We start from the raw sequence: 58,504 nt of genomic DNA, 5'->3' as shown, positions 1-58,504 counted from the left end.
ATGCTTTTATCAATTGAGTTACATTGCCGCTTACAGTACATGCAGTAGGCACAATAATTAAATCAAATGAAAATACCATAAAAAATTCCAAACTTTGTATTTTGATTTCTGCTTTTAAAGAGCTGTTTACAGCAAAGTCAGCAATAATTGAAAAAATTCCAAAAAACGCAAAATGCTTGAAATTTATCAGTAATCTTAAGCGCTATTGGTAATAAAAATGTGCATACTGTGAAATCCATCAAGCTTGTCAAATTAGTCGTGTTTGTTTTAGAACAATAACATAATTATCGTAATTTACTGATAATTTCAGATATTTTTTTGTTGTTTTCTTTGTGAACATGAACACTATCATTAAAGCAATGGCAGAACGCTCAGTTGTTGAGATAAGAATTACAATATAGGCACTGTATTAGTGGGAATAAAAATATTTGATTGAGGTATAGGCTATGTCGCATAGGTAAATGAGAAAGGTTATTATACTGTATTTAGCATAATTTTACCACGCAACTCGATGCGCCTATTGTCATGCAAAAATTACTACAAGATGCAAAAAATGTGATGTCGGTCTGCATGTCAAATAATGCTTCAAGCAATATCATATTCCGCAATGACTTGTTTCAGTGATGTTGTGTTACTTTGCTAATTTTCATCTTCATACTTTTTGAACTTTCATTTCAATAAAATGCTCGATGACAATAATGACATAACAAGACATGAACAAGACATTTCCCATTTATCACTTTGAGCGATAAGTAAAACATAACAACGCTTACGCATTACGCACAAGAAGCTTGTGAAATTTGGTAACGGATTTGCCTTGCGTCCTATATATAGGACGGCTTTTTTCTCAAAAAGTACAAACACAATTAGGAAAAAAATAATTGTGATGAGTTTTTTAGGTCATAATTATGCAATATTTAAATTTTTCGAAAAAGTTTTTAAGTAGTTTTACTTTCGGCATAACTGGGTTAACTTTTTAAGTTAAATGGCACTTACGCATTTGGTTATTATTTTTGGATTAAAGTTATATCGCCAAGCTAGAAAAAAAATCGATCTTATAGTCTCTAACCGATCTTGTGTTGTTATTGTGTGTGAATTTTGTCTTTTAAACTGAGTTTGTGGCGTAACCGCACGTCTCAAGGCAAGTTCTTGCAATTTTAGTTAATCTACTTATCTAAAGATTTAATGCACTTGAAACAGTAAGTTTCATGTTTTGACGAGAGAGATTTTATTTTTTTACGACAATAAAAACTAACACTTCCAACGAGAAAAAGATAACACAAGAATAAAATAGTTGATCGTGAGGTGGCGCGAAAGACCATGTTTCCGATGTAAAATCGAAAAGTTGTCCAGTCTGCGCCACCTCATAAAATGATGACATTAAACCTGTTCAAAATGGCTACTACACTTGCTGGTTAAATTCTGTTGTTTTAATTCCTGTGCGCTTACATTTTAATTGTAAAATTCACTCGCGATTGCCGATTGCAGCAAAACAACAAGAGAATTGTTGCATGCATTTCATTGCATTGCAATTTGCAAGTTTAAAAATAATTGTGTTGTCAGGGCCGTCGCTGCAGGGGGGCGTGAAGCCCTCCCCTGACAACGACCTGTGCACACACAAATTCAGGCACTGAAGAATTAAGAACTGGTTTCAATTTTAGTTTCATAAACTAGGTACGGTAGCTAGTAAAAATATTACTTTTCATGGTCTTTCCACTTGTGTGTTGATCCGAAATAAAAATTTATTGGCGATAATTAAATATTGCCTTTGGCGATAACGATAAACAATAACTCAAAAAATAATTGAGCGGATAGGCGATAAAAATTGATCGCCGATGATTATCGCCGATAAATTATCGCCGATAATTATCGCCGATAATGCCCATCGCTGTGTATGTATGTATGTATATTTATGCTTATGTATGTAAGATTCTATTTGAATAAGACCCTTCTGATGACCCGTTAAAGGTGAAACAGGCTGTTAAGGATTCAGAAAGTAATAACTATATTTGATTTAGGCCTATGTGTATGTATGTAGCCTAATCCAGAAATTGATTACAGCAGTTGCAAATAAAAGTGCTCAATGTTTAAAAGACAGAGCTAATGTAAACCATTATTTGTTCAACTACAAAAAGTTTGCGCTACCATTGGTTTCATGTACTGCAAGGTACAATCATCAGGCGCATACTGAAAAACACATAAGCAGAAAATTAAAAGCTATACGTCAAAGGCAATTTTTTATCAAGCAAAATTTGGAAATGTTTTGAAGATGTTGCTAAGGAAAAGCGGACAATCATTCATTGTGACGTCTGAATAACAAATTAAATATAATTTTTAAAAATTAATTAAATTAAATATATATAAAATCAATCAATCAATCATTTTATTTTTCGTCATTAACGCGTCCGGGACGAAAAGGATACTAACTACAAAAATCGATATAAATCTACCAGCACGTTAACGAACGGGAAAAGGTGGCAAAACCTTGAAAGGTTTAAAACGTGCCTGAATGAAAAATTATGTAGTAGGCTATATATCAATAGTTAGCACGACCACAAAACCTAAAATATAATAAATATAAAATAAATATGATAAATATATAAATTTATGAAAGCTAAGCCCGTCTCCCTGGCCCGTTCCGCCATTTTAGATTTTGCGGACGAGTCGCACAAAATTTTCGATCCACACTTTCCTTCCACAGGTACCTAGACTCCCCAGCCTGGCCCCCCGCGACCTAAGCTGGTGGACTTCCCTTCCGGGTGCATCGCCACCCCATAATCACTTAATTTAATGATTTTTTTAGCTTTAATAAATATAAATAGAAAATTAAATATAATTTTTATATAAAAAATTATCGTTAGTATTGCTTGTGACGCACTTTTCATGTTTATTGCTTTTTTCCATCTTCACAATTAGCCTACGCTCAATTGCTGCCAGTGTTGGGCGCGATAACTCATTTTTCAGTTAAGCGATAACGATAATCGATAAACGAAAAATGCCTAAAGCGATAACGATAAACGATAAATCAAAAAAAAGTTAAACGATAACGATGAGCGATAAATTACACAGGCCAACAAAAAAGATAAAAAATTTTGTGTCTGCAATGTAAGATGTGATTTGGGGTATATTGAGGCTGCTGATTTCAAAAATCACATCAGATTTTATTCATCACATCAGGTTTTTGTAATTTTTGCATGACATTTTTTCTCATAATATTGGCTTTTTGGCCGAATTTTCTCTTACTGTTACCGTTTTATAAAGACCTTATGAGCCAATATTGTTTGAAAATTTGTCATAATCATGGAAATGATTTTATTTTGAAACATTTAGAGATGTATGATGACACCATGACCATTGGAGTTCGACCGACCTATCTTCAGAAGGTGCACTAGTCAGAAGGCCCCCTAGCTAGATGGTCCACTGGTCAAAAAAGTCACCTAGACCATCTGGCTAGTGGACCATCTGTTTATGGTAGACCATCCAACTTATGTACCTTCTGAGAACTATCCATAAACCACCCCTTACAGGCAGGGTTACATTCACTTTCGCCTGAATGTTTAGTACCACTCCACTTTTTGATATATAACATCGGGTTTATCTTTTTCGCTGAATGGGAAGATTTAAATGTGAAACTTGTCTATAACTCATTCTTATTTGAATTTTCATGTTTTCAATTTTTTTCATATTAGCAAGGTGTTAATTCTGTTTGTGGTGTAAATAAGTAGCAGGATGGCATGTTCAAGGAGAAAGTGTGAAATGACCCTGATGATTTTTGTTACATATGTGGCAGTCATAGGCTACTGTTCCTAACCAAAGGCAAACCATAACAAGTTTTGTGAAACAAGCATATCTTGCATACTTTAAAATTCGCCTGGGTGATCAGGACAAATCATGGGCTCCACAAACTGCATGTAAAGCTTGTGTGGAAAACCTAAGACGATAGATCAATGGAAGTCCTAAATCCACTCACAACATTCACGAAAATCATGCGAGCGAAAGTTATAACAATGTGCAGTAGCCTACTCTTGTAAAAAAAGGACGTTGAACGTTTAGTGTTAGCAGATAAACTTTGAAGAATTGGGTTCAAGTTACCAGACTTCAATAAAATTAAAAAAAATAAAACAGGTCTTGAAATACCTCAATGTTTTCATTAATATTATGTTTGTATCTCTTGTGTAGACTTTAGACTTTAATCTTGATGAATTTAGACTATATCGCAAACCTTGTTGACAAAAAATGGTTCAAATTCCATGAAACGCCATAGCCTACCATTATAGATCAGGAGTCGATTTTACCATTTTTTACCAAAACAACATTCAGATATAATAAAATCCTGATGTGATACAAAATATCTGATGTGATTTTTGAATTCAGCACCCAAAATATACCCTAGAATGACATTTACTATGCTGACACAAAAAGTGTGTTGGCTTGTGTTATCGCCGATAATGTCCGATAACGATAATTTTTTTTCTTGATTAGCGCTGCCCCATCCCATGCAGCACGAACTGTTTTCATCAACATGACGAAAAATTGAACATAATATACTGTAAAGCAGTGGTTCCCAACCTGGGGGTAAATTACCCCCGATGGGTAATTTGCTTATTTTTGGGGGGTAACGAGACACGATTTGGAAACAGTGAAGGTTGTGAACTTTATAAAAGCGAAGGAATTAAACAGCCGTCTTTTCAAGGAACTGTGCAAGAAGACGGGAGAAATATACGAAGCATTACTGTACCACACACAAGTACGATGGCTGTCTCGTGGCAAAGTGATAACCTGCCTGGTCGAACATCGTGAGGCTGTCCATGTTTTTCTAATAGAAAAGAAGTCCGACTTGGCTGAATACTTCTTTAACCAACAGTGGATTTCCCAGCTGTGCTACCTGGATGATATCTTTGGTGAATTGAATAAAGGAAATCTTTTAATTCAAGCAAGAATAAAATAATGTAACTGTGATCGACACCAAAGTAGCCGTAACAGCATTTATCGCAAAGGTTAACTTGTGGAACAAGCGAATTGGAAGGGACACAGTGGCGCAGTTTCAGACGTTGGACATGTACCTCGAAGGCAAAGGACTTGGTTTTGGTTTGGTTTGGTTTGGTTTTGAATCTTTATCCTCGGACTGACAAAGCCTTGATAGGTTATTCCTGGTACTTGTTCGCATACTTGTAGAGGCTCTTGACGCAGGGCCGGTTACCGAGATTGGCAGAGTGAAGTTTTCCGATTGTTGAAGTCTTGTTGCCGAGAAATTATTCCATTCACTAGGTGCCGCTGAATGGAGAGCAGTCCTGAAATGCGTTGCTCAAGCGCACACCCCGAGAGTCGAACCAGCGCCGTGTGATCGCCAGCTTGATTTGACAGCGGCGTTGAAGGAGGACATAGCTGACCACTTAGGCCAACAAGCCAAGAAGATGGACATTGGACAACTACGTACTTTCCGAATTTGGACACGGCTATAGTCTCCAATGTTGCGCTGAGCCCTTCATATGTGATGACAGCCAGGTGGATGATGACGACTTGCGGCCAAAGAAGAATTTATCACTCTCCGAATGAACGAAGCCTTGAAACTTGATTTCAAGGGGAATGGCTTGGAAGCCTTCTTGTTTGGCAGACTCCAGGACGCACCAACATTAGCGACACGGGCTTTAAATATCCTGACATCTTTTTCAAAACGTATCGCTGTGAACAAGGATTTTCAACTGTCTTGGAATTAAGACAAAGAAGCGCAATCGCCTGGATATCAAAAGCGACACAAGAATCGCCCTCAGTAGGCTACCACAATGCCCAGGATCACAAAGCTGGCGGCTGAAGTCCAGGCCCAAACTTCGCATTGAATGTTTACCACGCATTGTTACCTTGTATTCAGTATTGTATTTTGATTGTCATAGTTAGCCCTTTAAAATACATAGCAATAAACACTTTTGTTTTTGAAAATTTATCGTTAGGGTAATTGGCTCACTTCAGGGTGGAGATTAGGGTAACAGCCAAAAAAAGATTGGAAACCACTGCAGTGTAAAGGGACAAAACTTTTTGTAAGTTATGCATGAATAGATTTGTAACAGCGGCAGTAGGTATCGAATCTTCAACCTCTTGATCCAGAATCAAACCACTGAGGTAACCGCCGTGCTTATAATTATACCTTCAGATACCAGTTGGATGCTTTTATCAACTGAGTTACACTGCCGCTTACGCGCAGTAGGAAAAATAATTAAATCAAATGAAAATACCATAAAAATTCCAAACTTTGTATTTTGATTTCTGCTTAAAGGGCTGTTTAGTATTTACAGCAAAGTCAGCAATAATTGAAAAAATTCCAAAAAACGCAAAATGCTTGAAAATTTATCAGTAATCTTAAACGTTATTGGTAGTAAAAATGTGCATACTGTGAAATCCATCAAGCTTGTCAAATTAGTCGTGTTTGTTTAATAACAATAACATAATTATTGTAATTTACTGATAATTTCAGATAATTTTTTTGTTTTCTTTGTGAACACCTTCATTAAAGCAATGGTAGAACGCTGAGTTGTTGCGATAAGAGTTACAATATAGGCACTGTATTAGTGCTAAAACCTCAATTGCTAAGGTAACGGGGATCAGTAGATGTAACAGAAAATATATTTCACACTTGCTAGTGCATCGTCAGTTCTGATCTTTGATCTTTGATCAGAACTGACGATGCACTAGCAAGTGCGAAATATATTTTCTCTTACATCTACTGACTACTGATCCCTGTTGCCTTAGCAATTGAGGTTTTAGCTTTCGAGATATGGAACAGGGATCGTGTCAGAACAAGACTAGGTCAGAAAGCGAGGCAGACTCCGACTCAGCTCAGCAGCAGCCTAGAGCAGTTAGCTACACTGTATTAGTGGGAATAAAAATATTTGATTGAGGTAGGCTAGGTCGCATAGGTAAAGGAGAAAGGTTATACTGTATTTAGCATAATTTTACCACGCAACTCGATGCGCCTATTGTCATGCAAAAACTACTACAAGATGCAAAAAATGTGATGTCGGTCTGCATGTCAAATGCTTCAAGCAATATCATATTCCGCAATGACGTGTTTCAGTGATATTGTGTTACTTTGCTAATTTTCATCTTCATATTTTTTGAAATTTTATTTTAATAAAATGCTCGATGACATGACAAGACATGAACAAGACATTTCCCATTTATCACTTTGAGCGATAAGTAAAACATAACAACGCTTACGCATTACGCACAAGAAGCTTGTGAAATTTGGTAACGGATTTGCCTAGCGTCTTATATATAGGACGGCTTTTTTCTCAAAAAGTACAAACACAATTAGGAAAAAAATAATTGTGATATGTTCTTTAGGTCATAATTATGCAATATTTAAATTTTCCGAAACATTTTTTAAGTACTTTCGCTTTCGCCACAAATGGGTTAACTTTATAAGTTAAATGGCACTTACGAATTTGGTTATTATTTTTGGATTAAAGTTATATCGCCAAGCTAGAAAAAATATCGATCTTATAGTCTATAACCGATCTTGTGTTGTTATTGTGTGTGAATTTCGTCTTTTAAACTGAGTTTGTGACGTAACCGCACGTCTCAAGGCAAGTTCTTGCAATTTTAGTTAATCTACTCATCTAAAGATTTAATGCGCATAAAACAGTAAGTTTCATGTTTTGACGAGAGGGATTTTATTTTTTTACGACAATTACTAAAAACTAACACTTCCAACGAAAAAAGAAAACACAAGAATAAAATAGTTGATCGTGAGGTGGCGCGAAAGACCATGTTTCCGATGTAAAAGCGGCCTTGTATTGCGACACTTTCACAAATCACGTGCCAATTTCTTTCGCTTCGCTTCAAAGGAATCTGTACTGTCTGTGCGCTTACATTTTAATTGCAAAATTCACTCGCGATTGCCGATTGCAGCAAAAACAACAAGAGACTTGTTGCATGCATTTCATTGCATTGCAATTTGCAACTCTAAAAATTATTGTGTTGTCAGGGCCGTCGCTGCAGGGGGCGTGCCCCCTCCCTTGACAACGACCTGTGCACATACACTTCATGCACTGAAGAAGAACTGGTTTTAATTTTAGTTTCATTAACTATAGGTGGCTAGTAAAAATATTACTTTTCATGGTCTTTCCACTAGTGCGTTGATCCGAAATAAAATTTATCGGCGATTAATTAGTATACCAATAAACTATTAGACGAACAAGACATATCGGCACTCCTCGTTGAATTAGTTTCTTGAATAGGAGGTTGTGGTTTACCCTATCAAATATTAAAAGAGCTTAGGCTACCAGGCATTGTGTCCGAGTTGGATAAACCTCTCTATTCTCAAATAAATAATTTGCCCGGTAAGCTCTGCTGCTTGTGTGAGGTCGTTTTCCAATCTTCGTAGGCTAGATTGAGAACCTGACTGAGAAATACTTTGGGACAGGAAAGGATGAATGCTAGCATTGTTTGCAACATTCACCAAAATATTCTTAATGACATCAGCATAAATGACATTGCTAATGAGTTTTCAATGCGCACTCCGTAAGACGCAATATGTTTGGTTGTAACAAGTTCATGTGATGTGTTTGAAAGTTATTATTTTTGTCATAAATTTGCAGATGTTTTTCTGTAGTTTTCAGTGTCCTGACAAGCGACTTTGTCCTATAGTGCACTGAGTGTAGTGATTCTAGTGGAGAGAACAAGAAGAAAAGTAGGTATAACTTCTGTTTTTTTTTTTTTTTGGAAAAACAAAGTATTCATTGGAAAGTCATAGGTTCGAATCCCGCTGGAGGTACCAATTTTTCTTTGCTTGTTTTTTAATCTTGCAACAGTCATTCACAAGAGCACTGGTGGCACTTTTATCTCCATGATTTCTTATCTGTATATTATGCTGTTAGCAGCTAATTTACCGAGGTCCGGAAATTGTTTAATAAACTTAATACCGGCAGCCTGCCACTCAGGGCCCGATTAACCATGAAGCACACGAGGCACAGGCCTCAGGCCCCCTGGTTTTGGGGGCCCCCAATTTTTTTACATTATTAGGCTACCGTAGGCGTAGTTAGTGAAAGTTGTTGTGCCAGTAAAACATGTAAAACGTTGCACAGAGGTGGGTTTGTTTTAACATTCTATTACTGATACCACAATGAAATGGAACTAATTTTAGTTATACATAGGCTATTAATAATTTCTGGAATAGCCTGCCATAATATTTTTATGAATAGGCTACTTTGTATTTTTTCTTGTACTATCCTGGAATCCTGCTGTCAACCAGCTCACATTTCAAAAACAGTAAATCGTAATAAAGCCAACAAGAGTTATGATGACTGAACAGTTTACGTAATAGGGCCTAGCACAATAACACTGGTAAACACAACTTTTCTTGCATGGAGTTTTTCAATGGATTTAGGGTAATTTTGGGGTGCTGAATCCGAATCTGACCTCAGATTTATCCTATCACGTCAGGTTTGTGAGACATGATAAAAGCAAATTGTTACTTTTGTCAAAAGTGGAAGATTTGACGTTGCGTTTATTGCATATACACATTGTGGTATATCCAGAAATCCAGGCCACGTGGTGCATAAGTAGATGAAATACACTCACCAATTATAATTTTGATACCAATTTGTTTTCTAAGCAACATTATTAACAAGGCAATAATAAAAAGCCAAAAGGGAAACTAAAAGTATAACTGACCCCCCCCCCCCCGTCAATGTTTTGCATGAAACCACAAAGATTTAAGCAAGCCTATGGCAATGCTTGTCCAGTAACCTTATTTAGGCTGTTTTGGCCTGTCTAACACTAACCTTTCGTTATAGCACTGCATATGTTGGTGGTAAATGCAACGCCAAATCTTCCACTTTTGACAAAAGTAACAATTTGCTGTTATTATATCTCACAAACCTGACGTGAGGTCAGATTCGGATTCAGCACCCCAAAATTACCCTAAATCAGTTCTCAAAGCCCATGCAAGAAAAAAAATTTTTTTTTTGTTGACCTGTGTTATTCTGTGAAAACAATTGTTTTTTATTTCTCTAATGACTACTGCTTTTACTTTTTAATTTGTTAGCTTGTTTGTATTACTATTAGATATTACTGGTGTTAGTAATTTAAGTGTTGTTTAATACCAAACCCGATAACTGTCTATAATTAATGTAGGCTAGAAGCTACTTGCTACAGCATTTTATGCCAATCTTCAATCGTATGTAAAAAAGTTAATACTTTCATAGGTTTCAAGAAACTATTAATAAACTCTGCTAGTTCAAATTCAAGTGCATATTTTGCTGGTGTTTTTAGTATGAATTGCGATCATTTTCCAATCTGTTAGATTTTTCATCCAATAATTTTTGTAACAAGTAACCTAGCTATCATCATCATCCTTAAGTTCCTTCCTTTCGTCGAGGGTTGGAGGCAATGAGGCGCCAAGTTTTTCTGTTGTGAGATTTTTCTACTGCAGTTTTGTAGTCAAGTTATGTCCAGTCTTCGATATCATTAGTCCAAACTCTTGGTGGTCTGCCCTATGGCCACCTGGAGATGCGGCCTGATTTGTCACATTTTGCAGATTTTGATTACAGCTACTGCTAGTGCACGCGGTGCGATGGCGCAACGGATAAGGCGTTGGCTTTCCAATTATGCAAACCTGGTTCGACTCCCGGCTTCAGCTGGATGTTGAAAAACACCGCTCACCTCTACCCAGGGTGTAATAAATTGGGTGGGCGTAGTTGCTGAAGTAAAGGCGGCCGAGAGAAAGGCACTGGCCACCCTACTCTCCTTAGTGCCGAAGGCTGAAATAATGAGAACCTTATCTTCTCATTCCCCAAAGCTCAGTATCTGAGTATGGGACCTTTACTTTACTGCTAGTGCATGACTGACATTTTTTGAGATGTTTTTACTTTTTGCGGTTTCCTAATGACATAAAACTTTTTTGTTGCCTTGGGGAAGCAGTAGCAAATGAGAAAAAGTAAGTTGAAAAACGCAAAATCAGACTGTTATTTAAAATTAACAGTCTGACTAAAATCTTCGAAATCAAATTTTCTTTGTTTTTCAACATGTGAGGATGTTAAAACCTATTGTGTCATCTGGGGAAAAGAATAAAGATAGCGTAAAAATCTAGTTTTTAGAAAAATTTATTTAAACGTTCGCCCAAAGTTAGAAAAACCTGGAAATTTCTGAAAAATGTGACAAATCAGGCCGTATCTTTAGGTGGCCATGTCTGCCCCTATTTCGCTTGCCGTTCATTTTTGCTTCTAATAGTTATCTTTGAATAGAATTATTGCAAATCATGTGGCTAAAATATTTTAGCTTTCTTGATCTAATTGTTTGTAGAATTTCCATGTTGGTTTGTATTCTAGATAGTACATCTTTGTTTGTGATTTTATCCTTCCATGAAATTTTAAGCATTCTTCTATAGATCCACATTTCAAATGCCTCAAGTCGTTTAACCATTTGTGATGACAGTGTCCATGTTTCTGCATTGTAAAGTAACGTAGGCCTAGTCCAGATAAAGGATTTCATAATTCGTTTTCGAGTGTTGATATTAATTTTGTGTGTTGTTAATGTCTTTTTCATTTTTACGAAGTTGTTTCTTGCTATTTCTATTCGTCTCAATATTTCCGTATCGCATCTGCCATTTTCAGTTATTGTGTGTCCTAGATAGGTAATGCTTTTAACTTGTTCGACCAGCATTCCGTCAATAGTAACATTTAAACTTGGTAGGCTACAGTTTCTTTTCTTGTAATAATTATTGTTTTCGTCTTGTTTGTGTTGATTTTCATGTTATATTCCTTTCCAATATTGTTCATTTTTTCTATTATTGTCTGGAGAGCTTCTGCTGATTCAGCCAACAAAACAGTATCGTCTGCATACCGTAGGTTGGATATATTCATATAAGTAACAAATATAAGAGTGTTCATACTGTTAGAAAGTTGTAGGTAAATTGGTTAAATTAATATTTATGAAGTTATAATTTTGCTTGAACTATTTGTTAGCCCATATTTCATCATTCGCAGAGACTACATGGCATTGCATCGAAGGCGATTGCCAATTGGGGCCCTTAAACTTAGATGTGCATCGGGCCTCTATGAGCCTTAATCAGGCCCTGCTGCCACTAAAATTGTGTAAAAAAATATTCATCCCCCCCCAAAATTCAAAACCGTCTAAAATTTGATAAAAGGTTGATTTATCCCCCCAATCCTCAATTAACTTCGGCACCACTGCCAGGTAGCCTACTAATCAATACTTTTTAGTTTAGTTTTGCAGTTTTAGAACCATGTAGGGTACCGGTAGTAGGCTACTGCATTCTACTGGTTCGCTAGCCTACTAGTAATGTCAATTACTCCCTTCAATTGTCTTTTGATAAATTTGTTGCTTTGCAAATTTGTATAATGGTAGCCTATACCGGTACCTATCATAAGCCTATCATTTTGTGGAAGTCTTGTCAGTTGATGCCTTAATTAGGCTATGTTGTTTTTTCTTGAAGGCTATATTATTGTGTGGTGCAAGCAAGGCTATATTATTGCTTTTTCTTCCATGTGAACTTTTGTTTAGGCGTGGTTGATTATATTTGGACAAGAATTCTTTCGCACGCCAAAAAAATATGCTTTCCATACACCTATGGCTCCTTGCTCCAGCTCCAAAGCCCTGGCTACAGCACCATTAGTCGAACCGTCGACGAAAGTCGATGTTTTTTTTGGAATGTCCCAAAATGTAAAATCTTGAATTTTACATTTTTTGACGTAATTTATATGTCACAATCAAGGTGCAAATGCCTCGCGATGGCTTGCTTTGTATCTTCAACAAGCGTGTTATTTTCATTATGGAATTCTGGTGCGTTGTGTTATTATCAGTTATGACCTGAAGTAACCTCTGATTGAGAAATTTGTATTATGTAACGTATTTCTTGAATCATCTGTAAGCATGCAAATCTAGAAGGTTCTGTTGTTTTCCATGATTTCTGAGCGTCGTTTGTCATGACGTCATAAGGTTGTTTATCAGTAAATGTCCGATTGCGAAATCGTTATTATGTAAGAATCTTCTTGCGAACGTGACCTTCTAGAGACTTCTGTTGTTTACCTTTTAAATGCTACGTGACCGAACGATGGTTCTTTATGATGTAACCTTCTCGAAGTTACTGGACTGAACAGCCAACTATAAATAGTGGTGTAGTTTGTGTAATGTTTATTCTGAGATTCTGAGATTATTATTATGGGAGTTGTATTATGATGAGTTGGTGATGAGAGTTCATTATTGTAGTAGTAGCAGTTGTTAATAGACGCAAAGATTATTGTTGATCGAGAGTGGAAGTATTGAATACGAGTACTGTAAAGCAAAGTTGATGCTAATATAATTTCTGATTGAAATTAGAATCGTATGAGAAGCTGTGAGTGGATCACGTTAAACTCGATCAATAGTCGCAAGCATTGGAATCTATTGCTGTTTACTATTACTTTGATTAATTGTTGGAAGTGGTGAACCATTCGTTGGAGTCCTTCAAGCGTTTTTATATATCATTTCACCAGTAGAACTATCCGTGAATTTAATTGACTGCTTTTCGGTTTGACCCATTAAACTACGTCATTGAATCTTTCCAAGTCTTTTTCCTGGTAAGAGATAGAAAGAAAGCGTGACATTCTGGGGGCTCGTCCGGGAAAAACCGAAAAAATTTAACCGAAAAACCGAAGAATACCGAAAGATTTATTGAAAGAATAATAAATTAATGTCAAGATGACGGATACTGTCAAACATGAGATGATTGAAGACTTAGGGATCATGGCTGAACGAATGGGGCTGACTGGTAATGAGAAGTCTCAGTTTGTGATAGAAGAGTATCACAAGATAATGGACCAAAAAGCTCAGCGAGAAGCTGACGAAAGAGAAGATAGAAGAGCTGCTCGTGAAATAAGGAAAGCAGAACTTGAAGCTGAAGAAAAACGAGCACAGCGTGAACTTGAAGCTGAAGCAGAGGAGAAGCGGGCGCAGCGCGAAGCTGAAGAAAAACAAGCTCAACGAGAAGCTGAAGCTGAAGAAAAACAAGCTCAGCGCGAAGCTGAAGAAAAACAAGCTCAACGAGAAGCTGAAGAGAAACAAGCGCAGCGCGAAGTAGAAGCTGAAGAAAGAAGAGCGCAATATGAATTGGAAAAGTTAAAACTTGAATTAGAAAGACAAAAGCTGGACATTGGTGAGCGATCTAATTCTACTAATGATAATGCTCGAGATGTTATTGTGGCGCAAGTTAGACGTCCAGATTTGCCATTATTTGTTGAAGAAAAAGATGAGTTGGATAGTTATTTGTTAAGATTTGAAAGATATGCTACAATAGCCAAATTAGAGAAGTCGACGTGGGCTACCCAGCTAAGCATGTTATTATCGGGACAAGCTCTTGATGTATATTCAAGACTTTCACAAGAAGAAGCCATGAATTACGACAGATTGAAGTTAGCTCTGTTAAAGCGATACAATTTTACCGAGCATGGATACCGTCAAAGATTCCGTGAGGCAAAGCCTGAAAAACACGAAAGCCCAGGTCAATTTATTGAACGTTTAAGAAACCTTTTGTTAAAGTGGTTTGAGCTTTCGGGGGCCGATCAATCATTGGACGGATTGGCAAACCTTATAGTTAAGGAACAATTCACAGATTCATGTTCAAAAGATCTGTCTGTTTATCTAATGGAGAGAAGTCCAAAGAATCTAGAAGAAATAGCCAGTGTGGCAGAACAGTACTTAGTTGCTCATGATGAGAAGTTGTCGACTGAAGAAACGTTGTTATGCGATAATGACGAGGAGCAAACAAATAATTTTAAAGGAGGTGCGGTTCCAAGAGAAGTACGTTGTTTTAATTGTAATGGCTTAGGTCATAAGTCTGTTAACTGCCGGAAGAAGACTAACAGAAATCATCAGGAGTCGAGGAAGTGGTGCAATCGTTGCAATAGGCAAGGACACGAAGCGAAGGAATGCAAGGACAAGTCGTTTTCCCTATCCAATCAGTCTGGAAAAGATAAAGACACGGACGTTTATCGAGGTGGTTGTGCGTTAATGATTCCTAAACCCACGCTTGAAAATGAGAGATCGGATGAAGATGATCAGTTGGAGAAGAAAACGGGAAAGAAGACAAAAGAAGATGCTTACGAAGAAATAAAACCTGAAGATTACCTACCAGTAGTGGATGGAACAGTTGGAAACAAAAAGAATGGTCACTTTGCTCGAGATTGTTCTGCAGATAATCGGCGACGACCATTTGGAGTTTGCTATAGATGCGGTAGACGCGGACACTTCGCCAGGGAGTGTGTTGCTGACGGCGGACATTCGGAAAATAGACGTTGCCGTGACAACCACTGCTACCGATGTGGGGAGATTGGACACATAGCCAGGAGCTGCCCTTTTGATGAAAAGGCTTGCTATAATTGTCATAAAGAAGGTCATCTCGCCAAGGACTGTCCGGAGAGGAGATGTTTCCGATGTAGGAAGATGGGTCATCTCGCTCGCCGATGCACTGAAGATGTTGAGGACGTTGGAGACTTTCGCAGAAAACGTGACTATTGTTTTGAGAAAAGTTATCGTTGGTAGATCATGCAACGATGGACTTATGAGAACTGATTATTGAGTAATTAATTGTTTTATGGTGTGTTTTGTATTGATTGTGTTGTTATATTGTTTGCAACAATATTCTAAGGGGGGGCGTATGTCACAATCAAGGTGCAAATGCCTCGCGATGGCTTGCTTTGTATCTTCAACAAGCGTGTTATTTTCATTATGGAATTCTGGTGCGTTGTGTTATTATCGGTTATGACCTGAAGTAACCTCTGATTGAGAAATTTGTATTATGTAACGTATTTCTTGAATCATCTGTAAGCATGCAAATCTAGAAGGTTCTGTTGTTTTCCATGATTTCTGAGCGTCGTTTGTCATGACGTCATAAGGTTGTTTATCAGTAAATGTCCGATTGCGAAATCGTTATTATGTAAGAATCTTCTTGCGAACGTGACCTTCTAGAGACTTCTGTTGTTTACCTTTTAAATGCTACGTGACCGAACGATGGTTCTTTATGATGTAACCTTCTCGAAGTTACTGGACTGAACAGCCAACTATAAATAGTGGTGTAGTTTGTGTAATGTTTATTCTGAGATTCTGAGATTATTATTATGGGAGTTGTATTATGATGAGTTGGTGATGAGAGTTCATTATTGTAGTAGTAGCAGTTGTTAATAGACGCAAAGATTATTGTTGATCGAGAGTGGAAGTATTGAATACGAGTACTGTAAAGCAAAGTTGATGCTAATATAATTTCTGATTGAAATTAGAATCGTATGAGAAGCTGTGAGTGGATCACGTTAAACTCGATCAATAGTCGCAAGCATTGGAATCTATTGCTGTTTACTATTACTTTGATTAATTGTTGGAAGTGGTGAACCATTCGTTGGAGTCCTTCAAGCGTTTTTATATATCATTTCACCAGTAGAACTATCCGTGAATTTAATTGACTGCTTTTCGGTTTGACCCATTAAACTACGTCATTGAATCTTTCCAAGTCTTTTTCCTGGTCTTCTTCTTCTTCTCTTCTCTCGTTTGACTTGTAGCAGCTTAGATTGGCAATGCCTCCTCGTGCAGCCAAGATACGGTAGTTGGGTCCAGTTGTCGAATACCAGTGATTCCACTTGGGGGTCGTAAGATGGAACATTCGTGGAGTATGTGTTGCATTGTTTGTTCTACCGCTCCGCAGACACATATCGGCGAATTATGCAACCCCCACCTAAACAGATTAGCTCCAGTACAGCCAACGTCACATCTGATCCTGTTCAATGTGACCCATGCCTTTCTTGAGAGGTCTGCTCCAGGAGGGATGGAGAGTGCTGGCATAACTGAAAACTGGGGAGGGATATGTGGCAGCTCGTTCCATTCTTGGGCCCATGTTTCCATGCAGCTGAAGTTCTTATCCACAAGTTGTATAGCGTATCGATGGAATGGGCGCCTTGATGATAGGCGTTGAGGTCTGACTGGTCCATTTGTTTGGGAGTGACTGTGGAGAAGGTGTTGAGGATCGAGTCTCGCATGTAGAGCCAGTTTGTAAGAGGCTTCTTCCCTACGGACATGAGCAGGAGCAATGCCAGCCAAAGTTCGCAGATAAGCAGTAGGTGTGGGGCGGAGACAGCCAGTGATGATGCGCAAGGTGTCGTTAATGTATACATCCATCTTTTTTGTGTGTCTGCTGCGGTTCCACACAGCTGAGGCATATTCGGCTGAGCTGTAGACCAAGGCTAGTGCACTTGTACGCAAGGTTGATGCTCGGGCTCCCCATCCTGTTCCTGCTAGGCTTCTCAAGAGGTTATTTCGCGAGGTAACCTTGGCACGGAGTGACTCGATGTGGGGTCTGTAGGTCAACTGCCGGTCAAGTTTTACTCCAAGGTAAGTTGGGTTTGCAGTGTATGGTAAAGGATTTCCTTTTAGCGAGACAGACAGTTGACGCTGAGATTCCCGATTATTTAGATGGAAAGCAGAGATTGTTGTTTTCGACGCATTCAGTTTGAGCCTCCACTTGTCCAGATAGTCAGCCACCAGTTTCAGGTCAATTTCAAGTTTTCTTTCCACCTCATGCCAGTTCCTGTGAGCATATAGAAGAGCTAGATCATCCGCATAGCCATACTGTTGCGATGTAGTGCATGGGAGGTCACTTATATAGATATTAAATAGGAGTGGCGATAGTGTTGACCCTTGGGGGACGCCATTTTTCAGGCGGCGTGGTCTGCTGGGTTTTCCCTCGTTGGTATGCAGTATGAAGGTACGGTTCGAGATGGTCTCTACCAGAAACTTAACCATGTGTCGGTCAGGAATGAGCTGTAATAGCTTCATAGTAAGACCACGGTGCCACACAGTGTCATAGGCTGCTGTAAGATCCACTAGGACAACACCCACCTTCTCACGGGCTTCAAAACCACTTTCGATGTCATCAGTAAGCTTGACAACCTGGTCAGTTGTGCATCGGCCGCGTCGGAATCCAGCTTGTTCTTCTGGCAGCTTTGGGTCAACGATTGGTTCGAGTCTGCTCAGTAAGAGACGCTCAAGTAACTTGTATGGCACACAGAGCAGGGAAATGGGCCTGTAACTTTTAGGGTTATCAGCTGGCTTGTTGGGCTTTCTAATGGCTATGATGTTAGCTTTCCTCCAGATCTTTGGGAGGAGCAACTTCTTTAGGCAGTATGACATGAGCTGTCGCAGCCACTCTCGTGCGAGTGGTCCAATATGTTTAATTAGCTCTGGTTTGGATTCTTGTTGCCGGGGAATTATTTTTCCTGGTAAGAGATAGAAAGAAAGCGTGACATTATACAATTTTGCTATTTAGCCTGGTGTATTTTAATGTCAAAAATATGTCAATATTTGTTTGGGAGTAATTCAGGATAAAATATTTCAAAAATTGTAGATTCAGTAACTTTTAAATTTTTACACTCTACAATTGGATTAACTTTTTCACTTTTATGGAGACTTGTTGCTTGTATATTGAGTTTTCCAAAATCAGTTTGAGAAGTAACTTAGGATGGAAAATTGTATGCTTTTTCGTAAGCTCTGCTTTAACCATGGAATAATTCATTGCATGTCACTCATCACAAAAATCCACCACGCTAAAGCCTAATGGCCGATGGCAAAATGGCAGATGCGATACGGAAATATTGAGACGAATAGAAATAGCAAGAAACAACTTCGTAAAAATGAAAAGACATTAACAACACGCAAAATTAACATCAACACTCGAAAACAAATTATAAAATGTTATATCTGGACCACGTTACTTTACAATGCAGAAACATGGACACTGTCATCACAAATGGTTAAACGACTTGAGGCATTTGAAATGTGAATTTATAGAAGAATGCTTAAAATTTTGTGGAAGGATAAAATTACAAACAAAGATGTACTATCTAGAATACAAACCAACATGGAAAATCTACAAAAAATTAAATCAAGAAAATTGAAATATTTTAGCCACATGATTCGCAATATTGGCGTCTTATTGCCTCCAACCCTCGACGAGAGGAAGGAACTTAATGATGATGAAAGCCTAATGGTGGATTCCGCCTTATAGTCCGTATTTGATTGATTGAATGTTTATTCTCGGACTGGAAAAGCTTCTTGTAGAGCTTAATCCTGGCAGTTTCGCATACTTGTAGACTGTAAAGGCTTTGAATCACTGACGCAGGCCGGTCGCAACTTTCCAAAAGGTACCATTAATAAAATCCCCTTTGAATTTTGTTTGGTAATTAGAGAAGAAAAAAGAGCAATATTAGTGGTGGGAATCAAACCCAGATCAATGAAATGACTACCACCGCCCTTACCTCTGCGCCAAATCAACATATGGCAAACCAACTGCTTAATTTAGCTAGGATTTACGTTTTTCTTAGTTGCTCAAAGGGAATTTTTTAATGGTACCTTTTGGAAAGTTGCGGCCCGGTCACCGAGATTGACAAAGTGAAGTTTCCGATTGTTGAAGTCTTGTTGCCGGGGAATTATTCCATCCATTAGATGCCGCTGAATGGAGAGCAGTCCTTAACGTGCGTTGCTCAAGCGCACGCCCCGAGAGTCGAACCAGCGCCGCTTGATCTTGAAGCTTCGTTGTTCCAGAAGTGACGCGCTAACCAATTGAGCTAACGGGGCTATTTAATGGCTAGTAACTTCAAATAGTGTGACTAATAGCCTAATTTTTTTTGTTTTTGTGAACCAACCCAGCAAACTGCCCACTTGAAGCGGTTCTTCTTCTTCTTGCTTATGAAGCAGCAATTCGGGTAACATCTCCCAATTGTTGCAACCAGAGCAGTGTCTTCATATCAGGGTCTATGAGATTCACATGTTCTTCAGGTCGAAACACTGGACAGTGATTTATGATGTGCTGTTTGACAGTCACCACAAACACAGGCTGGTGAGTCACACAATCCCCAGGTAAACATATTGTGCTTGAAGCGACCAACACCAGTACGGAGGCGATTCAGAGAATCAGAGTCACCCATTCTTTTCTCGGTAGGTCTGAGCCAGGTGGTACCGTAGTGTCTGGTGTGACTTGGAACTGGTTGGGCCGTGAGATGGTGGTCACAGCGGTAAACCATAATCTCTTCGTGGGAAAATTGTAACATAAAGTTTCCGGATCCGTTCGTCTGTATGTAATGACCGAAAAAGAAACATTCCTTCGAAACGTCTATTCAAAATTGTATTTCTGTAAAAATAGCTTCAAAGCTGTCGAAATTGGATGCAACGCCGTACACCACTAAAACTTGTCACTACAGAACAGATTACTTAGATAAAAGACGGAAAATTTGTCCAGCTAGCAAGCACCAAGCAAACAGTTAAATTTGCGACTGACTTCCAACAAACAATTTTACGAATGACTAGAATAATTTGCGATATTTCAAATGCACGTAAACAGTAACTGTGACGCAATAATGAAAGACATTGTCACGCAATTCAAACCGTTGTTCAAAGGTAGTGATGCAATATTTCATCAGGTCTTACGACCGATGGTGCAATATTTGGACATTTTCTAGCAATTTCCATGACGTAAGATGCCAGCTAGGTTAAGTAGACCATAACGGTTTTTATATGACGTTTGATTTGGTGAAAATTGTCGGGAACATAGCGGCCCCTAGTTATGACAGTCTGACATGGCATAACTAAAAAAGAATTGACGACAATTGTGAGCCAATGAATAAAAACACACGATACACAAATTGTTTGAATCACTCACGTTTATGTTAACACGTAAATACAAAGGGCATGCAAAGAATGAACAACAATACGAATAATACACCACGATACATGAAATTGGTACCATAGGTACACGCTAAAATGACGCTATATACAATGGTTGCGATAATAACCGACTGTTCTGGGCTCAGATAAGTGTCGGCCACCGCAGACAAAACCAGGCTCAAACCCTAACACTTAGGTGTTCTTTACAGGGGCGAGGCACGAAATATCCCTCAACACGTAGTCTACTTTCACTTTCCCTGTACTCTCATCATAGTTGCAGACGGCAACTTTAGCTCTACGAACCACAGGCTTCCCTTTCCTAATTTGTGGAACTACCTCATGCACCCTCCCAAGTTGATACTTCCCACGTTTACCAATGTCTTGGAGAGAACCCACCACTACAAGTTGACCAGGCTCCAAATTCTCGGCAATTTTTAGCCATTTTTTCCGGCCCTGAAGCCCTGGCAAGTAAAAATTGATCCATTTACTCCAAAACTGCTGAGAAAGTGAAAAATTGAACCGATAATCCCTTCTTAGTTGGTCACGATCATGTGGTTGCCCAACAGCACAGTATGGGTCTAAGTATGGGGTCAAAAGTGAGGCAGGGGTGATGACAGTAAAATCCCTAGGGTCGTCACTCAAAGGTACCAAAGGGCGTTCGTTCACGATCCGAACGGCACTGCCTGTGTACGTATGCAGTTCAATAAAATTGGGCTTACGTACTGAAGAGTCCAAAATGTGAAAAAAGTACTTGGTCATATCGGCCACGAAACCAAATCTGCCAAGCCGCAATCTAGCCAAGAGATCTGCCAGAGAGTTTAACAAGTCAGGACCCGAAGACATTACATCATTAACACAAGTTCCTCGAAATTCAGACTTGCCATCGTAAACAATACGCTTTTTTAATTGTGACGTCACAAAGTATGGTAAATACCATTCAAATCCCTTTACATTTTCTGCTTCACCAGCACGCTCAATATAGCCATTAGATTTAAGATCTTTCATGGTGTCAGTAAGGAAATCACAAAGTTCAGGTTGTTTTAAAGCCTTCTTCCTTAAAGCAGCAGCTCTATCTGACGCCAACACAAAATTGTTAGGTAAATCAATATCTTCCTTCAACGGTACATGTAGTGTTTCGTCATAGAAACTATTGTTACGTTTCACTAGCCTATCGTTTGTACTATGTGCGACTGTTACGAGACTAGACATGAGATAGATTCAGCAGAGAGAAAGTACAATAAAGTGGTCTGTGTGTAATCTATTAAAGTGTGGTATATCTAAGTTAATCAAACGGAAATACAACAATGGCGACGAGGATTTAAGTCAGTGGTTCCCAAAGTGGGCGCCAGCGCCCCCCTGGGGGCGTTTGCAACCATGAAGGGGGCGCTGGCTATAAAGTGGGCGATTGGGGGGCGCTGAGAGTAAATCGGGGCATTTACAAGAGGATCGCAAAGCATTTTGTTATCATGCAATTATGTTGGCAACGTCGCTTCGCAGTACCTTACAAGTTTGTTGGGTCGTAACGCATGACTTACTTTGAAGCACTGCGATTACGCAAATCCAATCTTTTGAGTGCTTACTACTCCACACCGAAGTAGACTACGATGGCTTTTCAAGGAAAATTGCCTTGCACGATTTTATTCGCTGTTTGAAACTCTCGTGGAATTTCTACAGAGTTGTCACCCTGATCTTGCTAATGGCCTTCTGGTTGTGATAAATGATATCGCCTGCTTGTCAGACATATTTACGGGAGAGGGTGACTATAGTCCTCACGACCTTTGGTCGACTTTGCCTTACATGCGAGAGTGGGAGCTCCTTATACGTTGGGTTTCTCAGCGAAGGCAAGTCGACCCTTGTCTACCAGAAACAACTTAGGTTTGTGGTACCGAAATAGAGCTAAATCCCGAAAGCGGATTAAGCTGTTTCATAACACCCCACTAGTGTCTGAGGGCTGGGTTTGCCCGAGACACGCAAAGGTAGAGTGTCTTGCGTTGTTCTGAACGTCGGGGGTTACCAGTGCGGGGGAGAGTGACTAGTCCTCAGGCCCTTTAATCGACGTTGAAGGCAACATGCAAGAGTGGGAGCTCCCGATGTTTGGTTGCTCAGCGAAGGAAAGTCGACCATTGTGTTCTACCAGAAACAACTTAGGTTTGTGGTACCGAAATAGAGCAAAATCCTGAAAGCGTATTTAAGCTGTTTCGTGCCACATTATTTTCCAAATTTCATGAATTAAATGTATCCCTTCTGGGTAACGAAGTAAATCTAATCAAAGTAAAATCGGCACTGTCTGGTTTCAGTAATTAGCTCGTGTTGTATCAGAGAAATTTAGATAGACGAAACTTTTTCCAAATCTCAAGCTTGCATCAACTTGATACCAGTGACAAAGGCATATCTGATGTTAATGTAGAGACGTAAAGCAATCATCTTCAAGAAGTACACAAAGACATGGGAGTTCGATTCCAGGATGTATTCCATTTAGAAATCCCTGACTGGATAATCGACCCATTCTGTGATATTTCTGAACATGGAATTCTTGAGAAGGAACTGATAACACTGCAAAGCGATTTCGCACTCAAACCGAAGTTCAATATCTCGCATCAATCGTTATGGCTGCAGAACCAAATCAAAGAGAAATACCCTCACGTGTGGAATCGGGTCAAAGTGTTTATCATAGCCTTTCTCAGCCTATACTTGGTGGAGCGTGCTTGCAGTGCCATGACAATGCTTCTGGATAACAAAAGAAACCGTCTTGACAAAGTTAGACGGGGAGACTTAAGATTGTTCCTATCCAAACTGGAACCCGATATCAAGAGGCTAATGACATTGCACCAACCTCATCTGTCTCATTAGAGTTGGACTTTAAGTTGTAATGAATGGAAAACAACTTTGGTTTTACTTTTTTTTTGTCGAGGGGGCGTTTGATACTCTGTTCGTTGTCCAGGGGGGCGCTGTTAAAAAAAGCTTGGGAAACACTGATTTAAGTGAAAGATGGCTGAACAAGTTACTGTAGCCCGAAGCAACCCGCTGGTCTGCGAACTAGGCAGTCTCAAATCGTTTCAAGTGCAAGGTGATCCACATGGTTTAGGACAGTGGTTCTTAACCTTTTTTTCCCCAGCGCCCCTTTTCAGAGATTTCCATAGTCTGGCGCCCACCATAATATAAGGGCTGTAGCCTACTAATGACATTTTCTTCCAAGACTATAAGGCTAGCCTACAGCCAGTAGTAATTAGTTATTAGTTAGTAAGAAAAAACTAGTTTAAGCCGATGTTAGTTTTAATACTAAAAAATCAGCACAGATGTGCCTTAAGGCTCTTAACTTAAAAGTCTTAAGGCACATCTCTGCTGATTTTTTAGTAGTTAGTAAGAGTTACACTAATAACCATTATTGACTGACTATTATTATGACCAGTCCTTATGGTTTGCTTGCACTGCCTGCCCGCTGTCCCTGCCAAAAGCTGACCACAAAATGCCATTTACTTACTACAAGGAAAGGGAAACAATGCCCATTATCAACAACAAAGGCCATGCACAACACCATCCGACGTCCACGCTTGTCGGATGGTGTTGTGCATTGTGCTGTATAGGCCAACATAGAATGCTCTGAGAGAGAATCACTACTTCCCTTGTTAAACACAATCCCTATATTGTATATAGCTCCTCATCCTCGGTGGATTCTCGTACCCCCAGCAGAACTGCTAAAGCAAATTTGCAGTGAGGAAAATATCGTTACACCTTCTGAATGAAGCGCCCCCTATAACGCCCCCTGAATATTTCCGCCCCTCTAAAAGTTAACAGCGCCCACTAGGGGGCGGTAGCGCCCAGGTTAAGAACCACTGGTTTAGGACAAAGATGGAAGCAGTGGAAAAGGTAATTTTCTCTTTTTACAGTCAGTAAAGGAATCGCAGACGATAAACAAAAGCAAGCGTTGTTGTTACACACAGCTGGAGAAGAGGTTCAAGAAGTTTATTTCAGCCTCGTGGACGAAAATGACGACAGTAAGTCTTTTAACGATACTCTAGCAATTTTGGATGAGTACTTTTTGCCTAAATGTAATGTTCCTTTTGAAAGATACAAGTTTCGACAGCTGACGCAAGCCCAAGACGAGACCATTGATAAATTTATTTGCCGTTTGCGCCAGCAAGCAACGTTGTGTGAATTTGGAACCAATAGAAATGACTACATTCGAGATCAAGTTATTGAAAATGTGCTTCTAACATATTGAGAAGGAAGTTGCTCGAAAAAAATAACCTAGTTTTGAATGATGCAATAGTTATTGCAAAAGCTCATGAAGATGTCGAAAATCAATTAAAGACAATGCAGCCTACGTCATCAGTTCATGTCAACGAAGTGCGCCATCCAGACCATCGACGCGCATTGCCTTCAATTAAGAAGGAAGGGAAAGTATGTTTTGCTTGTGGTAAGACTGGACATTTTAAGTTTGATCAACAATGCCCAGCAAGAGGCAAGCAATGTAACAAATGTGGCAAAGTCGGACATTTTGCTTTACAATGTCGAACACGGTCCCGAACGAATAGATGTGTGACGTCACAATATCCTTCTGACGTCAAGATGAATCGGAATACGCCGTTGCGGAGACCAGTGCAGCGTAAGTCCAATACCAATACATTGGAGGAAGAAGAAGGAAAGACTTTTATTTTCGCAGAAAACAAGGAGAGCAACAAAGAAGAACTTTTCAACTTACAAGGGACACGTAAGAACTCTTGTACAATAACTTTGAAAGTTGGTGGTGTAAAATTATCTGATGTTTTGATCGATTCAGGTGCTGCCAGTAATGTGATTAGTAAAGATACTTGGGAATGGTTAAAATGTCGTAATGTTGTTGCACAATGTCGGAAATCAGCTAAATCTTTGTATTCATATGGGAGTACTACACCGTTACCTACACTAGGTACTTTTACTGCAGAAGTAATTTGTGAGGATAGTAACTGTGCCTGTGTAACTGATTTTATTGTAGTTAACTGTGATGCACCTAGTCTCTTAAGTAGAGATACTGCAGAAAAATTGAGTGTATTGCGTATTGGCCCTTCACGTGTAAACAATCTGTGTAATAATGTTTTTGATAGTTACCCTAAACTGTTTAATGGGGTGGTCTCTTAAGTAGAGATACTGCAGAAAAATTGAGTGTATTGCGTATTGGCCCTTCACGTGTAAACAATCTGTGTAATAATGTTTTTGATAGTTACCCTAAACTGTTTAATGGGGTGGGACTTTTAAAAAATTATGAATTAAAGTTACACATTGACACATCGGTAAAGCCCGTGGCTCAACCAGTACGTAAAGTTCCATTTCAACTTAGGGGTAAAGTTGAGTGCAAATTGCAAGACCTACTCGACGCAGACATCATTGAAGAAGTTCCCGAGGGACCTACAGGTTGGGTTTCACCCGTTGTTATTATCCCAAAGCCAGATGGGGATGTACGATTGTGTGTAGACATGCGTCGAGCGAATGAAGCAATCATCCGGGAACGACATCCCATTCCAACAATTGAAGATTTGTTGCATCGAATGAATGGTAGCACTATGTTTAGTAAACTCGATTTAAAGTGGGGTTTCCATCAAATTATGTTAGAGCCAGAAAGTCGTTACATCACAACATTTGTGACGCATAAAGGACTGTATCGCTATAAACGTTTGATGTTTGGAATCAATTCCGCTCCAGAGAAGTACCAAAAGATTCTGTGCGATGTGTTGAAGAAATGCCAAGGAGTAGCCAACATCGCAGACGATGTAATTGTGTACGGGAAGAACAAAGAAGAACATGATAAAAGATTGATTAATGTTTTAGAAAAACTACGGGAAGCCGGATTAACCTTGAACAAACATAAATGCCAATTTCGTTTACCGAAGCTGACGTTTTTTGGACACAATCTGAGCAACCAAGGTGTCAGCCCTAGCGAGGAAAAAGTCGCAGCAATACTGAATGCAGAACCACCGAAAACTTCAAGTGAAGCAAGATCATTTATGGGATTGGTTCAATACTCTTCTAAATTTATTCCAAATCTTGCTACGATCGCTAGGCCTATACTTGATCTGACAAAGAAAGAAGTTAAATTTGAGTGGAAGCAGGAGCAGCAACAAGCTTTTGAACAGCTGAAATCATTGATGACCAAAGCTAATGCATTAGCATTTTTCCGAACCGATTGCAAGACACGCATTATTGCAGATGCATCACCAGTCGGTTTAGGAGCTGTTCTTACACAGCTACAGGATGGGTTATGGCGCGTAATTGCCTATGCGTCAAGGAGTCTTTCTGACATTGAGAAGCGTTATAGCCAAACAGAAAAGGAAGCTTTAGGATTAGTTTGGGCATGTGAACGCTTTAATCTGTATGTGTTCGGGAAGGAATTTGAGCTGGAAACAGACCATAAACCTTTACAGTTTATTTATAACAAAACGTCCAAACCCTCTGCCAGAATAGAAAGATGGGTTTTAAGGTTACAAGCTTATGATTTCAAAGTTGTTTACAGACCGGGACGTACGAACATTGCAGATGCCCTATCAAGACTCAACTCCACACAATCAAAAGAAGACGGTTCGCATGAAGAGTACGATTTTGTGAGGTTAGTAGCAATAAGCAGTACTCCAGTTGCATTAACACCGCTAGAAATTGAAAGAGAGTCTGCTCGTGACAAGGAGTTTGAAGAAATTCGAAAATATGTCAAATCTGGCGATTGGTCAAAGTGTTCTCAATTTAGCTATTTACATGTTAAGGATGAACTTTGTTGTTACGGTGAATTAATTTTAAGAGGAACACGACTAGTAATTCCAAAGTCTTTGCGAGAACGCGTTTTGGAGCTCGCACATGAAGGACACCAGGGAATCGTTAAAACTAAGAATAGACTACGCACGAAAGTGTGGTGGCCTAAAATGGACAGTGATGCAGAGAAGTTGTGTAGGAAATGTCATGGTTGCCAAGTGACAAGCGAATATGCAAGACCGGAGCCGATGACAAGAGTGGTTCCTCCGAACGGTCCATGGCAAGCTTGTTCTGCTGACATTCTTGGACCGTTGCCAAGCGGTGAAAACATTTTAGTTATTGTAGACTACTACAGTAGGTACTATGAAATAGCTGTCTTGAAGTCTACTACCACCACGAAAATAATAGACGCAATTGTGCCTGTGTTTGCACGATTCGGTGTGCCAGTTTCTTTGAGAACTGATAATGGGCCACAATTTGTTTCTTCAGAGTTTGAAAATTTCTTAACCGAGTACGGCATAAAGCATGAAAAGTCGACGCCATTGTGGCCACAAGCAAATGGAGAGGTGGAGCGACAAAACAGAACGTTGATGAAAGCGATCAGAATTGCACATGTGGACGGAAAAGAATGGAAAGAGGAGATCAGTAAATTCCTGATGGCTTATCGATCGACACCACAGTCATCCACTGGTGCATCTCCGTACTATTTGATGTTTGGACGAGAAATGAAAACGAAACTTCCAGAATTGTGTCGTGAGCCACAACAGTTCGACGAAGAAGTCAGAGATCGTGATTGGGAGAACAAATTGAAAAGTAAAAGCTATACTGACGAAAAAAGGGGGGCTGTAGAGTCGGAAATAAAAATGGGTGATGAAGTCTTAGTTAGAAATCCTAAAACTTCTAAATTGTCTCCTACATTTAAACCTGTCCCTCAAACAGTTGTCTCGAAAGAAAAGGGTGAGGTTACTGTTATGGATAAAGATGGTATTGAACTAAAACGTAATTCGTTTTTTTTAAGAAGTATATCAGTCCAGACAATAGTCCTTGTGAAAGTGAGACTTACGACTCACCACTAGTCACTGTCGATGAATCAGATTCAATGAATCTATCACCCCCACGTTTACAAATGCCAGAACGTAGATCTTCTCGCTGTATAACTAAACCAACAAGGTTTAATGACTATGTTCTCACATAAACATGTTTACTGTATGTGGTAATATTGTGTAGTTCTGTTTTTACGTGTATTGGAGTAACCTACCACATACTAACAATTTTCTTATTTGTTTATGTCTTGCTTCATACTTGCATATTAAGGCATATCGTCGAAATAGTAATAGCCTGATCTGATGTTCTATGTACATACCGTTTATGTCACCAATTGTTTCGTAATTGAGTCGCCACTAAAGTGCAGCTGTAGCAGTTCATAAAAGCTCATTCATGTTCTTGTTTTTTCAATGTTAAAGCTGCATTAACTATATGATCTGTACCGTATTTTGAAGTTTTAAAAAAAAGGAGGGATGTAGTGTTTCGTCATAGAAACCATTGTTACGTTTTACTAGCCTATCGTTTGTACTATGTGCGACCAAGGATGCCAGAGCTTGGTTTTTCCACCTAGATCTGGGTTTTTTTGACCACATCTGGGTTTTAAGTTTTTTTTTTTCAAATTTAGGTGAATCTAGGTTTTTTTTGTTTTTAACTTTGTACAGAGCTTGCACGGTATTAAGGCACTGGGATCCTCGGTAAATCGTCCACACTGCAACACAAAAATGATTTTAAGGTAATGTTTTTTGCATCAATTACTGTAGTCAGTGAGGTACAGCTGGTATACAGTAGTCTAGCGAGTTGTTGTGAGCAGGTTTTAATTGATGCATATATTTGTCATCATTTATTACGCTTCTCAGGGGTATTGGTATTAGGCTGCCTAAGCTATAAGACTCAAATACGACTGTTAGTGTAGATCTAACGTTATAAACTTAACTGAACTCTTCTACAGTAACGGTATTCTTACAAAAACGAGTGATAAAAATAAAAAACCCAAAACGAAGCAAAAATTGTGGTATGGACAATCATTCGAAAAGGACTGGCTAAAAGTTCCTGAATTCAAAGATTGGTTGCAAATGAAAGAAGATGCTTCCAATAAAAACAACAGTTATTGTAAATATTGCAAAGCTATACTGAAAAATGCTAATAAATCAATGTTGTTAGCTCACAGCAAGACTGAAAAACACAAACAAAACTACAGTGCTGCTAAGTCTCATGTGAAAATCAATACGCTACCTTTTTAACACAAAATTTAGCCACCCAGTCAGATCAAATTGCTAAAGCAGAAGCATTGCTTGCAGGTTATTTTTCTGAGCATCATGTACCATTCACTCACATTAATCATCTTGTTGATGTTTATAGGAAAGCATTTCCTGATAGTGCGATTGCAAAAAATAGATATGAAATAATGAAACGCAAGTGGTGCTAAAAGCACATCAGGCTTTTTTAACCGCTTTACTACATATTTTCTGGACCTGGGTTTTTTTTACCTCATCTGGGTTTTTTTCAGCACACAATCTAAGTTTATTGGAAATCTGTCGCTGGCATCCCTGTGTGCGACTGTTACGAGACTAGACATGAGATAGATTCAGCAGAGAGAAAGTACAATAAAGTGGTCTGTGTGTAATCTATTAAAGTGTGGTATATCTAAGTTAATCAAACGGAAATACAACAGTACAGGTATCTCAAATCGACCATCTTTCAACTTAATATTCGGTTCAACAAGTTCTCTAGCCAAAATATCATTGCGAGACAATTCACAGGTTTCATTTTGCAAGGTCAAATCCTGAATGACTTTATTCAGGTCTGCTATTTCCATATCACGAGACTCAATTTTACGCTGAAAGCTAGAGATGACATCCGACTCTGAAGACGTTTGCACTCTGCACACGTTAGCAACGCTTTCATCTAAGGGTGACTTACCACCACAAGCCAACCAACCGAGAGGAGTGAGCAAAGCATGCGGTTCACTACGATTTTCACCAACACGCTCCTCTTTGGCCCACATCAAATAAGCGTTGTCGTTGCCAATCAGTACATCTACAGTACTACAATCATTCAAATGAAACATATTCACGTCATGAAAATGACGGAAACCACTTAAACCCTGCTTGTGCGGTAAAGTTTTAACATCGTCAGCCCAAGCTGGGTTAACCACCGAAGTTATATCACAAAACAGTTCATTCGTCTCTAACGACTGAATGTTGAGTTTAACAAGGTCAGCACAAGTAGGTTTCTGACCAGCCAGAGTATCCATTTTAAACGACGCTTTGTCATACGGTTTAACGTCAAGTTCGCAGACCAAATCACTCGAAACAAAAGTCAACTGCGAACCAGGATCATGCTGACAATACACCAACTTCGATTTGCCAGTCATTGGATTCAAAACACGAGCAGCAGTAATGCGGTTAAAGGCTGCTTTAACATTTCCAATCTTAACATTACGCACAGGAACTCTGGCACCAACATCATCTTTACCCACCGAATCCAGAGAATCACGTGACGTCACATAAAAATCATGCAGAAGAAAATAGTGCTTCCTATCGTTGTTAGGGCCACATTGACGACAGTTGTTTGCATGAACGCAATCCCTAACCATATGCTGGCGCAAACAATTCAAGCATTTGCCAGCTTTCACAATGACATCTCTCCGATCTTTAGGTGTCAAGCGCAAAAATTCTTTACAATTAGACAAAAAATGATATTCAACTTGACCACGTGACGAACAATAAAAACATGCCGGTATGTCTCTACGTCTGGCCACACCACCGCGCAGTGCGCCAACAGCAGTCGAGTACTGCGAACTCCCTGAAATCACATTATCATGGGGTTTTACCGACGTCTGCCTAACCGGACATGAAGGCAATTTTCCTTTGCCAGACTTTTTAAAATGCTGCGACTCACCAGAATCGCCCATTAGCATAAGGCTAAAATCAGTCGACTTGCGCGTTTCCTCCCGTACTACAAATTCAAACAAACTCTGAAAAGTAGGCTCATCAGTACCACCATACTGATCACCTAAAAAGTCAAGATAACGCTGCTTAGCGTCAAACGGGAGTCGCTTAGCCAAATCCAAAACAAAACGTCCTTCCAATTTGTCACGCTGACCATAAGCTTGCGCGTAAAGCAGACACTGCGACAATTCATCTTTAAACTCTTTCAGATCACTGGAAGAGGTCGAAGTCAATTTGCTACCATAGCGATACTTTCTAATTTCTGGTTCGGCGAAAAGACCTCCACGAACCCCAAAACGCTGGGACAAGCGAGCTAACGACATTTCTATCCTGTCTTCTTCTGACAAGCCAGGAGTGTCGGAAACCAAATTAGCAATCGTTTGCGCAGCTGTTCTAACACAAGCTGCTTGTAACAAAGTCAAACGAGTTCCTTTAAAGGGTGAAGCTGCCATTAAGGCCGTAACACGATTTTTAAAGAAGATAAATGGCATATTATTACCATCGTAACCAATCAAGGCCGCCTTATCGAAAAACGTCCTACTATTTTGGTATTCAAAAAAGCAATCCTATTGTTGAGAACTCGATTTAGCGGGAGAAGACAAACTATATCCCTTAAGGGGCTGAGGGGGCTCAGTCACATGCACAGCCCGATCACGATCCTCACACACGTTAAAATCAGGAGACGCGTTACGCCTCTCACAATCACGCAAATTACGTGTAGCTGGGCGATCAAAACTAGCGGCGCAGAAAACTGTGAAGGGGCAAAGCATTACTGCTAATGGCGGCCCCGTGACCTGCACGCTCTGGGGGAGGAGTTCGGCTATAATTCGCAGGCCTTGGTTCTACAGCCTTCGGAAGACCCTTAGCCGCGGCCCCGAGACCTCCTGAAACAGCTGGAAAACGTGTGGATTGCACTGGTCCACTTACAGATTGAACAGGCGTCTGGAAAAGGTTATGTAAATTAAACTGCGATTGATGTTCATTTCTGGAATGGCTAGAAGAGCCCTTCTTAGAACTACGCCGGGAGCCCAACTCTGAACGATATTCAGCTAAAACTACCTCTTTACGTTGTTCAGCCCTCAACTGAGCGTCTTTGAGTGCGAACTCAGCAGCTCTAGCTTCGGCTCTCGCGGCGGCCTCAGCAGCTCTCGCTTCGGCCTCAGCTCTCGCGATGGCCTCTGCTCGTACGGCTTCAGCTCTCGCGGCAGCCTCAGCTCGTATGGCCTCAGCTCTCGCCATGGCCTCAGCAGCTCTTGCTTCAGCCTCAGCTTGTATCTGGAGCTCCTCTCGTCTTAGCTGTAGGTTAATTTGTGCAACTATCCGAGACGAACTCCTATACATCCTAGTGCTTACATTTGAGGCGCTATCCTCAGGATGTATGTCAGCATCCAACATATCTGAGAACTCACTTTCTTTTTGTTCGAAGTTATTTTTTAACGAGTTAAATTCGGGATCTACCCTATCACGAAGTTCTGCCAAGATTGCAGAGTTAAAAATTTTAGTCAAAAGAGCATGGAAATGCCGTAAATCCTCTTCCAAAGTAGAGAACTTAGATCTAAAAATTTACAGTTCCTGCTTATCACTCAAAGAACCTAGGGCTACAAAAAGTTCCCCAATTTGAGTCAAAATATCCCGTCTAAGATACCGGGCCTCTCGAACTGACTTAGCCTCATCGTTACTGGGTCCCTCCCCAGAATGGCCTGCCCGACCGCAAAAAACACCATCAGGCTTAAACTCAGTCGAGTCTACGGCGGTCGAGTCCCTGTCGCCACCGAGTGTAGACATATTAATTGTTGGGGCTAAATTTAACAATTAAAAAAATTACGTTACACAAACACACAAAATTAAGTTATAAGAAACTTAACTGCAAAGATCGTAAAATACAAAAAGAATTTAAATGCACGATAGCCTACCGCAGCTGTACGGGTATATGAAGTCCTAAAGTCCACAAAACTTGCTTGGATTCGTTCACTTGAATCTTCAAGCACAGATCGATTGTCTTTAATCTTTTTTCTTCAAATGAATGTCAATGTTGTTTTTTCTTCAGAACCAACAAAGAAACGCCTTTAGTTTTTAACTTGAAGTTCTTCAGTACCAATTGAGAAGAAATGTCTTTAATTTTCTTTTGCTTCTGTAGACTACCAACCAACAAGATCTTCTTTAATTATTTTGCTTTAATTTCTTCTTGACCTACCAACTGACAAGAACTCGTCTTTTATTTTTTATGGTCACAGCGGTAAACCATAATCTCTTCGTGGGAAAATTGTAACATAAAGTTCCCGGATCCGTTCGTCTGTATGTAATAACCGAAAAAGAAACACTCCTTCGAAACGTCTATTCAAAATTGTATTTCTGTAAAAATAGCTTCAAAGCTGTCGAAATTGGATGCAACGCCGTACACCACTAAAACTTGTCACTACAGAACAGATTACTTAGATAAAAGACGGAAAATTTGTCCAGCTAGCAAGCACCAAGCAAACAGTTAAATTTGCGACTGACTTCCAACAAACAATTTTACGAATGACTAGAATAATTTGCGATATCTCAAATGCACGTAAACAGTAACTGTGACGCAATAATGAAAGACATTGTCACGCAATTCAAACCGTTGTTCAAAGGTAGTGATGCAATATTTCATCAGGTCTTACGACCGATGGTGCAATATTTGGACATTTTCTAGCAATTTCCATGACGTAAGATGCCAGCTAGGTTAAGTAGACCATAACGGTTTTTATATGACGTTTGATTTGGTGAAAATTGTCGGGAACAGATGGTTTCCCAGCGGTTGACTGTCTCATACATGTCTCGTATCATTACATGTCTCGATCTATGAGAGGCTGGTACACTGTTTGTCGCATTGAGCAACAAGTCTTATAATTAGGACAACCAAAAGTCAATGAAGTCAAAATTTTTCCGCCTTGTTCAAAGTTTATAAAACGTCCATAAACTAAATTTCAGGCTGACACGAAAAGAGGTTTCAAAGTTATTAAGTAAAATAAAGTCAAATTTCATGGTTAGGTCAAAATTTTCTTTTAACGTAGTTTCTCTTCTCTCTATTGCAGCAGTGCCGGTCTTTGGGGTGTGCAAACCGTGCGATCGCACAGGGCCCGCAAATTAGGGGGCCCGCAATTTACTCAGAAAATGCAGTAATTTTGTCATTTTCAATGGAAAAATTCAACTAAGGAATTAGCAACAAGAAAACATAGAGACTCAACAAATTCAACCTATTTCGTCCCCTGAAAAGATCGAGAAAAAAAACCGACTTAGCCGAAGTCGCTGATCGGAGTTGCGCAAACATTTCAAAATTTCTCGATCTTTTCAGGGGACGAAATAGGTCGAAATTTGATTTTGTTATTCGATTTCACGGTACGAAATTGGGGTACGAATTTTTCAGGGGACGAAATAGGTTGCATCCAAACTCAACATAGAGACATAGCTTTGCATTGGGGCCCGCAAAGCATATTTTGCACAGGGCCCGAAATACCCTAAGACCGGCACTGATTGCAGGCATGGCCAAATGGCGGATCGCGATCCGGTTCCGGATCTTTTCAACTTTTTTTGTGGATCTTTTAAGTTGGCTCTGTAAGAATCGTTATAAGTAGCAGGAAACCACGTTTCGATAGTATTGTGAAATCAAAGCCCACTGATCATATTTCTCACTAATACCAGACCTGTTTATTACAGCACACGCTTTGTTTTAGATTTACACAAATAATTGCATGTTTTTTGTATTATACAAAAGGAAAAATGCACATCTTCAGCTCATTGTGGATCTCTAAGTTGTCAGATTTGGCGGTAATGGATCATGGTCAAAATTATTTGGCCATCCCTGCTCTATTGATATTTTATTAAAGCTGCACAGATACTGATTTTTTGTTGCAATTTCTGTTGCTATTCTGACGTAATAATCCATTAGTTACAATTTCTGAGGTAACAATCTTGTTTCGCCCACTACTGGCGGTTGAATATTAAGTAGGTTAGGCGTGGAAAGCAGGTAACGTTCACAAGAAGTCTACCAGAATTAAGAAATACTGTGGAAGGCTTCCATGATGGTGGTGTCTTGCTACGTCGTGCTCAAGATGCGTTGTTCAATGCAAATATTCGTATTTTAGTAAAACAATAACACAAAAAATACAAGTTATAGCCTACAATTTTTTAAGACATTTATTGTATTCAAAACTATAAAACCTCTGGCGACTTCGGGTCTCAATTGCCGGGTTACATCCCTGGTGCAACCAGGATCCAACATACTTCGCTGGTGAAAACTTTCTCAATGGAGGACCGACCATTCATATAAAGACTAAACTTGAAACAGTTACAGTGTGTAGAGAAGCACCGTCAGATGTCAGTATGAGGTTAATTTGTGAAAATCCGCGCTCACATATAAACTCTTAACAAAATAACATAAATTTACTGCTTTCGCTTTTAAAATAGTGATCCCAAATGATGATCAACAATACAAAATTTGCTTGACGCAGTCTAAGATATCGAGATTTTACAGCAGTAGTCATATTTTTTATTTCAAATAGCTAAAAAGCATTAAACAAACTGAAATGAGTGTACCCTTAAACAGTTGTGTCCCCTGCCGGGTGGTTATTACGCCCTACTACCCTAGATCACTCTCAAACAAAAACATGTTTGAATTACATGATCACAACAACGCTGAAAATATAAACATTTCTTAAAGTAGGCGGCATGTTCCAATGGCCCCTCCCCTGCGTACACCACTGGTAGGACATCAAACCTTGTCCAAAACACTTTGGTTTAAGAAAACTTCAATTTCTTTTGGTTTGAATAGACATTTTCAATGCAACATACGAGTACAGTTCTTGCACTCGAAGCACAAATGCAGTATCATTAATTATTCATTAGGCTATGTAGGCTAATCAATTCTTTTTTCAAAACTAGCCCAAAAAAATCGACACCTGCCAAACACCAAAAATAAACCGTTAAATGATGATAAAGTACAGGAGCTTAATTGATTACCAAAAGAACCCCAGTTTGACAGAATATTTGGCAAGCCTGTTAATATTAGCATAGATTTCCGTAGGTACCTAATACCAATTTTAACACTGCGTTTACAGTAGAATGTAGAATTTTGAAATGCTTTTTGACTTGTTTGCATGATAGGCTATTAATAAAACACATAACTAGGCAAGAAGCAACTATTTTTGAATACTGTGTTGTTAAAGTCTCCACCACAAAATGGCCATAGTTGAATGGTTCCAGCAGTACAGTAACGTTGACAGAGGGTATTTTTGAATCTGGATGATTTTAGAAGCCTGGAACCTTTCCAAGGGGCGCGGCAACTTGTATACACCACCGCGTATACTTTGGTTGCAGTGCGTTTTTCTTAGAAGGATCTTGATTTGGGGCCCGAGGATCTTATTGGTACCTCGCCCAAATTATCTTCTCAACGGCTCTGAGTTCCAAAACCCCGATAGGCTACTTGTTGCGTTAGATTCAATGTGCTCAGTTTAATATGTAAAACGAAGAAGAATTGATGTTAAAAAAGTAAATGATTATACCATGCAAATTGTAAACCAAATAAAACTGTTTTATCGACGACTCCAGAGCAGAAAGTTGGCTTGAGCAAAATATTTTCTTAGAAGGCATTGTCTACCAGTTTGACCACTTTTTCACATTGGAATGTCGAAACGAACTTCAAGCTTATAGTTGTGTCCAACAGTGAAAACCAGAGCTAGATCACTAGTTTTGGTTCGTCTTCGAAATAGATGTTCTGCTCTTTTCCTGGCAATGAAGAATATCTGAATCCAAAGTTACATAATATAATATGTTACAATTAACAACGTTTCAATAGTCGACATAGACTACATATAAATAGAGCTCAAGCATCTTTTCCAAAACTTTTTGTTGTGTAAAGTATTTTATTGTAGATTAAGTGCATCAACAGTTTGGTAACAAAATTGCATTTTAAATGAAACCGATAAGCTCTAAGATTCTGAAATATTAAACTGGCCGACATAAAAACATTTTTTTGGTGCCCGCAATGTTCAGGAATATATTTGAAGCGTAACGCGTAAATACGTTTTTCTTTCTGTGTAAGCCTATTTTGATGGCAGCATGAACAGAAATGTAGTTTTATCACAAAATAATAGGCTAGGTTCTTAATCTTACATTCAAAAACAAAAAATTGCATTGTCACATGTATTTCAAGAAACCAATGAAGAAACTTCAGGGACAGTTTTACAAAATCAAGAAATATTTGTCTATAATTTTAAAAAAGCCGAAAAACATTAGCCCAAGTCCTTCATTTTGTATGAAACTCGAAGAATAGTTTTGTTGAATTACAATAAAGCAAAGTATGCTACGAACTACTGCAAGCTACCAGTACTGTCACATCAGAGTTATCCATATTTCTTACCTTCCCACATGCGTGAAAACATATGGCGTAATCACTTGCATCATTTTGGCCAACTCAAACTGGCAATTTTCTTCCGGTTCATCTTCTCTGCAATAGCCAGCTCTTATATAAGACAACTAAGCAAAAGCAAAGATTGTTACTATACAACGCCAATACCATAGCCTGCAACTATAAAAAACATTGAAACACTTTTTTTCTGTATCCGTTGGTGATCAACTAGATAAAGTGACAAGCACTTTTAATTCATAAAAAATGCAAAAAGATTCCAAGTTATGGGTTTTAAATGTTTTTCTTCGAACTGAAAACGCCTCTGCAAAGTTGTTCTTGGCAGCTTGACATAGCCTCAGCGGCGTAACTAGATCAATTTTACAGGGGGACAAAGCTTTTAATGTGCAGGGTAAACAGCACAGAATCCTGGAAGGAGCAAATGAGTAGCCGCAAGGGGGGTCTGGGGTCTTCTTCCAGAAACTTTTGCAAAAAATGCCTTAAAGTTGCGCATTTTAAGGGTAATTTCAACCTAAATCAATAAAAAACTCTGTTAATAATGCTGTAACAGAGGGTAAAAAGTTTGTTTAAGTTACATCAAACCAAAACAGAAGAAAGAATAAATAGATTGGACTAGGCCTATAAATGGTTGGTTCAATGGTAGGCTTCAGCAGGGCCGTGTGAGCACCATCTTGCCGCCTTGAAATCCCCTGGTGGGCCCCTATATTTAGTGATAACTCTTTGAAATAGGACAAGAAAGCGTTGTTATGGTCGCAAAATTTTTCAATGTTGGGAAAAATTTTACATTTATTATTTCAGCAAACAACTTGCAGATTTTCTAGAAGAAAAAAAATAGTAAGTTAGGCCTTAACATGCCGACAATGCAGTAGCGGATCTTGAAAAAATAGGAAAGAGTTTTAACAAAGCACGATTTATAAGATAAATGGACAATGCACAACTTAAAATCCGAAAAGGTAAAGCTTGTGGAGGGCTTGTCCCCGGAAAATTTTGACAAATATAATTTTGATTTTGGTTGCATTTTTGGCACAATAATGGTTTGTTTGCCAAGATACACACTTTGTAGGTAACAATAAGTCTCTATGTACTGTAGGCCTATGTAACTAACCAAATTCATCAAATTAAAATTGGATTTGTGTAGCATGTAGAAGGTTTGGTTTAAAATATAAGTTAGCTTATACCAATTAAAAACAAAAACTTTATTCACGATCACAGAAAGATTTAATATTATTGAATTCTTGAAAATAATGGTATGGTGTAGCCTTTCAGCAGGCTAAAACTTCGAAAATCTGTCTGAGGTGTCCTCACCTTCGTTTCACCTATAATATTTTCACGGCACATTGCACTGCCACTTTGTAGACTAACCCAAGGGTCCGCAAATAAGCTTAGTGGGTCGCGTGACCTTCCAGTGTGGGTTGCTAAATATTTTATACTTACCATAAATAAAATAGCCTAAATACAAAAATACCATAAATATAAGTATCTCATCTGTGTAATAATGAACTTCAGCTTTATTAACTTAGGCTATTCATTCAGAAGTGAGATGGTTATAGGGAGGTAAAGTTCTCACGTTTGTATGAGCTGCCAAATGAAGTATGCTTGTTTCTTACGGAAAGAAAACACAAACTTGCTGCAAATCTTACCGAGTCTAACTGCATGGTTGACAAAACTGCTGTACTTATCTTGTATAACGAGTTTAGTCAAAACACTGTGCAGCAATCCATCATCAGTCATTTTCATAATTTTTCTCAATTGTGTGATAAATACTTTCCCAAAGACGCTACACCACAACAATACGACTGGAGATTTGTAGAAGTGATTTAATTTGACACATTCTTGCCTGTTAACTGCAAATTGCGTGACACAAACTATTGATTTTAGGCTGAAATGAAACTTCCGAACTGTTTTGTTAAAAAACAGCAATGCCATAGTTACCAGATGGGTAATTGTACTTGTAACACTACAATATGATGCGATGAATGTTGAATTTATTGAAAGCTGAAACTACTAGTTAACAAAAAGCTTAAAATACGAACCAGGCAATATCTGGTGAAAAAAGGTGAAGTTCGAAGGTTCGAAGTTCATTTAAAAAAAAAGCATGAAACTAATTGAAACATTTGTGACCTTTTTATTATTTCACAATACAGTAAGCTTACATGAAACAACCTCGCATACCAAGTCCTGTTACCTGTTTTGTTATTAAATTTGCAACACTAAATCCATGATTTGTTTTATGTTTAGCTTTTATAGGTCTTAGTCTCATCCCTGTCTCACAGAATAGGTACAACACATAGTTTGCAATGACGCCCGCCTAATTGAGTTTTAAGAATGTTTGTTTTAATTAGTTTATTATCAAACCATCTATGCTTCATTCGAGCCAGATGATGTGGAAGCCCTTAATGTAGATATAACTGCATTGCAGTTGAAATTATGCCCAGGCACCCAGTCCGTTTATAATCTACACAACCGAAGTGGTCAGAAACAACCCTCGGCCTTGGGCGTGATGTTGCAATCTTACTTTACCAATGACAACGATTGATAAGAGCAACAGTCACTAACTTCTTACAATTCTTACGCCAACGCTCGAGCAGTTAAAAGCAACATTTAACAGTACCAAATACTTTTAACCCCGTTGTTTAGGAGTAAAATTTGCTTTTTTTATAACCTCATTGATCAAAACCTGCACTTTTTCTACAGTAGTAGGCCTATACAAAAAGCCATCTTGAATTTGATCTTGATTTTCAAGATCACGATCTTGATCTTTAAAATCACATTGTTTTGGTGATCTGATCTTGATCTTCAAGATTACATGTTCATTGTGATCTTGCCAATTGCTGGCTGTATCATGGCTAAATGTGATAAATGAGTACAAAACAGATGGTAAACAGTATGAATAGCGTATAGCAGGGGTCACCAACCATTTTTGCATGCGGGCCACTTTGGCACTAAGGAGAGCTGTGGCGGGCCGCACTAATAAAATGTTAGGTAGGTTGACTTTTATGCTGAAAAAGAACGCATTTCGTACCCAGTATCCAGCGTTACATGTTGTTCATATTTACGTTAGAATACCGCAGCAACAAAATTAATCGAACAACGCTACTGCCAGGCCAAACTCCTTTTACAACACTTTTGACTTTTTTTTAACAATGCCTAATAAACGAGGCCACTTGTTTTGCGCACTTACAGCGAATCGAGCGGTTTCATCAGAATATTCATCGCCAAGCAAGAGTGGTGTTGTCACTTCGCTTCACAAAAGATATCTTGCAATTAACAATTTCAGTAAACAAGGAAATGTTTGACACATCGCAATAGAGGCAACAATAGTGACCTGCAAACATATCAGCGAAAAATAGGCTCCAATAACAGGAAAAAAGAAACCAGGCACCATGAAACAAATGCTTGTGGAAATCACCCAAAAATCGTAATTGTATCGTAATTCATGAACAGTCTTCCCTTTAAAAAAGCAATGAGTTGGTGTTTCATCCTTTTTGTGAGAGTCTATAAAACTGTCTTTCTTTTGTTATAGACAACTGTCACTTGCAATGCTTATCAGCGTGGCAAGAATTTGTTGATTAACAACATTTTGCAGAACTTGCTTCGGCAGTAGATATACTAAAATTGGAACGATATACAGAGAAGATTAGCATAGCCCCTGCGCAAGGATGACACGCGAAATCGTGAAGCGTTCCATGTTTCTTTAAAAAAAGAAAAAAAAAAACATTTTGCAGTACTAAGCTAAATATTTTCATAATAGCCTACAATCAGAAAAAGTCTCTAAATTGTATATAATATTTTGCCAATTTATTATAAATTGAGTTGGCACACCGACCTATTTTGCCAACAAAAACTTGCATAAAGAGAACACTGGTCGTGAAACATAATAACGGTGAAACGCACATTAGTGTTTACATGACATTTGCAAACTTAAAATAAGCAACCCTATGCTCGACATTTTCGAAATTCGAAAACAGACGTTTTAATCAACCACATGGACAGTGTGGCTGGACATCGCATTGGAATAGCTTTAAGCAACCCCCACCTAGAACTATAATCTGATAGGTCGGTCGGTGGAATCGTATGCAAAGCGAAAATATGCTTCCCGGAAAGTATTTTTGCCTTCGTGCTCTTTAACTCCTCAAGAAAAGTATTTTTGGTTATACTTGTACGCTGATATCTTCCGCGGGCCGCAGCGATACAGCGTGGCGGGCCGCCATTTGGTGACCCCTGGCGTATAGTTTGACTAAATCAAGAAAACTTTTTCCGTTAAACATAGTTTTCTTATTTTGTCTGAAAATCCGGGTTTCCTGATTTTACATAGGCTACGATGCTGCATAGAATAGGCTATAGTTACTTTGTATAAAAAAAATACACGAGTGAATTAATATTAGAAAATGTCATAAAATTTCAAAACTTTGGTATTGGATGTGCAAATTCTGTAATCTTGTTTAAGAAAATGTCGATGATGAGCCAAGGTTACGAATTAACGCTATACAATGTGCCAATCTGGAGATATATTTCAATTAAAATTACCTGTAGCCAATCTAGAGGCTTCTTATTCCAATACATATGAAGAAAGGAAGCAAAAGAAGGAATGGTTTCCGTTTTTAACAGCTTTCCTATGGAGCACCAATCACAGTAAGAAAGGAACAGCCAGTCATTATCTTTCATAAGTTCAGTGTTCTGTAATTGAATAGAGATATACTACCGGTTGGAGTTGTATATTGTTCACATTAATCTTGCATGATGTGAACAATAATAGAAGTACAATAATATCAGTTTCATGCCCCAAGAAGAAATGTACCAAAAAAAATCGAATAATTTGTCTTCGTCTAACTTTAACCGATCAATTCGTTTGATTCGTAGCAATTTTGTCGTTCCTGGTGGTAAAATTATCATCTTTTCGATACGGCCTATATCTCAGTTCAGAATGGCCCATTTCGGTGAGTCCGATTCGGTGAGTCCGATCCCTTAACGGGGGATTTTTTTAATTTTTTTTTTTAAATTATCGGGTACCGTAGCCTAATTATCATTGCCGTTTTAGGGTTAGGGGTTAGGAACTCACCGAATCGGAGTCACCGAATAGTAGCAGACCCTCTCAGTTCGTCTAATTCTTATTGATCACCGAAATGTTCAATTTATCATTTTTTTTATAACATAAAGTTTTGATAAAGAGTTTGCATTTTTGAACCATAGACAAGCAGAATAAAGTAACCTTAGCGGTTTAACATAATGTATTACATACAAAACAAAGTATCTAACATAATGAATCAAACGTTTTCGACACGTAGCCTACATGTGTCCTCACCAGGAATTAAATCTGCAATAGGCCTATACATAAAATGAAAAATCGTAAGATAAATTTGACTTTACACTATAACTGTAACGACACTCTGGACTGAAAAGCACAAACTGAACAAATGACACAGGAATGATTACAAGTACATTATACGGTGAGAAACAGATCACTTGAGGTGTAAACTACAGGCATTGGACAAACAATTAGAACACACACAAAAGGAACGATAAGCCACAGGCGAATAACTGCCGGTTGAGAGATGGATTGTTACGTTTGATTCTTAGGCTTCCACGATCTTTGTCTGAAAATCAGATCTGCCTCGAGAGATGATTTTAAATTGGTCGATCGAGACATTGTCAGTGCACGTTTCACAAGCGGCGATGTGCTCTTTAATTGCACTTTTGGTAGTTGGTTTGGGTGTGCTCCCCGGCCCTTATCAACAAATTTTTATAACATCTTACTGACACACCTTTTGTTTGGCTTAGTAATCGTTTCACTATATGTGATTATTGGTTACTGCAGCGTAGATGGAACTCAAGCAATCTCAAAGTCCATATAATCAGTAAGTTAATTGGGCCTAATTTTTTCAATAGCTGTACATATTTCGATACAGAATCACAAAAGACGACTATTTTTAGCCACGTGTAATTGCCTTGTGAGAGACGATACAAAAGGTTTAAGCCTTGCAAAATGTTAACGTACAGTATATTACGGTAAATGAAAAAGTCTAGATCAACAATTCTTACGTTTGGCTGAAATTTTTCATTGTTGATGTAAATGTCTTCATTCTTAAGCAAGTACTTTGTATTCGTGGCTTAGAGCTGAAGAGCCATGGATTGAATTAATGAAAAAAACAAAATGTATTTTAATAACTATTTAAACGGAATGGCCAGTTTCGGCGAATGCCCGATTCGGCGACAGCCTTTTTCGGCGAGTTCCCTATTCGGTGATTTTTTGAAATTTAGAGAATTTTACAATATTGTTTCTTTTGCATTCCAACAAAGAAAAATAAACTATTAAAGGGGCACTGCAACGAAAATATATAGCTTTTGTATTCATAGAGCTTTATGAGAAAAAGCGATTTGTAACAATAAAATTTTTTTGGGGTTTGTCATTAGCCCAAAAATCTAATAAAAGGGATATTGATTTAAAGGATTCTGATTGGTCAAAATCTTTGATGACGTGGTTGGTTGTTCAGGTAGAATTCAGAACCACTAGTTTGTATACAAATAAACTATAAACAAGTGGGCTACTTAATACAAAGAACAATTTTATACTTGAGTTTTACGCGTTGAGATGGTTTTTTGTATGGCTCCCGATTGTAGTAACGGAAGAAACGTGAAAGGGGTGCACTTTCATCGTTTACCTCTGAATAATCAAGACAAGCTTAAGAAATGGATCTCTGCGATGAAACTCAAAAACCCACCAGTCAACAAGCACTGCCGTGTGTGCAGCGACCATTTTCTGGCCAGCGATTACCAACGTGATCTACGGGCAGAGCTACAGGGCACCACATCTAAACATTTGCTCATCCCTGAAGCTGTCCCTTCTGTCTTTGATTTTTCAAGGTATGTGAAAGCCACTGTTACTGCAGTGCCCACAAAACTTGATCGACCTAGTTCTTATGGGTCCAGATCTCTGAGTAAAAGTGGGCGTTCGGATCGAATAACAAAGAGGGAAATGAACAAACCTTTAAAACAGGTCAGTAAAACATTGGTAGGGTAGGTAACTATAAACACATACCGGTACCGTAGTTTTGTTTTATATAAACCATTTGGTTCAAGCCAATTATTTTTTGCAGCTTCACCAGGTAGTGGATCAACAATTGATATCTACACCAATCCCAGATCCTGAACCACTTAACCCTGCAGTACCTAAACTTTCCACCCCTGTGGAAGTTTCAGCAACTGAGCAAGTAGAAGTAGTCACAAAGTTATTGTCTACTTGCAGTATAGGCACACAGACAGACCCTCTTCCCTCGCCACCACTTTGCTCTGCTCCATGTTGCCAGGCACCAAGGACCAGCACACCCAGAAAACTAGCCACACAGGGTCCCATCACAGCGAGGAAGTCTCGGACCACGTTAAACCTGGATTGTTCATTTTTTAGTGATACGTCATTAGAAGTCGATGAGACGTATGAGCTATCTGACTGCAGCAGCAGTGAAGGCCTGTATGAGACAGATGAAGAAGAAATTGTCTGAAAATTTTTAAGAGCTATACAACTATTTAGAATCTCCATTGACTTGAGCACAATAACAAAGTCAGCGGTGGAATAGCAAAGTTGTGATGAAAATCGAATGGTTGCTGGAAATTTCTTTTAACAGTTTGAATATAAATACTGTCCCAAGCAAAACACTGGAGAGGTGGAAACTGTGTTTACAAAAGATTTTTTATTAATAATACAATAAACAGCAAGATAAATTTCATTTTCATTAAAAATCATCAGGCAAGTGGTCATCAATGGCTTCTTTGTAGCCTTCGTACTGGCCATCTTCTTCAGGAAATCTGTTGCGGATTGCAAGGACTGCACAGGCAGGAATTACTTTACGTCTCTTTCGACCCAATTTTCCATATATCCAGAAGTTGAAGCTGCGATAAGCAACATATCTGTACAACCCGTAAAAGAAAATGTGATTTACAGAGAAGTGTGAAATCATCATTTTTTTTCATTGCAGCATTATCAGTAAATCACAATGTAGAAAAGCCCTAGGCTCTAACTTTAAAACATAGGGTAGAGTGGAAACCTTAGGATTTGAGACCCAAGCAAGGGTGCATGCAGGCGCGGATCTATGGGGGGGCCCGGGCCCCCCCCCCGAAATTTTGTGAAAAATTGTTAAATGGTTTGTTATGCTTCTAAACAGCTGATATTAGTCCCACAGCGGATTTAACTTATCCCGGAGGGGGGGGGGAATTATTTTTTGTTATGATTAAGGTTGAAATTATCCATCGATTAAACTTTTTAATAGCAACATTTGTTGAAGCTGGCTCAGCTGAAACCAACGCTGAGCCAAATGACGTCAGTTGAAACAATCTGAAACCTGAATTGTTTTTATAGTTTTTAGTCTTCATCATAATTTCAATCAATTACCGTAGGCAATGTGTCTGCAAACATAGGCTGCAAATATCCAATTGGTCATGAACACTGCATACAGGGTTTTAAACCAGATTTCAAGTTTACTTTGCGTGCTTAGCAATTTTTATTCCAGCAAAATTTATTTATGAACATGGCAGTTTTAATATATATTTTATAGCATATCGTATATGTCGTAGTATCATTGTTCACAGTGGCGTAGCCAAAGGGGGGTTGGGGGTTACAACCCCCCTTTGGCACGCGTGTGGCGTCACGATATTGAGAATGATGCTTTCAGTGTCTATGTCTCTAAAACAAAGTTTGCTTAATTTTAAGTGAAACTGCATTAAAAGAGCGAGTTTTGCCAATACCAAACATTCAAATATCTCAGCCAGGAATTAGCAACAAGAAAACATAGAGACTTAGCTTTATTAGGCTACCGAAAAAATGCCGAAGAAAACATGATCTTATCCTTTTGCTATGCCACCGGACAGCACCATTTTACAGGAATATTTATATGTACCCATATTTTTGTTGAAAATGCTCTCAGAATGCACCAAATTCAAAGTAATTTTTCAAAATTTTCTGGGTGGCCCCCCAGACCCCCCGCTGCTGGCTGTCGCCTTTGGCGAACACGCCGTCGGGCTTCGCCCGCCGGCCGTCAAATCCCCCAAACTACTGGCTATGCCACTGATTGTTCATATCTGTTTTATCTTTTTTTTACTTTTTAATTCATTTTCAAATTTTCTGGCCCCCCCCAAAAAAAACTCCTAGATCTGCACCTGGGTGCATGTACAGTGGTAGGCTAACTCTGGTCTCTTGATTTTTTACATTACCATTATAGGCTATGTGTAACACACATATTTAAGAACAAAGTTCACCATTTCGGTTCTAAAACTGCTAAGTTTGGATAATATTTTACAACTATCTAAACTGACCTGTTTGAGATTGGATCTCGGAGATCCTCGCCGACCACATCCTTTAGTGCAGCCATAATTGCTTCTAAGACTTCTGTATCCAGGACCAGGCATATCTTTTCAAAGCTGTCGACCTGGGTAATGCATTGGCGGGCTATGTCCGTTTTGGCTACCACGACGTCAATCTCCTGGCAACATTCATTTTCCATCATTGTTGGCATGATGGCACAATTTCCACACCTACACCATTGCAAATTCTCCATCCGACTGCTGTCGGAGCTCGAATCCGAATCACAGTCATTTCTGTCAAGGCGTTGTCTTTTTGGTTCAAACAAAAATCCTTTTCTGATTTCAGACATCTTTAAAGATTACGACTTGTGCGAAGCTTCCAGTGTTAATGTATCAAGCTACCAACTGAGTGAACAACCAATTACGTCATAAGGCACATAGCGCCATCCGGTGGCTGATTTTCTTTTCGTTATATTTGCCAAACAAAAACGTTTATCAAAAAATAATTTCGAAAAAGATAATACTCAAACACCAAAGAATCAACAAAAAAATTTTCATTTTTCATTTCAGGTCCCCTTTAAATTAAAAATAGTTAAAATGATTAGTTTGTATCAACAAATGTGTGGCCTTACAGCTTGAATTGAAAGGAAATTATCGGATACCGTAGCCTAATTATCCCGACCAGCAAAAAAATGCTGTTTTTTACATCGTTTTAACGTCGCTAAACGTTGAAATCGTGTAGAAAAGGAAACTTTTGCTGACTAGGATACGTTGAAACTGAGAAACATTCACAGAAGCCCTTGGATTTGTTCCAAGGACCCAGTTAGCCTAACAGTTCATTTTAAATTGTAATAACAGAATGAAAAGGCTAACCAAATATGTGGCCCACAGCTTGGATTGAAAGGAAATTATAGGGTACCGTAGCCTAGTTATCCCAACCAGCAGAAATTTTCGTTTTTACATCGTTTTAACGTCGCTAAACGTTAAAATCGACGATTGTAAAATAGACCTACAATTAACACTTGCAAGAGCAACAAGGGCGATTTAACACAAAAGAAATTCAAAAAGTGACAAGTTTCCCGAAGTTTTTACTTTGAGAGTCTCGCATTCAAAAACGTGGTTGTGATGTCATAAAAGACTCAGAAAAATAAAAATTGCAAGAAACCGACTCATTGAGACCATGCGGATTCAGAAAAAAGTAAATAACAACAGAGATATAAATAAATATAATAAAATGCAGACATACTGCTTCTGTTCAAATCAACGTTGTTCAATCCATTACACTTTCCAAAAGTTTTCGAAAGGTTACAAGTGAAATACTTTTATGGCGATTTAAATGCAATTATACTGTATTTTCATCAAAAAGGTAGTGATAAAAATGCAAAAAAAATTGTAGTCAAAAGCAAATTAAGGCGAAAGATTATAGTTGCAACAAATTGTATAAAACATTAAAGCTACAGAAGTAAAGTAGTTTTGATGATACGAATTTTAGTACAAAAAATAAAAAGGTCTGGCAGCACTACTTCTAAAAATTAGGTAATTTGATGACAAAAATAAATAATATATTTTAAGTTTGCATACAGACGGTGACGTAGGATTCAAAGAACCCCACTAGCCTAATTGATTCTTATTTACATTGATTCAATGTCTGAATATTCAATCGTTGGATTTTCAAAAAATTGCAAAAAAATAGGGAACTCGCCGAATAGTAGCAGACCCCTATTTAAAATAGCCTACCCACCTCAACTATTGTTCGGTCATATCCTTCATCGCAAAGTACATCATCTTCAAGCATTAGATAATATTTGGGAGATAGTTGATAGATGTACATCATAAGGAAAATAACATCCAGGTTTTCTTTTGATCGCCACTTCACTCGATCAATTGGATCGTTCAAAGTAGTTGTGATGGCAGTGCTCCAATCGGGATAATAGTGCTTTGGAGGACTAATGACCTGAAAAGAATTATTAAAACAATGATTTTATAAATAGCCTTGAGTTCTGACTTAGCAGAGTTTCCAAACTAAGTAGCACAGGCCTTAAACCTCGTGTTTTTTTTCGGCAGCCTTCGTGGCCTACCGAGAGCTCTTTCTCGGCGGCCAAATCTGCGTGCTTGGAGGCCAAAATGCAAATAACGATAGCACAAGTAAATATAATTAAACTTGCAACATGCCAAAATGATCACTTAGTGTTGCTGAAGTCTGAGGGTGTGAAGTCACTAACCCACTGTGAAAACATTCTCGGATGTCAACTAGCCTATGTAAATTAGCACTTCGGATTAACACTTTGTTAAAATAAACATCAGGAACTACAAACAAGACTTATAGCTGGTGATCGCAGCCGGATTATATTCCATACAATAGCAAATGTTCCCGCGCTATACAACAGTGGTGATAATGACGCGCTGACCTAATTCTGCGTCACTCTTTGATATCAGATATTTTCGACATTTAATCCACGATCATTCTATTGTGAAATTAAATAGGCTAATTAGCTAGAAGAAACCGGCGGCCAGATTGGCCGACTGAGTAGGTAGCACCGGCGGTCATTGAGGCACTACTTAGCGGCCATGGCCGCGATGGCCGCCGGCTCCTTTAAGGCTTGTAGCAGTAATGCTATAATTTGTATTTCTGCTCTACAGATGCTAACGTATAAAAAGCGGTAAGGCTTATTTTTAATTTTATATCAGGTCTACAATGTCATCACATTAGCCTACTACCCGACTTATTCTTACTGTGTTACGCAAGAAAGAATACATCAGTACCGTTTTTAAAGTCTTCGGTTTGACCCAACTTGAATCGATCATATGTACCAGCACAAGAGCCCGATGATCACTCGGTCACAGAGCCAGTCAATATACAAGTAGCCTATTGAGTTGCAAAACCATTACAATTCAAAAATAACTTTCTATTTGTTAGAATAGCTAACCTTGTTCTTTTGCACCCAGAGAATATTACAAGCAACTTTTTAGTTATGTAAAACCAAAAGAGTTTCAATTTTATTACATGATGTTGTGAAATTCCGACGCAAAATAGCAATATATGTACATGTAGCCTTGTACAAATAGACAGACAATATCAGCAGCTAACAGCAATAGCTGGAAAGCTGCGATTACGGTAGTGCGTTAGATTGCGACACTTCATCATTGCTATGCAATTAGAATATACCAACCAGCAATGTGATATTGATATTTGATGCAAAATCCTTCTGCAAATTAAGCTTAATTGTACCGCTCAGTAACCTACACTAAGGCGAGGCTACCTGCAATCTGCCAGAGTCGAATTCATCACTAAACTCTTTAAGTAATTGTTGACTTCTCTTTTGTACATACTCTTGGTTTGAATCACCAATGAAAACAACTATTCTAAAAGCGCCTTCTTTAAGGTCAAGTCGTTGAAACGTTGCGTTCTTAAACCTTCGATTTTTGATCAATGACTTTATCGTGTCAATCAAATAATCTGCTCGATCTCTCTGCAAGCAGTAAAGGCAAGGTTGGTTAACGTCATAGCGACTGTACCATAGTATTAAATAATAAACAACATTGGTTTTGGTTGGTTGGTTTTGAGTCTTTATTCTTGGACTGACAAAACCTTGATAGGTGATTCCTGACAGTTTCGCATACTTGTAGAGGCTTTTGACGTAAAGCCGGTTACCAAGATTGACAAAGTGAAGTTTCCAATTGTTGAAGAATGATTCCATCCATTAGATGCCGCTGAATGAAGAGCAGTCCTTAGAATGCGTTGCTTGAGCGCACACTCCGAGAATCGAACCAGTGCCGCTTGATTTTGAATCTTCTTCGTTCACAAATTCACGCGCCAACGAGGCATTAATTCGGATTTAACTTATTCAATGTTTAACTTGTTTAACAACTTAACTTATTACTGATAATAAAAACATTTTGAGATAGTGCATCGTTAATGTAAGAAAGAACTTGCAAGATAGGTTAATGCTAATGTGTTAAAAAAACAGAAACATTATACAAAACAATGTGAAGTGAAGACTAATACAGACAACTTAGAGATATAAAATGAAAGACCCTTGACCCTGGATGCCCAAGCGATGAAAAATGTAATGGTATTTCGTTATGACCCTGTATGAGAGCAAGAATTCGAGCAATGTGCTGAGCTAAGACAGTGTGACGCACGATGAAAAAGACTATGACCATTATTGACCATATTTGTTTATCCAATTACCTTAACCGTAGGAATGCCTATCATAAAGTCAGTATCTCCACTGACGTTACCCATTGTGAAAGCAGGTTGAGGTGATTTTAAATATCCTGCCAAAGGAAAACCTGAATGTATATACCAGTCTGGTTTACCAGTGTCTGATAAGAAAGATATCGGCACTTGAACAATCTTGGAAACAGCAAGCCCGCCATCCGAATACTGGAAAAATTTAAAAACAGTTAAAACAACTTGCATATTCCACCATTTGTGGCAATTTATACTTTCGGACTAAGAAAGTCTGTAAGAAGTTTAAGCATGGAAGGTTTGCATGCTTGATTGCTTGCAGAGGCTTTAAACCACTTATGCAGGTACAGTTACCGAGATTGAGTGAAGTCCTCAGTTATTAAATAGATGTTATTACCTATGACAAACTATACCCACATGTGGGCAGTAGCGCGCTACTTTTGTAGCACCACTACTTGCACGCTACTTTTTTGGTAACAGTAACAGAGAGGTGTTACATTTCTTTTTGTCACACTCTGCTACCCGCTACTTTCCAATTTAAAGTGAAAAAAATAATTGCTTTTGGAGATTTTTTATGAAACAATACGTGAAAGTATCAAAGCAGAAATCATTTCACTATTGCGGGAAACATCAAGCCACGTTGATACCGACAAGAGTAACACCAACACCAGTTACGACTACAAGGATGAATTTTTTGGTGTGTTAGTGCCATCGCATGAAACGTCGGTACAGAAAAAAAAGTCAATTGTGGTGGCCTTTTTTTCAGACAGTAGGCTAAGCAAGTTATTGAGCTTTCCCAGTGAAGATTTAAAACGTCTCTTCATTAAATGCAACTCCTCATTCCTAATAGTGCTACGGTGGAAAGATTTTTCTCCGTTGGAAAAGACGTTCTGAAGTCAAAACGGCAAAACTCAGCGGCTTGCAAATGGCTTGAAAATGCTTATGTTTTTGAAAGATGCGTAACAACCAATCTCACCTAGAACGTGTTTTCCATAATGACGTTGAAATGACAGTGTAAACGGATGATATCATTCGAAAGAATATATCATTCAGATGAATGATATGATATCCTTCATTTTGACATCAAAAAGTGCTTCCTGTGTCTGTTCAAGACAAAAGTAGCAAGAACTAGCGCGCGCTACTTCAATCCGAGTAGCGGTAGCAGGTAGGCTACTCGTCAGCGCTATTGTTTGTTCACTTTAGTCGACTAAACCTTTCTATCTCTATTGCTGAAATCAGCAAAGAAATTACGTTTTAGCAGACATGGCCCCAAACTTTATTTCTGCATTGAAAACTTTCGTCGTTTTTACCAGCTCTGCAAGTGATTTTTTCTTGTTGCTTAGGTTGAAAACGTATTAGCAGCATACACAAACACAGCAGCGATTAAATGATCTGGCTACCTGGATGCTCGTGATCTCACCGAAGCCGTAACCGTAAATGAATTTGTTTCCAGAAGTCAAACTCGTCAAGTTTGGATCGAGTTTGTGACTTCATTTCACAAATACAACGCAAAACGTACAAGCGTGTGTGCATCAAGAATGTATGCAACAAAAATTACAACAAAATTCAGACAAGTAACAACAGCTGTTATATATACGTATCGTATATGCAATTTTTTATTCTCTATTGATTTGTTTTGTGGTGATTTTGTTGTTTGTGTGAAAGACGAAATTGATACGCTTTTATCCTTTTCTAGACCTTTGCTATGTTGGTTGAGGTGTATTGTTTTCACTGTGATGGTAAGAAATAAAAACAACTGGACTGATCTTTGTCTTTTTGTTTCTTTATTCACAAATTTAGCTTATTAAATAAATTAAACTATAGGTTAAGGAGGGTTAATGTAATGATTTCATTTGATTGCCTTTCTAAAATATGTTACTGAGATTACATCAAGCCAGCAAAGTGTATCATTTTGATGCAGATTTTATCTTGTGGTGAAATCAACACACAAATTCTAATAAAACAAGATTCTACCAATCTAACTATATCAGCTTTCAAAAAAGTTTGAAAGTATTTTCTTGAAACTACAATTGTTGACAACATATCACAACAAAGCATAGCCTACTTGCAAGTTGCTGTACTTTAATGTTCTGGAACCATAATGATTTGCTGTTGAAATTATTGTTTACATTTCTGTTAATACTTTTCATACAATTAACTCACATACAGTAGGCTAGCTGACTAGTTGAGGCTACTATGACTACTCTTAATTGGTCAGGCAGTGATCAAAAACAAGTCAATAACACAATGATCCACTTTTACAGTCAAAAGACACTGAAATCCAATCAGCTTAACCTCACAAATAAGTTATTTTATAATGAGAAGTTCTACAAAATAAGAAAGCATGATATTGCTGATCTTTTCAACACGTTTAAACGAATATCCTTCACAGAACTGATGAAAACTTTAACTGCTATAACTACTGTACCTATAAAGACTGTAGCCTAAGATCAATTTGAATTTGTTTGATATTTTAGACTTACAGATTGCTTTTGGTGTCCCATGTGATAGTATTTGATTCCAACATATGCCACAAAAACATAGAGATATGAAAATATTAATAGAATAGCAATTGCATATCCAATTCGAAAGGACTGAAAACAACCCATTGACCTACAGCTTGCATTTGCAGTCAGCACATAGAGTAATAATTGTCCTTGTTTAGATCCTTTGTCCACAGGAAATGTTGGAAAAACAAGTTATTTGAAAGTTTGATTCACCAGAATTTTTAAAAGTAATACAGGGAACAATGACTTGCAAACCCAATCATTTGAACATAAAATTCCAAAAAACTTTCGATCTTTGTAATTAAACACATGCTGCAAATATAGATACATCTGATAAAAAAAAGTAATATTATCAGTTAAATAACTGATAAAATCACAAAAAAAAATTATACATAGACATGTATATCCTACTTGTTAACAGAGTTAGACACAAAAACCTGTTCCACCTTTTGGTCACATACTTGGACTATGCTGCCACCGGCCATCAACATTTTTTCAATAGAATGTAGTGACCTACTCCAAACAGTATTGGGCTCTAATTAGTCTACCTAAACCTTGCATAACTAATTTATAAGATATCCTGAGTGAATAGACTATAACTGCTCCAACAACTGTCTTTCCAGTTAAGCCTACTGCATTGAATTACCATTACGAATAAATTAGCTTAATGAAAATCAGTGAAATTATAATTAGGGACTTTTGGCTACGTTTACACTGAAATATTTTGCTTAACCTGCACCTTTGTTGATTTAACCAACATGAATGAACAAAAGTAACATCACATCTTGCACTCATTAAGCCTACACGAAATGATCTTGAAATTGAATTGATCTCAGAGTCAGAACTCTGTTTTAGCAGAATGCAAAAATGAGTTGCCAGATTTAAAAGGCCAAAAAAGTTTCAATAAGGACAAAATTTGCATAGCAGGTTTTTCTTGTCTAATTTCCTGATTACAACTATAGGGCTACCATCAGTAGCGTACATTGAGTGTACATTTAGCGTACATTGAGTGTACATTTATCGTACATTGAGTGTACATCAATAGCGTACATTGTAGCGTAGCCTACTATGAGTGTTTAGCCTACACATTTTTTTAAAAAGTTTCAAACATATGCTTGATTTGCACAGTGACTCGTTTATATCATATCACATCAGTTTATGCTAATATGATGTGAACAGCTATTGAGCAAACCGCAAGCTTGACGTGTATTTAAAGCCTACTGAAAAGTGAACGCCTAAAAAATGTTACCATAAGCTTTATCTTTTTTTTGAGCAATAAAGAGCCTAGTTTTGACAGATTTAAACACTTTTTAGTGGTAAAATAATTATCTACACGAGTTACATTATGCAGTCTTATTCTGTCGTATGGGAAGTTGTTTTTTTCGACTACATTTCATCGGGTTCAAATGTCGGGAACTCCTCGAGCAGTCACTTGTTGGTAGATTCCTTCAGCGTTGACAAACCAACCGCCCTTGGTGAAGTAAAAGTCGGGTAGTGGTAGAGTATATGGTCTACTGTAGGCTATTGCTAGAAAATGTCCAAATATTGCACCATCGTTCGTAAGACCCAGGGCCTGATTAAGGCTCACGGGGGCCCGAGGCACAGCTAAGTTTAGGGGCCCCTGTTGGCAATCGCTTTCAATGCAATACCATGTAGTCTCTGCGAATGATGAAATGTGGGCTAACAAATAGTTCAAGCAAAACTATAACTTCATAAATATTAATTTAGTCAATTTACCTACAACTTTCTAACAGTATGCCTGAGCAGCAGTGGCCGAGTGGTTAGCGCGTTGGGCTCGCAGTCGAGAGCCTGCATGTTCGACTCCAGCCACCCGCACTTGCTGTTGTTTCTCTGGGCAAGAAACTTTACGATAATTGTCTCTACCTAATGATCGATTTCGAGTAATAGGTAGTACCAAATTTAAGTCATAAGTAGCCTAGAGTAGACAATCGGAAACAGACATTGCAGTCGGCTGCAGCGTGGGTCAGGTGTATGTCGGAAGGCGTACACCGATGCATAGCGCTCAAGTCCGCTTTCCCGCAATGCAGGATAAAGATAATAAAACAAAGCAAAAGTATGAACACTCTTATACTTGTTACAAAAATTATTAGATGAAAAATCTCTCTAACAGATTGGAAATTGAGTTCATTTCAATTTTATACTGGAAACACTAGCAAAATATATGCTACATTTGAATTTGAACTAGCAGAGTTTATTAATTGATCCTTGAAACCAGTGCTGTGTTACACCCTTTGTGGGCCCCGGGGCCAGAATAATTTTGGGCCCTCTATCGTTAAGCAGACCTATAATATTGTGTATATTTTCACTGCACCGACATGGAAATGTGGTTCATTTCAATAGACTTTCTCACCAGTTTAGAAAGTGTAAGCAACCGCAAACACAAGTGTTCCCGACAATTTTCACCAAATCAAACGTCATATAAAAACCGTTCAAGTCTACTGAATATTACGTCATGGAAATTCCTAAAGCATGTGCCAAAATTGCACCAGCGTTCATAAGAATTGTGTCAAACCTGTTTGGGCCTGTTTGGGCCTGTTTAAACAGGAAATATTACATCAGCTTTAAACACCTGTTGGAATGACTTCATAATTGTCTTTCATTATTGCGTCACAGTACTGCATACGTAAATTTGAGATATTGCTATCTATTCTGGTCATTCGTAAAATGATTGTTTGAAAGTTGGCCGCACATTTAACTGTTGGCTTAGTGCTTGCTAGCTGGACAAAAGTTCCGTCTTTTATCCAAGTAATCTGTTCTGTAGTGACAGTTTTCAGTGGTGTACGCGTTGCACCCCCTCGTTTTTGGTAGCCGTGGGCTAATTTTTACAGAAATACACTGTTTGAAAAGAAGTTCAAGTGTGTGTTTCTTCGGTCATTATATGCAGACGAAAGGATCCGGGAACTTTAAGTTACAATTTTCCCACGAAGAAATTATGGTTTACCGCTGTGACCATAAAAAATAAAAGACGAGTTCTTGTTAGCTGGTAGGCCAAGAAACACTAGAAGCACATAAAAAAATAAAAGACGAAGTTAGTTAGTTGGTAGGCCAAGAAGCACTTAGAAGCAAAGAAATAATAAAAGAAGATCTTATTGGTTGGTAGTCTAAAGAAGCAAAGAAAATTAAAGACATTTCTTCTCGGTAGGCAACTGAAGAACTTTAAGCTAAAAAGTAAAGACATTTCTTCTCAGTTTGGTACAGAAGAAAAATAACTTTGACATTCATTGGCAAGAAAGAAGATTAAAGGCAATCCATCTGTGCTTGAAGATTCAAGTGGAAGAATCCAAGCAAGTTTTGTGGACGTTTGGACTTCACATACTCGTACAGCTACGGTATCGTGCATTTAAATTCTTTTTTGTATTTTTACGGTCTTTGCAGTTAAGTTTTTTATGACTACTGTAATTTGTGTGTTTGTGTAACTTAATTTTTTTATTGTTAAATTTAGCCCTAACATTTAATATGTCTACACTCGGTGGTGACAGGGACTCGACCGCCGTCGACTCGACTGAGTTTAAGCCTGATGATGTTCTTTGCGGTCGGGCAGGCCATTCTGGGGAGGGACCCATTAACGATGAGGCTAAGTCAGTTCGAGAGGCCCGGCATCTTAGACGGGATATTTTGACTCAAATTGGGAAACTTTCTGTAGCCCTAGGTTCTTTGAGTGATAAGCAGGAACTGTTAATTTTTAGATCTAAGTTATCTACTTTAGAAGAGGAATTACGGCATTTCCATGCTCTTTTGAGTAAAATTGTTAACTCTGCAATCTTGGCAGAACTTCGTGATAGGGTAGATCCCGAATTTAACTCGTTAAAAAATAACTTCGAACAAAAAGAAAGTGAGTTCTCAGATAGGTTGGATGCTGACATACATCCTGAGGATAGCGCCTCAAATGTAAGCACTAGGATGTCTGAGAGCTCGTCACGGATAGTTGCACAAATTAACCTACAGTTAAGACGAGAGGAGCTCCAGATCCAAGCTGAGGCCGAAGCAAGAGCTGCTGAGGCCATCGCAAGAGCTGAAGCCATACGAGCTGAGGCTGCCGCGAGAGCTGAGGCCGACGCGAGAGCTGCTGAGGCCGCACGAGCAGAGGCTGCCGCGAGAGCTGAGGCCGAAGCGAGAGCTGCTGAGGCCGCCGCGAGAGCCGAAGCTAGAGCTGCTGAGTTCGCACTCAAAGACGCTCAGTTGAGGGCCGAACAACGTAAAGAGGTAGTTTTAGCTGAATATCGTTCTGAGTTGGGCTCCCGGCGTAGCTCTAGGAAGGGCTCTTCTAGGCATTCCAGAAGTGAACATCAATCACAGTTTAATTTACCTAACCTTTTCCAGACGCCTGTTCAATCCGAAAGTGGACCTGTACAATCCACATGTTTTCCAGCTGTTTCAGGAGGTCTCGGGGCCGCGGCTAAGGGTCTTCCGAAGGCTGTAGAGCCAAGGTCTGCAAATTACAACCGAACTCCTCCCCCAGAGCGTACAGGTCACGGGGCCGCCATTAGCAGTAATGCTTTGCCCCCTTCACAGTTTTCAGCGCCGCTAGTTTTTGATCGCCCAGCTACACGTAATTTGGGTGGTTGTGAGAGGCGTATCGCGTCTCCTGATTTTAACGTGTGTGAGGATCGTGATCGGGCTGTGCATGTGACTGAGCCCACTCAGCCCCTTAAGGGATATAGCTTGTCTTCTCCCGCTAAATCGAGTTCTCAGC

General features: G+C 38.7%; 1 protein-coding gene and 1 non-coding gene across 3 annotated transcripts; one reads left to right on the top strand and one right to left on the bottom strand.

Annotated features, from left to right (window-relative positions):
- Nucleotides 1-35,174: 35,174 nt before the first annotated feature.
- Nucleotides 35,175-54,091, bottom strand: LOC145778788 (alpha-1,3-mannosyl-glycoprotein 4-beta-N-acetylglucosaminyltransferase A-like). 2 transcript variants are annotated; one of them, XM_082590380.1, is made up of 7 exons: nt 53,767-54,091; nt 51,284-51,478; nt 50,352-50,561; nt 48,833-49,045; nt 42,328-42,477; nt 37,795-37,910; nt 35,175-37,177 (listed from the first exon to the last, which is right to left on the bottom strand). In XM_082590380.1, exons 1-7 carry the CDS (start codon nt 53,890-53,892, stop codon nt 37,111-37,113), a joined length of 1,077 nt encoding a protein of 358 aa, XP_082446506.1. In that variant the 5' UTR covers nt 53,893-54,091; the 3' UTR covers nt 35,175-37,110. The 2 variants fall into 2 exon arrangements, with proteins under 2 accessions (XP_082446506.1, XP_082446500.1); XM_082590374.1 differs by having other exon boundaries at nt 35,175-37,160.
- Nucleotides 41,390-41,494, top strand: LOC145785182 (U6 spliceosomal RNA). The gene has a single exon (XR_014291139.1). It is a non-coding gene; the product is annotated as a U6 spliceosomal RNA (small nuclear RNA).
- Nucleotides 54,092-58,504: the final 4,413 nt, after the last annotated feature.

Source organism: Aplidium turbinatum, chromosome 1, assembly GCF_918807975.1.
Source record: "Aplidium turbinatum chromosome 1, kaAplTurb1.1, whole genome shotgun sequence".
In the NCBI taxonomy this organism is placed as follows: Eukaryota; Metazoa; Chordata; class Ascidiacea; order Aplousobranchia; family Polyclinidae; genus Aplidium; species Aplidium turbinatum.
This window is presented reverse-complemented; position numbering and strand designations above follow the sequence as displayed.

Coding starts and splice junctions, on each gene's coding strand:
- LOC145778788 (XM_082590374.1), bottom strand. CDS start 53,892: ATGGGTTGTTTTCAGTCCTTTCGAATTGGATATGCAATTGCTATTCTA. Junction 49,046..50,351: donor TCGACTCTGGCAGATTGCAG/GTAGCCTCGCCT, acceptor AATTCTTTTCAG/GTCATTAGTCCTCCAAAGCA. Junction 42,478..48,832: donor ATGACCGAACAATAGTTGAG/GTGGGTAGGCTA, acceptor ATTCAATTACAG/AACACTGAACTTATGAAAGA.